Source organism: Eulemur rufifrons, chromosome 30 (genome assembly GCF_041146395.1).
Source record: "Eulemur rufifrons isolate Redbay chromosome 30, OSU_ERuf_1, whole genome shotgun sequence".
NCBI lineage: Eukaryota > Metazoa > Chordata > Mammalia > Primates > Lemuridae > Eulemur > Eulemur rufifrons.
This window is the reverse complement of record NC_091012.1, coordinates 12,751,047-12,823,135: the sequence shown is the minus strand read 5'-3', so window position 1 is coordinate 12,823,135 and position 72,089 is coordinate 12,751,047. Positions and strand designations below refer to the sequence as shown.

The 72,089-nt window shown below is 37.3% G+C and overlaps 2 protein-coding genes and 1 pseudogene across 2 annotated transcripts in view; 2 read left to right on the top strand and 1 right to left on the bottom strand.

The window, feature by feature from the left end:
* The window catches only part of LOC138378465 (KRAB domain-containing protein 5-like), a 2,199-nt gene extending 642 nt beyond the window's left edge, over positions 1-1,557 (top strand). Inside the window, exons 2-3 of the mRNA XM_069463793.1 lie at positions 825-951; positions 1,454-1,557. Coding sequence (XP_069319894.1) covers positions 825-951; positions 1,454-1,557 — 231 coding nt within the window. The remainder of the gene's footprint in view (positions 1-824; positions 952-1,453) is intronic.
* A 10,348-nt stretch (positions 1,558-11,905) lies between these two features.
* On the top strand, positions 11,906-20,086 carry LOC138378464 (zinc finger protein 678-like; the record flags this gene model as incomplete). The annotated part of the gene is made up of 4 exons (XM_069463791.1): positions 11,906-12,038; positions 12,355-12,539; positions 12,858-13,000; positions 19,429-20,086. Coding segments are annotated over exons 1-4 (1,119 nt in total), but the record flags the coding sequence as incomplete, so codon positions are not given.
* Positions 20,087-55,653: 35,567 nt separating this feature from the next.
* LOC138378462 (transcription initiation factor TFIID subunit 10 pseudogene) lies at positions 55,654-62,822 on the bottom strand (annotated as a pseudogene).
* Between the last annotated feature and the right edge of the window lie 9,267 nt (positions 62,823-72,089).

Genomic DNA, 72,089 nt, shown 5'->3' with positions numbered 1-72,089 from the left:
TTTTTGGGCACTACCATCCCAGCAGTGATTATTTTATCCTCTGTGCAATGGTGCCTAATACCAATTTGTCCCACTACAGTTGATGTTAATTTCATTCACTTGGTTAAGGTGCTCTCTGACAGATTCATCCAAAGTAAAGTTAATTGTTTTTTTTCTTTATGATTAAATGTCTTTTGGAAATTTACTGACTGATGTGCATGAACCATCACATTTACACTGGAAGCTCCCCTTTCTTTTTATAGCTTGCTTTGAAAAATGAAGGCTCTTATCTTTGTCTTCTGGTCAAATGAAGTGAGATAAATTTAAAGTCTACCACTTACTAGATGTTGACAAAATATTCTCCTTAGGCCAGAAGCACTGGCTTCACTGGTTATATTATGTGAAATGCAGAGACTCAGACCCCACCCGAGTTCTCCTGAATGAGAATCTGTATTTTAACAAGATCTCCAGTTCATTACTATACACGTGAAAATTTGGTGATACTTTCTAACTCACTGTTTCTCTGTGTGAGAATATGCACAACTTATTTCATATGATGTAAATATAGCACAAATTTATATTGCAGTGTTGAGGCCCTTAATTTTATATTAAATATTTTATCATGCAAAACAGCATCATATGCACACTAGTTTCACACATGTTATACGATCTTCATTCCTGAGAATTAGAGAATATGTTCAAGAATATCACTATGCTAAAAAATATCTTATTGGATAATTCCAGTCACCCATATGTCAGAAACAGTTCTCATAACTTTCATTTTCCTTGTAGTCAAATTAAGAATTCTCTCCTTAGCAACTTGGGAAATATGTGTCTTTTTTCAGGAACTGGTGACATTCAGGGATGTGGCTATAGAATTCTCTCCAGAGGAGTGGGCATGCCTTGACAATGCTCAGCGCAATTTGTATAGGGATGTGATGTTAGAGAACTATGGAAATCTGGTCTCCCTTGGTGAGGATCACTTCAATACACAATTCCTATTCCACACTAAGGGCATTATTTTATTTTTTTAGATTGTTTCTTGGAAGTTTCTACTTTACGTGAATTAATTTTATATCCCTGCTTTTAAGGAAAATTTGAAGGATTCTGGTGTAGAAAATAAAATCACTAGACGTCTCATCTTATCATGAACCTTTTCCTTTCTTGAGCTGATCTGTATACTTCACTCTAGATTAGTGGTTCCTCTAGAAATCAGGGTATATAATTGTTGCCTGCACCTTAGAACACAATTTCCACCACTTATTTTTTATTTGGTGCTAGTGGGAATTGGTGCTCTGGAGCTATAAATTTGAAATAATTTCTTATCGTTCTACAGGGTCTGTGAGAAAACCATATTTTGGGAAATAATTTTCTAGAATCTTCTATAATATTCTGTCTATAATTATAGTACTTAAAAGATTAGTAATTAGAGAGTCTTCAGCAAAAGTCATGTGTATTTTTTCTAATAAAACAGGTCTTGCTGTCTCAAAGCCAGAGCTGATCACATGTCTGGAGCAAGGGATAGAGCCCTGGATTATGAATAAAGAGGAAACAACAGCTAAATATACAGGTAGGTGAGATTAAGTAAAGCAGATAACAAATGTTAAAAAGCCAAAGCTCAAGGAGAAAGGCAGATATTAAAAAGTGGTTTGGAATACTCCACTCTTTGGAAATGTTTTTTGAGAAGCCTGTGTATGTTTCTCTTTCTCTTACACAAGGATATCTTCTGTCCCATGCTCTTAAACTCTCTAAGAACTGTACATCTGTAGTGATCTTCCTTAGAATTCAGTGAGAGCCAAACTTCTTGTCATGGCTTATAAGGGACTACGTTATCTGTAAACACTTCTATTGTTCGAGGAGATATAGGATTATCTCTACATATTTTGAAGACCTCTACATTAAAGCATCTTTTGACAGCGTTTTGCTCTGCTGCCCCATCTGGAGTACAATGGTTGATCATAGCTCTCTGCAACCTGAAACTTCTGGGCTCCAGGGATCCTGCTACCTCAATTTTCCAAGTACCTAGGACTATGGGCATGAGCCACCATGGCCAGCTGTTTTATTCCTATTATTATTATTATTTGTTAAAATGAAGTCTCTTTATGGTGCTGGGGCTGGTTTCAAGATCCTGACCTCAACTGATCCTCCTTCCTTGGCTTCCCAAATTGCTGAGATTATAGTTGTGATCCACCATGCCCACCTCCATTTTTGAAGTTCCTTTTGTTGCTTCATTTTGAAATGTGTAAAAAGGAATAGTGGAGATACTGTGATTTGCTTCAGTAATGCTAGAAACCCTGGGACAGATTTTTCATATTTTCTGCATCATGATTTCCAATTCTAAGGTTTCAGAGGCAATCCTATAGAAATTCAGACTCATTAATTTTATACAAATGCATAGCCTCTTCCTAAACCTAAGAACATCTAACATTATTTCACTTTGAAATATCCTTTTTTCTTTTTTATGTATATTCTTTTTTCTAGTATAAAATAAGAGTAAAATTTCAACTTTATTGTACCCAAATTCCCAAACTGTATTATAGTTTATTTTCCCTACTCACCTCATAGAAACCTTAAATATACTGTCCCTTTGAGTGCTTCAAATTGCTGAATATATTTATACTCCCAACTGATACATTGTATTTTGAGACTTGTATTCCATAATTTCCCCCTATTTAATACTATCAGGAAGTTGTCATTCACATATATGTGTGTAAGTGTGTGTATATATATTTGTGTGTGTAACTGGTAAATTTTTCCACAAATAAGAATTGCATAACTGTATATATTTATTTTATACATTGTAAGTATTGCTGCAGTATACAAGGGGATACAGAATTTTCTTGAGATATTCATTTTACATCTTTGGTTATACTCAGAAGTAGAATTGATGAATGATAAGGCAGTTCTATTATTTACATTTTTAAACAAATCTCTATGATGACACTACCTGTTTACAAATCAATAACAGTGTACAGGGATTGCTTTTCTGCACACTTTGCCCGCACTTGTTATGTCTCTTCTTTTGGACATTAGCCATTTTAACAGTTGTGAGGTGATACCTTATGATAATTTTGATTTGTGTTTGCATGATGTTTTGGTGATGCTGAGTTATTCTTCATGTTACCTTCATAAAAGAATTTTTTTGTCTCCCATTTAAATCTTTATTACATCTGGAGTTAGTTTTTGAATATCATGTAAGAAAAAAAATAGTCTACTTTTATTCATTTGTTTTTGGGTATCCAGTTTTCCAGCACCAAGCATTGAAGAGACCATACTTTCTGCATTGCACATTGCTAGTGCCTTAGGTAAAGGTTAGTTTACCCTATATACTTCGGTTTATTTCTGAGCTCTCCATTCTGTTCCATTGTTTTTTGTGTTGGTTTTATGTACATATTGTGTTTTTATTACTATCACGTCAAAATATAGTTTGAAATCAGAAAGTGTGATGCCAGAACCTCTTTTCTTTTTTCTCAATATTTTTCTGGCTCATCAAAGGTACATGAGATAGCACACAAATGTTAGGATTTGTTTGTTAATACTGTGAGTAATGCCCCTGGAATTTTGATAGGGAGTGCATTGAATCTATACATGGTTTTGGATAATATCTTTCTATTTACTCATGTCATCTTCAACTTCTTTTATTAATATCTTATAGTACTCAGTGTAAAGGTTGCTTTTTTTTTTTACCACTTTGGTTAAATTTATTTTTTAGCATTCTATTCTCTTGATGTTATTGTAAATGAGAGCGTTTTCCTTTTTTATTGGATAATTTGTTAGTGTATAGAAAAACAACTGATGTTTGAATGTAAATTTTATATCCTGTGACTTAACTGAGTGGTTTTATTACTTTATAAGGGTTTTTTTCCTGTCTTCTTTATGGTTTTTGACACATAAGATAATGCCATCTGAAAACACTGTGGCATTAGTAAAGTAAAAGTGTTATTTTTACTTTTTCCTATCTAATTTGAGTGGATTCTTGTCATGTTCTTCCCTAGTTTTTCTACTTATGTCTTGTAGTAATATCACAAAATAGAAGCATTAAGAGTGGTTGCACATTTTCCTTATATTGGTATTTGCACATGTGAAGGATTAAATACCTTTTCCAGTTTTTATAAAATGGTTTTGGAAGATAAAGATGTTTTCTTTTGGGTACTTGGTCTAAAGGTATGTCCACTGGGTTTTCAATGAAGAGTTGCTTTAGCTAGGTCACAAGGCTTCCCCTTGCTCTGCAGTGGAGTCTGCATTTGGTGGGCCAGTTTTGAAGGGCTTGGGCGGTTTTCAATCCTCTCTTGTTTCTGGGTAAGCTGGTTGCCTTCAGGATTTTGAACTCTACTCAAACATACTACGGTATGATTGTGCAGTTGAGTCTGCATATAGTGGGGCTGATACCAGATGTGTGGATGTGTGTGGCTCCCAATGAGTACCTTGGAAGTTTCCCTTCGGGTCTCTGTGTGGATCTATGCACTGAAAGAACTGGCCATGGACTGTAGTTTAGACAGCTGCAGCAGAGTCACACGTCTGCTTTTCAGATGACAGGAAGACCAAATTATTCAAGTCTGCCTCCATGGCTACAGATAGATGCATCTCTCCCAAAGTCTCTGGATGAACAGCACCACTGTAACTTTATCACAGGGAACAGTTAGAGACTCTGTGTATCCAAGTTGGTTGACCCATGATGTAGTCTGTAGTCAGGATAATGGGTCCTTTATTTTGGCACCTGAATGAGAGCCTGAATATTCAAAATAACCCTCCAAGATCTATGGTTCCACTAGGGTTTAACGAACTTCTATTTAAGTCACCAAATTCAGATAAGTGTAATTTTCTGTGGATGGCCAGCAAAGTTTTGTTGTTGTTTGGAAAAATACAAGTGGATCCTTCCTCTCCCACCATATTGCTGAGTTTAGTCTCATATATTTTTTATTTTTGATCTCTTCTATTTCATACTTTTATAATTTTAGAATCAAAGTTTCAGAATAGCATGACAGCATTTCAATTTCTCCACATTCTCACCATATGTATGTATGTTTGTATTTGTATATGTATTTATTTATTTAAAAGTTCTCAATGTAATGGATGTGAGGTGATATCTCATTGTGACTTTGGTTTGCATTTCTCAAAATATTAACAATTTTAAGGGTACTTTCAAATTGTGTTTGTCCTTTTGTATTTCTTCTTTGCAGAAATGCGAGATCAATCCACTGTCCATTTTTCTATCAAGCTATTCGCTTTTTGTTGTTGAATTTTAGTTGTTGTTTGTATATTCATGATGTTAACTGCTATCCAATATGTGATTTGAATCTCTTTTTACCCATTTTGTAGAAGGCATTTTTACTCCACTGAATCTTTTCTTTGTGCAGACATTTTGAAATTTGATGGAATCCCATTTTTCTTTTCTTCATTTTTATTGCTTATGCATTTGATGTTGCATCTACTAAAACAGTGCCAGGACCAATATCATGATCTTTCGCTTTTATTTTCTTCTGACAGTTTTATACATGTATTTCCTTCTTTTAATTTCAGCTCATTATGAGGGTACAAAATTTTAGGTTATCTATATTGCCCATGCCCCACACTCCCCAGAGCCAGAGCTTCAAACGTGTCCATTCCCCAGACAGTGCTCATCACACTCATTATGTAGGTATACACCCATCTCCTCCCCCCTCCCCCATATCTGCACGACACACAATTGGTGTTATTCCCAAATGTACACTTAGGCGATGATCAGGGAAACCAATTTGCTGGTGAGTACATGTGGTGCTTATTTTTCCATTCTTGGGATACTTCACTTAGTAGAATGGGTTCCAATTCTTTTATATATCTCAAGATCAAGTATGATTGGAATGGTATAGACATTGCATTAAATTTGTATATCACTGTGTATACTGTTGACATCTCAACAATTTTAAATCATCTGACCATTGAGCATGAATACATTTAAGACTGTGTTAATTTTGACATATTTTTGTATTAGCCAGTTTATCTTTTGCTTTTGATTTCTAGGTCCACTTCATTTTTGCCAGAAAATATATGTTGTATGTTTTTAGACTTCTTCCAGTTGATGAAACTTAAGTGTCCTAATAGCATTTGCCATGTCTGATTGAAACTATTGTGTATTCTGCAACTTTTCACTGAAAACCTCTTTAAATGTCTTTTTTTTTATTTCATCTTATCATTATGGGGGATACAGAATTGCAGGTTACATACATTGCCCATGTACCACTTTTCCCCCCAAGTCAAAGATCCAGGCGTGTCTGTTCCCCAGACAGTACGCGTTGCACCCATCATGTAAGTATATATCCTTCCCTTCCCCACCCCCCCTTCTCAAGTCAGCACCTTCAAGCGTGACCATTGCCCAAATGGTGCGCAATGCACTCATTATGTAGGCATACACCCATCCCCTCCCCCCACCCCCCACCTCAGTCTGATATCCGATTGGTGTCGTTCCCAGATTTGTATTTAGGTGATGATCAGGGAAACCAATTTTCTGGTGAGTACATGTGATGCTTGTGTTTCCACTCTTGGGATACTTCACTTACTATAATGGGTTCCAATTCTCTCCAGGAGAACCATAGAGATGTCGTATCTTCATTATTTCTTATAGCTGAGTAATATTCCATGGTATACATATACCACAGTTTACTAATCCAATCATGTATTGATGGGCATTTGGGTTGTTTCCACATCTTTGCTATTGTGAATTGTGCTGCTATAAACATTCGGGTACATGTGTCTTTGTTACAGAATGACCTTTTTTCCTTTGGGTGTATGCCCAACAATGGGATTGCTGAATCGAATGGCAGGTCTACTTGAATCTGTTTAAGATACCTCCATAATGCTTTCCACAGGGGTTGCACTAGTTTGCAGTCCCACCAGCAGTGTATGAGTGTTCCTGTCTCTCCACATCCACGCCAACATTTGTTGCTTTGGGTTTTTTTGATAAAGGCCATTTTCACTGGGGTTAAGTGATATCTCATTGTGGTTTTGATTTGCATTTTCCTGATGATTAGGGATGTTGAGCATTTTTTCATATGTTTGTTAGCCATTCTTATATCTTCTTTTGAGAAGTTTCTATTCATGTCATTTGCCCACTTTTTGAGAGGGTTGTTTGATTTTTTTCTTGCTGATTTTCCTGAGTTCTAAATAGATTCTTATTATCAGTCCTTTATCTGATGTGTAATATGCAAAATTTTTTTCCCATTCTGTAGGTGGTCTGTTAATTCTCGTGACTGTTTCTTTGGCTGTGCAGAAGCTTTTTTAATTTAATCATGTCCCATTCATTTATTTTTGTTGCTGCTGTGATTGCCTTGGGGGTCTTGTTCATAAATTCTTTGCCTAGGCCAATGTCTGTAAGAGTCTTTCCTACATTTTCTTCTAGAAATCTGATTGTATCATGCCTAACGTTTAAGTCTGTTATCCACCGTGATTTGATTTTTGTGAGAGGTGAAAGCTGTGGGTCCTGTTTCAGTCTTCTACAAGTGGCTAACCAATTCTCCCAGCACCATTTATTGAATAGGGATTCTTGTCCCCAGAGTATATTCTTTCCTGCTTTGTCAAAAATTAGGTGACTATATGAGGATGGTTCTATATTTGGATTTTCTGTTGTGTTCCACCGGTCTGTGTCCCTGTACTTGTGCCAGTACCAGGCTGTTTTAAGAACCATGGCCTTGTAGTATGGTTTTAGGTCTGGCAAATTAATACCTCCCATTTTGTTTTTGTTGCTTAAAATTGCTTTTGTTATAGGGGCTCTTCTCTGGTTCCATACAAAGTGTATAATTATTTTCTCTACGTCTGTGAAGAATGATGTTGGTAATTTAATAGGGATTGCATTGAATCTGTAGATCACTTTGGGTAGTATAGACATTTTAACAATGTTGATTCTTCCGATCCACGAGCATGGTATATTTTTCCATCTATTTGCAAGTTCTGCTATTTCTTTTCTCAGTGTTTCATAGTTTTCCTTATAGAGGTCCTTTACCTCTTTAGTTAGGTATATACCTAGATATTTTATTTTCTTTGTTGCTATTTTGAAGGGTATTGAGTCTTTAATTTGGTTTTCCGATTGACTGTTATTGACAAATATAAATGCCTCTGATTTGTGTATATTAATTTTGTAGCCTGAGACTTTGCTATATTCGTTAATCAATTCCAGGAGTCCCATGGTTGAATCCTGGGGGTTTTCCAGATATAGCATCATATCGTCAGCAAAAAGTGAGAGTTTGATCTCTTCCTTCCCTATTTGGACTTCCTTGATTTTGCTCTCTTGCCTGATAGCTCTCGCAAGGACTTTCAAAACTATGTTGAAAAGTAATGGAGACAGTGAGCAGCCCTGTCTGGTTCCAGTTCTAACTGGGAGTGCTTTCAATTTTTCCCCGTTCAGAATGATGTTGGCTGTGGGTTTGTCATATATGGCTTGTATCATTTTTAGGTAGATTCCATCAATGCCTATTTTGTTAAGCGTTTTTATCATAAAAGGGTGTTGAATTTTGTCAAATGCTTTTTCTGCATCTAATGAGAGTATAATATGGTTTTTGTTTTTGCTTCTATTTATGTGGTGAATTACATTTATAGATTTACGTATGTTGAACCACCCCTGCATCTCTGGGATGAAGCCCACTTGGTCATGGTGGATTATTTTTTTTGATAAGTACTTGGATTAGATTTGCTAGTATTTTATTGAAAATTTTTGCATCTATATTCATGAGAGAAATTGGTCTGTAGTTCTCTATTTTTGTTGCATCCTTTCCTGGTTTTGTTATCAATGTTATATTGGCTTTCTAGAACATGTTGGGGAGAATTCTATACTTCTCAATATTGGAGAATAGTTTATGTAGGATGGGCACCAGTTCTTCTTTGTATGTATGGTAAAATTCAGGTGTGAACCCATCTGGACCAGAGCTTTTCTTTTTGGGAAGGTTTTTTATTGCTGTTTCCATTTCAGTTCTTGATATTGGTCTGTTCAGGTACTCTATTTCTTCCTGGTTGAGCCTGTGAAGACTATGTGTTTCTAAAAATTTGTCCATTTCCTCCACATTCTCCAGTTTGTGTGCATAAAGATTTTTGTAGTATTCATAGATGATATCTTGTATCTCTGTAGCATCGGTTGTGATTTCTCCTTTCATGTTCCTAATGGAGGTTATTAGAGATTTTACTTTTGTGCTCTTCGTTAGTCTAGCCAGAGGTGTGTCTATTTGGTTTATCTTTTCAAAGAACCAACTTTTTGTTTTATTAATTTCCCTTATAGTTTCTTTGTTGTCCTTTTCATTTAATTCTGATTTGATCTTTGTAATTTCTCGCCTTCTGCTGGGTATGGGGTCGTTCTGTTCTTCTTTCTCCAGCTCTTTGAGTCTATTCGTTAGGTTGTCTATTTGCAGGTTTTCTGTCTTTTGGATATAGGCATTTATGGATATGAATTTCCGTCTCAGGACTGCTTTAGCTGTGTCCCATAGATTTTGATAAGTTGTATCTCCATTGTCATTTAATTCAAAGAAGCTTTTGATTTCCATCTTGATTTCTTCCTTTATAGAATAATTATTCAGGAGAAAGTTATTTAGCTTCCATGACTTTGAGTAAGAGTGAGGGTTTCTGTTTGTGTTCATTGTTACTTTTATTCCGCTGTGATCTGAGAAGATGCATGGTATAATTTCTATTTTTTTGAATTTTTTAAGACATGCTTTATGTCCTAGGACATGGTCAATCTTAGAGAATTTCCCGTGAGCTGATGAGAAGAATGTATAATCTGTGGACTTTGGGTAGAATGTCCTATAGATGTCAGCCATGCCCATTTGTTCTAGCATTCTATTTAGGTCCATTATATCTTTGTTTATTTTCTGTTTAGAGGATCTGTCCTGTATTGTCAGTGGGGTGTTAAAGTCTCCAGCTATTACAGTATTCTTATCTCTCATTTGGTTCAGATCTAGTAGGGTTTGCTTTATGAATCTAGGTGCACCTAGGTTGGGTGCATATATATTGAGTATATTCATGGCTTCTTGTTGAATTGTGCCTTTAACCAGTATGTAGTAGCCATCTTTGTCTTTTATTATTTTTGTTGGTTTGAAAGCTAAGTTATTGGAAATTAAGATTGCCACACCAGCTTTCTTTTGATTACCGTTTGCTTGAAATATCGATTTCCATCCTTTTATTTTCAGTCTAAATGCATCTTTGTAGGTTAGGTGAGTTTCTTGAAGACAGCAGATACTTGGCTTGTGTTTTTTTATCCATTGGGCCAGTCTATGTCTCTTGAGCAGGGAATTCAAGCCATTCACATTTATTGAGAAAACTGATAAGTGAGACGGTTTTTTGTTCAGATTGTTGGGTTGAACTTCATTGCGATGTTTTCTCTTCTGAGCCATTGTGGTTTCTGAAATTTGATCCTTAGCTCTTGAGTAGTTTTACATTCGTGGATCTTTCTTGTGCTGATCCGTGTGTAACTCTCTTTTGAGTACTTCTTGGAGGGCTGGTCTTGTCTTGGTGAATTTCCTCAACCTTTGTTTATCTGAGAATGTCTTAATTTCTCTTTTGTATAGAAAACTTAGTTTAGCTGGGTACAAGATTCTAGACTGGGCATTATTCTGTTTCACAAGATGAAAATGGGGCTCCAATCTCTTCTTGCTTGTAAGATTTCAGCTGAGAAATCTGGCGTAATTCTGATGGGTTTTCCTTTGTAAGTTACTTGTTTCTTTCTCCTTACAGCTCGGAGAAGGGAATCTTTAGCGGATATTTTGGTCAGCCTGATGACTACGTGGCGTGGTGTTTTCTTATTTGCTGTGAATCTCCCAGGGGTCCTTTGAGCTTCTTGAATCTATATGTCTAGAGTTTTAGCAAGGCCTTGAAAATTTTCCTCAATTATGTCTTCAAATAGCATGTCCAACCCTTGCTTATTATCTTCTTTACCCTCAGGAATGCCAATAACTCTCAAGTTAGGTTTCTTCACATAATCCCACATTTCTGGAAGACTCTGATCATTTCTCTTACTTCTTTGATCTATCTCTGGGACTGACTTATTTAGTTGGAAAGAGTTATCTTCAATTTCTGAGATTCTTTCCTCTGTTTGATCTACCCTGCTCTTGAGACTTTCCACAGTGTTTTGTAGCTCTCTGAGTGAATTTTTCATTTCTAGGAGTTCAGTTTGGTTTTTCTTCAATATTTCAATTTCTTTAGTGAATTTTTCCTCCAAATCCTATATTTTTTGTGGTTTCTTTGTGTTGGTTATCCATTGATTCTTGTATATTATTCAGCTTGTTTATAATCCATAATTGGAATTCTTCCTGTGACATGTTGGTGTTTTGAGTCTGGTTTGTGTCAAATGGTTGAGAGCTGGTATTTCTCTTTGGGGGTGAGCTTTCCGTTTGATTCTTTGTGCTCCCCGTGTTTTTTCGCTGGGCCCTTCCCATCTAGATTTATTGCTGGATCTTTTCTTATAGATTTAGTCTGGTTAACAGCACTCTTTGTGCTCTATTCTTAGGCTGTGAAGCAGTCTAGGTATATTGCTTCCTTTGGCAAGAGTGGGAGACTGTTGTGAATTGTTTAGAGATTTTTCTATTTTAGTTGGGGGACTGCTTCTGATGGGTCCAATCCTAGAGGATTGGAGTCATCCAAGACCACTTTGGCGAGTTAGGACACTGTGTTGTGGTCTTTCAGAAGACAGGCAGGGTCCACACTAGTAGTAGACCGAAATTCTCTTTGTTTGTTTGTTTGTTTGTTTCCCTTTGGTTCTTCTTCTGTAGGGGTGGTTTCTGTCTCTATCCACAGGAAAGATACTACCTATGGGCAGTGGACAGTGCCCTCACTCGCTCAGCACCCCAGTTGCTGCCGCTCCCATAGGCAAAAGTCTGCCTTGGCCCAATGTCCCCAGGGACCAGGCTCCACACTCTCGCGTCTGGAGAAGTATTCAGTGTTTACACATGGGCGGGGCCCCTATATAAGGTCCATGGACAAAGGGAGGGGGCCATCCAGGGAGCCTCTTGGCACCCTATTACTCCGCAGTGACTTGGCTGTGGGCCCCAAGATGGCGATTGCGTGCCTGCAGATCGCCGACGCTCGGGGTGACTGCTCCGGTTTCAGTATGTACCAGAGCCAGGGGCCTGGCCCGTTCTGAAGCTCACTGTGGTTCCCCAGTTAGAAGGCAAGAAGAGAGAAGAAAGAAAAAAAAAGAAAAGAAAAGAAGAGAAAAGAAAGAAAAGAAAGAGAAGAAAAAGAGAAAAGAAAAAATATATATATATTAAAAAAACACAAAAAACCAAACCAAAAACACCAAGAACACAAACAAGAAAGAACAAAAACAAAACTACACAACACCACACCACACCGCAAAATAAAAGATACACAGATCTGAAGTATATAGTTCGGCGACTCTACGTTTTTGTTTTTACGCCTTAGCGCAGCTCTGCCCCTTCACGCCCGCTCGGCAGCTTTTGGGTCCCGAGCGGTTTCGCTGTCGATTTCAAGATGGTGCCTGCTCACCCTCTGAGCTCCGGGGGTGGTGGGGATCTAGCTTCCACATTCAAAAGGCATGGCAGCCAGACGCCTGGAGGGCAAAGGTGCCCACTAAGGCTGTCCGACTCGTAAGCTGCCACAAAAAAAAAAAAAAAAACCAGAAAAAAAATACACCAAGAATAAAATATATAGTTCAGCGAGCCTATTATTTTTATTTATTTATTTATTTTTTATGCCTTAGTGCAGCTCCACCCCTTCACACCGAGCGCTGTCCCGGCAGAGATTCCCCCAGGGTCCAAGCTGTTCACCCTTTATTGTCTCCTGCCCAGCGTGCTCATGCATATCCCATGCTCCTGGCATGGGTTCAGAGACCAGCGGAGGGCACCGGGCAGAGATAGCTGCTCGGAACCTTATGGCTCCCGAGTGGTTTCACCTTCGCTTTCAAGATGGCACCCGCAGAGCTCCGGGGCTGGAGGGGACCGGCTCCCCGGCAGGCAGAGACTGCCACTTCTGGGGGGCTGGCAAACAAGGATGCCCACTGGGGGCCAGCGCTGGAGAACCGCCAAAAAAGGCATCGAGGAGGCACAACGTAATTATTTGCTCGCGGATCCTTTGTGCTTTTCTGCCCTGGCGCAGGTCCGTCCCTCCTCACCAAGGGCTGTCTCAGCTGAGACCCCCCAGGTTCTAAGCTATTTTCCTGAAAAAGCCTCCTGTCTGCAATGCCCCACGTCTCCCTCGGTGATTCTGCACTGGCTTGAGGCAGGTCTCTAAACAATTGGGAGTGGAGGTCAGTGAGGAGAGTAAGCCGCTTTCCCAGGAGGCTGCCCCTGCCCTACCTGGAGGCGGGTGCAGCCGACCTGCGCTCTGCTGTCTACTGTCTGTCCCGCATTCTGCAGAATTTCGCGATCCTAATTTTCGTTCGCCACAGACCTCACTCGCTCTGTTTGTCCCACATTGATTTTCCGTGGATTCACACCACTGTTCCTGTGTGGGAGCGGTCCTCTAGCGTTGTGACAGGTCCGGATCCACAGCTTCCTCACTGGGAGCGCGGATCCAGGCAGTCACCACCACTGCGCCATCTTCTCTCTCTTTAAATGTCTTTCACATCACACTGATCTATAATGTTTTTCCCATTATCTGTTTCTTATTGATCTTCTATCAAATTTTTGTGTTCATTATTGAAAGTGAGGTCTTGCAGTCTCCTATAATTAGTGTTTTGCTAGGTGTTTCTTGCAACACTTCTGTCCACACTTTTGTTCCTATTTGCTTAATATATTTAGAAGTCCTGATGTATGTAATATATATTTAAAATATCTATGATAAAATACGTGCATTGCATGTATATATCTATGTGTATCCTGTGCTATAGATTTCTGCTAAATGACACATTTTATCAGTATGTTATAACAGTCTTTGTCTCTTCTGATGGTTTTTGACTTAAGGAGTATTTCCTTTAATTATGGCCACACTATCCTCCTCTAATTATTTACATACATTTTTTTTTTTTACAATTACTTTCAACCAATTTGACTTTTCAGAGCTAAAGGAAGGCTTTCGTAGGTGGCATATGGTAGAGTGCTGTTTGTTTTTTATCCATAAAGTCATCTTATTTTTCATTAGAGAATTTAAACCACTTATATTTAAAGTAACTTCTAAAGGATATGAACTTACCATTGAAATTTTTTAATTCTTTCCCATGTGCCCTGTAGATGCATTGTTCCTCATTGCCTGTCTTATTCTCTTTATTTTTATTTCCTTGATTTTGACATGACATGCTTTGATTGCTTTCCCATTGGCTTTTGCATACCTTCTACAGGCATTCTGTTTGTGACCACATTAGGAAATGGAGACTAACTAAATAATCTCTGTGTTATAACAATATATCTGAATCTCATAACAGCTTCGCTTCAAGTGAATAAAAAACCTACATGTCTTAAAGTGCCACATGTTCTTATTAATGTCACAAATTATACCTTTTATATTGTATATGTGAGAACAGATTTTTGCGCATTTATGCTTTCAGTTTTTTTAAGTTCTATAGATTTATTATGAGGGTTTATGAACCATCATTATCAAATAGAATTCTATATCTGTTTATACATTTATCTTTAACACAGAACTTTATGTTTTTAACTGTTTATAATGCTACCCAACATGATTTTATTTTTGATCACAGTGGACCCCCTTTACATTACTTTTGGCCTATTCACGTGGTGATGAACAGCATTGACTTTTGCTTAGCTTGGAAAATCTTTAATTTTTCTCTTTTTTTTTTGCAAAAAATATTTCCCAGAGGAAGCCTTCTTAATTGGTAATATATATATTTTTTTATCACTCTGGCATTTAGAAAATTCTCAGCTGCCTTATTCTCCAAATAATCTTTCCGCCATTTTCCCACTATATTCTTCTTCTAGGAATCTTTCTTAGACATATTGGTCTACCTGACTGTGTCCAATACGTCCCATACTCCACCTTCAGTTGTGTCCCTTTTAAAATTTTGCTTCCATGACTCAATATTTATAAATGAAATGTCTTCAACTTTCTGATTCTTCTGCTTCATTAAGTGTGCTTCTGTGCTTCTCTAGTGAATTTTTCATCTCAGTTATTGTATTCTTCAGCTCTACAATTTGTGTTGGGTTCTTGTTATAGTTTTTATGTCTGTTAATATCTTAGTTTCTTCAGGCATCATTTTGCAGATTTTGTTGTCTGTGTTTTGTTTTTGCTTGTAGGGGATGTTTCAGATGATTATTTCTAAGGTTTTTCAGAAAGTCCAAATATCTCCATTTCTTAAGCATTGGTTCCTGGAGATTTATGTTTTTTGTTGCTGTGGGACAGGTTTTGTGAATCCTCTGCATTCCCTGAAATCTTGTGATGAGTTCAGTTAATTTTGTCTTTGTTTTTACTTATACATTGAAATTTCGTGTGACAATATTCAACTCTGATCACTTTAACATAGTATGATTTAATATTTAAATATGAACTAGCAATTTATCCAGTGCTAAAATAATTTTCTATGTGTTTGCTTGCCTGTATGAGTAAAAATTATGTCTAGTTTGTTTCAAACTTACTTATTTGTTTTCTTGGTTTGTGGTCTATAATTCTTTTATCTTTACTGGGTGAGTAGTCATAAAAATTGTAATTTAAGCAGTTCTTTATTGCTGAAGGTGTATTATATTGGTGTGAGAGAAATAATCATGTAAGGAGACTTCAAGATGGCTGATAAGAATCAAGGCTTGTCAGAGCATTCAAGTAGAACAGTTGACAATTTAACAGAGGGGAGTGGAAGATGATTCCTGGTAAGCGGTGGACCATACAGTCTGAAACAAGTGGAGTCCGGGACACTAACAACAGGTACTGAGCAGCTGAGAAGAGAGGAGGATAAAAGGTAGGAACTGGCACAAACAAAATCACAGGACTTCTGGAGCCCAGGGAAAAAGTAAGGGATTTTGACCTCCCCCAGCCAGGTGCCTCAGGCCTGCAATACGATGCATGTCTCTCATCCCATGGGAGTGTGCTATGAGCAACAAGAGAGCCAGAATCACTGCACATGGACACCCCCCCTCTGCACCTGATACACTCCAGGCATCCCAGGAAGCAATTTTGGCTTAAGGTTCTCATAGCTGTGTGACCACACTCCCTCCATAGCAACTGCCAAAGCACCTTGCACTGAGTGACTAAGTCTGCCTTGGGCATCGGGGAGAACACTTCCAGCAAAAGCTGCACTGAGTGACTAAGCACACCTTTGGCAATGGGGTGCAAACTACCAGCCAAGCCTGCCTTGGAAAGTGTATCTGGTGCTGCAACTCAGAGAGGAGGAGGGTGGCCTGGCACTCCCTCTTCCTGAGAGTGTTACAGGAAGACCATGGCCCCTTCTCGCCACCATAGCTGATGCTGGAATTCTCTGTGCTGAGATGCCCAGCTCTCAGTGCTATGGGTGCTTTTTCACCTAGCTCAGCTTGTGATCTTCGCATTGACAGACACTTGGTGCATCTGTCTGCTGACAGCACAGTCAACAGGATGAGAAGCATTGGGGAAGGGTCCCAGTTTCAAAATCAGGCAGTGAATGAAAGTTCGTGTCCATTGGGAGGGTGGGGAGGAGAAAAGGAAAACAGTGGTCTGTCAATGTTCCCCCACCAAACCTCCCCTGGAGAACTGCCATATTGGATTTTGCTGAACCAGGGAGAATCAATTTGCATAAGTACTGGTTCCCATGGTAAATAAACACATCTGGTGCCTCTGTCTCAATTAGAGAAGCTGCCCAAAACACCACTCACTTTTTTTTTGAATTCTATAAATTTGTTTTATTTCATTTTGTTAATGTAAATTCATAATACAAATATATAAAAATATAATAAATTGTTACTATGAGTTTGGGGAAATAATCATTTTTTTTTATTTCAGCTTATTATGTGGGTACAAAAGTTCAGGTTATATATATTGCCCATGTCCTGCCCATACCCCCGAGTCAGAGCTTCAAGCATGTTCATTCCCCAGACAGTGTGCATTGCATTCATCATGTAGTTATACCCCCATCCCATCATTAAGCATAATGTCATCAAGGTTTATCTCTACTGTGCGTGTTATTAGATTATTTGTTTTTTAAAGCTGAGAAATAATCCATTATTTCTAAGTTTCAAATTGTACTTATCCTTTCATTTGGTAAGGGAAGTTTGGGTTTCTTTCATCTACTGGCCTTTGTGAATAATGATGAAATAAATATGAGTGTGAAGATACCTTTTTATTTTACAATATATGCAAGAGTTTATATTCGTGTTTCTTTCTGATTCATTGGTCCAGTTTTCTGTCTTTCTGCCCGTAGAAAACTTCATTGACTACTGTAGCTTTTTCAATGTTTTAAAATGGGGAAGTATGGTACCAATAGCTTTGTTTGTCTTTTTGATGATTGTTCAGATCTTTGTGGTCTCTTGAGAGTCCATATTATTTTTGGGTTTGCTGTTTCTCTTTTTGAAAAAATTAAATTGAGAATTTGAAAGGAATTGCATTGAATCTGTAGACCACTATCGACATCTTCACAGCATTAAGTCTTCTTTCCTTGAACACGAACATGTTCAAAAGTGTGTTATTTTCATATATTTTTGAATTTTTCTGTGTTTCTTCTGTTAGTTATTTACAGTTTCATTCCATTCTGGTCAGAAATTAAAGTGTGAAAAATTTCAGTTTTCTAAAATTGGGTAACACTTGTTTTGTGGCCAAAGAGGTAGTTTTTTAGGAAGAATGTTTTATGAGGTATTAAGAAAATTGTATGTTCTATTATTATTCTGTAGAGTGTTCTCTATATATCTGTTAGGTCTAATTGCTCTACGGTGTTTTCAAATATTCTATTTTCTTATTATTAATTTGACTGGCTTTATTATTATTGAAAGTGGAATATCAAAGTATCCTATTATGTTGCTGTCCATTTCTTGCTTCAATTGTGTCAATATTTTCTTTATATATTTGTGAACCATGATGTCAGATAAAGATAGATATCATATATATGTATTACTTTCATGGGTTCTCAGTGAATGACCTCTTTTTATATTAAATGTCCTTGTTTGTCTCTTGTGAAAGTTTTGGCCTAAAGTATATTTTATAAACTGTAACATTTTTCACTTCAAATATAATATGCCTAATATAATTTTGAACTCCACTGCTGTTATATGCTTAAGGTTTTCATGGTATATCTTGTTATATCCTGCCAGTTTTAGTCTATAGTTTTCACAAGATATAAAGTAAAGTCTCTTTAGAGAGAATATAGTTGGATTTCTTAATCCCTTTATTTAACTGTGTCTTCTGACTGGAAATACTGGTACATAAATATTTATATAATTTTCTCAAAGGGAAGGACTATAATTTCCCTAATATTAATCGTTTTATATAAATTTGTCACTATTTTTTCTTTGTTTCCTCTTTTTTTCTTCTACATTATGTGCCACTAATATTTAGGGACATATTTTGTTTCTTTGTCCAACTTCCTTTGTGTATCTCTATGAACATTTTCCTGATGTTCACAGTGAGAATTACCTAAAATCCTTTGAAGTTGCAAAATGCATTGAACTGATAACTACTCAACTACAGTTGCATAGAAAAATTCTTAATCTTTACACCTGCCCCCAACCTTATGATATTTATGTCAATAATTATGTCTTTTTACATTGTATATCAATTAATATATGGTAATGCTCTTTTTTAATTTTGTCTTTCAAATTTTATAGCATAAATAAATTTTTTTTACCATCATTATAATACTGCAGAATTTTATTTTTGATATGTACACACCTTTCCGAGAGAGTTATGTAGTTATCATAGAAGACAGAAACCAGCTTGTGGAAAGGCCATAAAAAACGAGATGTATGGACATATGTGCCAATACTTTCATTCTCTTTTGAAAGGGAGTCCAGGAGATGGAATTTTACTACTAATGTGATTCCTCTATATCAGCGGTGAGGAAGGGCTTTGCTAGGTAAATGTAACAAACTTCCCTTCCAGTTCCATTTGGTTCTTGGTGTCATTCTCATATGGGGTGCTATGAACTATTAGCAGTTATGATTTCTCAAAAAGTCATGTTTGTAAGTATATTTTTAAGGTCATACATCTATCATGGAAATAAGACCATGGTATTCTATAGTGCTTTCTTGCTAATGTGCCTGGTATATTCAAATTGTGAAGTATATTCACCTGAGTCTAGTTAGTGAGATACTTTGTTATTTTCATTTCTTTCAGAACTGTCTTCCCATTGTACCCAAGACCTGGTGCCAGAGCAGGGCATAAAGGACTCATTTCAGAAATCAATAATGAGACTACATGAAACCTGTGGCCTTGAAAATATACACTTAAGAGAAGACTGGGAATGTGTGAATGAGTGTAAGAGGCAGAAAGTGTATTACGATGGTCTTACCCAATGTTTGTTAACTACCCATAGGAAAATATTCAGATGTATAAAAGTCTTTACCAAATTTTCAAATCTAAATAGACATAAAAAAGACCTACAGGAGAGGGAATTTTCAGGCATAATAGATGTGGGAAAACTTTTAACCACATCTCAAATGTTTCTGGACATAGGAAAATTCATACAGGAGAGAAACCCTACAAGTGTGAAGAATGTGGAAAAGCCTTTAACTGGTACTCAAAACTTACTACACATAAGAGAATTCATACTGGAGAGAAACCCTACAAGTGTGAAGAATGTGGCAAAGCCTTTACCCGGTACTCAAGTCTTACTGAACATAAAAGAATTCATATAGGAGAGAAACCATACAAATGTGAAGAATGTGGCAAAGCCTTTACCCACTGCTCACGTCTTGCTGAACATAAAAGAATTCATACAGGAGAGAAACCATACAAATGTGAAGAATGTGGCAAAGCCTTTACCCAGTGCTCACACCTTACTCTACATAAAAGAATTCATACAGGAGAGAAACCATACAAATGTGAAGAATGTGGCAAAGCCTTTACCCAGTGCTCAAGTCTTACTCTACATAAAAGAATTCATACAGGAGAGAAACCATACAAATGTGAAGAATGTGGCAAAGCCTTTACCCAGTGCTCATACCTTATTCTACATAAAAGAATTCATACAGGAGAGAAACCCTACAAATGTGAAGAATGTGGCAAAGCCTTTACCCAGTGCTCAAGTCTTACTCTACATAAAAGAATTCATACAGGAGAGAAACCATACAAATGTGAAGAATGTGGCAAAGCCTTTACCCAGTGCTCATACCTTACTCTACATAAAAGAATTCATACAGGAGAGAAACCATACAAATGTGAAGAATGTGGCAAAGCCTTTCCCCGGTGCACAGACCTCAATCTACATAAAAGAATTGATACAGGAGGGAAACCATGCAAATGTAAGGAACGTGGTAAAGCCTTTACCCAGTCCTCAATCTTTACTCTGTGTTTAGTCATAGTGAAGGGAAACCATACAAATGTGAAGAATGTGTCTAAGCCTTTACCCAGTGCTCACACCTTATGGTACATAAAGAAAAGTCATACTGGAGAGAAATCCTACAGATATGAAGAATGTGGCAAAACCATTACCCGGAACACATACCTTACTCTACGTAAAAGAATTTATACTGTACAGAAACCCTACAAATGTGAAGAATGTGGCAAAGCCTTCAATAACTGCTCACATCTTACTCAACATCAAAGACATCATATTAGATAAAAGTGAGATAAATGTAATGACTCTGGAAGTGCTTTCCCAAAGCATTAGCCATAAAATGCACAACAGTACTTATTCTGAAAGTAAACAATAATAATGTAGATCACTGAACATACCTTTACTTCTATCACAGATCTTATTAGACATGAGAGAACTTACACTGAAAGAAACCCTCCAATATTTTCTCAAGCATTGCTCAACATCAGAAAATTTTTAATAGATAGAAACCTTACAAATTTAATGAATGTGAAAAAAGATTTATTGAAAAGGTATATCTTAGAGAACAACACAGAATTGATACTTAAAACTACTTTACATATATAATAAATTTTGGAACAGATTTAATCAAAAATCAAGTCTAAATAGATATCAGAGGATTCACAGTACAATGCGCTAAGGCACTAACACATTCAACCATTTCTTTAAACCAGGTTGTTGATTATAGAGAATAATCTAGTTAAAATAGTTAGATAATTTATTTGTATGTCAGTTTGAAAAAAGAGAGAGGTTTTTTGAGAGTTATAGTTACATGTAAAATACACTTTCTGGTCAGGGTGGGGTGAAAATGTAACAAAGTATAATTTTTTGCATTTTTTGACAAGCAAATATTGATGTGATTCAACTCTCAAAGCAGTAGATGCTATGCTTTCATTCCTAGTATATATGTGAATGTGTGTTTTTAATGGTAGCTACATCACAGTTATTAGAAGTCTTTCTGTATTAAGTAGGCATCATTCATGTACTTTTCCATGGAAAATTGAAATCACTGAAATGTAACATGTATGAAATGGAGAGGTGCTTTGTGGTTGACTTTTAACAAACAGTATTTCAAGTGATGTATAATGTAGGTATGCAGACTAATATTCTTCTCATTATGATCAGAATGAAACAATTGCAATATTAGAAATAATTGTTTTACTAATTGCAAATTACAATGATGAAATAGAGTGAATTTTGAAATACTTTTAGATTACATGTAAACTTAATTTGTTTTATTAAGTTAAAAAAGGTTTCTATTGTGTCAAACATGTTGTAGATTGAATGAAGTGTTATTTTGCCACTAACATTAACCTGTCTGATGTTACTCAGAGTTGGAGGTAATGAATTGTAAAAATGTACAATTGGTGACACACTAAAATGACATCATTTGTGATCCTTTTTTCTGTGCCTTTAAATTTCTAATACTTCAAAGTATAATGTTCCCAAAAGTTTTATTATTTTTTATTATTTTTGCAATTACATTGTTACTGTAATCCTTATAATAAATATTGTCCATTTAAAGAAAAGCCATCCATTTCTGAACACTGAATGACTACTTGTTCCATTTTATTCTACATTTTTCTTTCAACATGCAACCTCTTTAGCCAGTGAAGCACAAATAAACACATTTTTTATTTACATGGAATCCAACATACAAATACATCATGGTTAAGATGAACTTTAGTTGTAATAGATTTACAGAGTAAGTAATTATGTTTGTGTGAATGTGGATGTATACCTATTTTGAAAAGAAAAGAAGAAATATTGGAAAAAATAGATTATTTCAAAAGTGTTGAGAATTTACTAGCGAACTAGAAACTTCAAAGATTCTAAAAGCAAAATTTTTTGCTTTATGTTGAATTAATTTGTTTAAAACCCTAAAGCTTCTGGTTCAGAACCTGCCCATGCCAGTCTTCTGTTCTTACATGGTTATTACTCATGCTAGGCCTGATGTATAATTTTATTATTTCAAAGTTCATTAAGTATTCTTTATATGACATGCTCTTCAATTTGAAGAATGATTTTTATAAAATTTAATGGTGCTCATAAAATAATCTGAAGGTATGAGTAATTCCACAGTGTATCAAGTTCATTATATTTACTCAGCACATTCTATATTTTCCTTCTAATTTGGGGAGTGTATTGAAAGTACTTTTGGTCACTGTTTCTTTTACTTTTTGTCATTGACCTAATTGATTTATTGACTGTGTCAGCTAATTTGTTCAGGTAAACACTAAGAAGGATTTATAAATTATGGGGTTGTTTTGATATTTAAATAGAAGGAACAAGTACAGGACAGTGTTATGTATGTAATAGATGCTTTATAATTAGCAGTAAATATTTCTGTGGGAATGAGTTTGTGGCTCCAGGTAAGAGATTGAAAATGTGCAGGGTGGAAAAATGGCACTGATTTTGCATATGGAGAGAGGAGACCTACAGAACAACCAACGCTTGGAATTTATAAGTGGTAACTCTGCTTCTTTGATTTCATAATTTTCTCCAGTTTTTGCTATCTTTTTATCTTCATTCCCTGCTACAAATATATCTAAGCCATTCTTCTTTCTGCCTGTACTTGGACTATAACTTTCTCACTGTTGTACTCACCCCCTGCCAGTTCACACAGTACTTTAAAAGTTCTGATGAGAAGTGCAGAATTTTTTAATTTGGTGAAAAAAATAATTTAGAGAGTTTGAGGCCATTTATAGGTTATACATGCAGCATTCTGATTACTTAAGATTAGAGAGATTCAGTGTCCTAAGCTAAAAGTAAGAGCCTTAAAGTACAAAGAAAGATAAACAATTCTGAATGCCAGAGGCTTAAATCAAGAACTCAGTATTGTTTGCTTTGTAAAGGCAAAATTTTATTAGATCCTAACATATAGTGTCATAAATATGAAAATAATTAAAATAAGGAAAGCATTAATAAGTGTGTGATGTATATGGTAAGCACTATATAAAGAAACATCAGAACTTGGCCATCTTTTAATAGAGAGTTTAGGTAAATGAAGAAGTTTGAATTTAATTTTCTATCAATTACTTATAGTACAACATATGTATCCATCTAGAATCTACTTATGAGTGTGTATTTTCAGTGTATTTTTAGAATTTAATAGAATGATTTCTGTGGATTTAAAATTTGGAATAATCTTTCTTTACCTGATATTTCAATCTTAGAGAATTTATTTTACATGACTTTATTTCAGTTCGTACAGTACATAGTACACAGTTTTCATTTTCAGTCATCTAACTGTGGCCAACAATTTGGTCATTCTCTCTAGAGGAATCTCGGATCATGGCAGCTATTTGATTGAAAATTTCAGCAGTGATTTGGCATGTAATCTTCTTTTCTGTGCTGACAGTGGCCAGAGGTGGGACAGTGAGCACTACATATCTCTTTAGTGTCTTCCATACCATAATCATCAACGCCAAGAAGTCCAGTTGTCCTTAGCTTCAAATAAAAGCATTAAAGCCCTTTTCATGTTCTGTGCTGGATTCTGAATCTGGTGGTAAATATCAGAGTTCCCTTGCTTATGACTGACAAATAGAATGACAAAAACAGCACTAAAGCTCTATATTTTTGAAACTGTTCAGTTAAGCTCATGACAAAGATCCAGGCTCAGCATTTAGAACAATGCTATACTTCAAAGATTTTTATTGATTTTTTTAATTGACTGATAGCCTTATATGTATTTATCATGTAAAATGTGATGTTTTGAAATATATATACATACACACACACCCATTGTCTAATGCTTATTCTAGCTAATTAACAGATGCTTTTTTTTTTTTTTTTTTTTTTGAGACAGAGTCTCACTCTGTTGCCCAGGCTAGAGTGAGTGCCGTGGCGTCAGCCTAGCTCACAGCAACCTCAAACTCCTGGGCTCAAGCGATCCTCCTGTCTCAGCCTCCCGAGTAGCTGGGACTACAGGCATGCACCACCATGCCCGGCTAATTTTTTCTGTATATATTTTTAGCTGTCCATATAATTTCTTTCTATTTTTAGTAGAGATGGGGTCTCGCTCTTGCTCAGGCTGGTCTCGAACTCCTGAGCTCAAACGATCCGCCCACCTCGGCCTCCCAGAGAGCTAGGATTACAGACGTGAGCCACCGCGCCCGGCCAACAGATGCTTTAATTCTCATAGTCATCACCTTTGTGGTGAAGAACATTTATCATTGACTGTCTCAGCATATATGTTTTTTTTTAATTTTATTTTTTTTTATTCTTATTTCAGCATATTGGGGTAAAAATTTAAGGTTACGTATATTGCCCTTACCGCCCCCTCCCGGAGTCAGAGCTTCAAACGTGTCCATCCCCTAGACAGTGAGCGTCACACTCATTATATATGTATACACCCATCCCCTCCCCCACCCACATCTGCCCGACACCCGATTAATGTTATTCCTAAATGTGCTCTTAGGTGATGATCATTGAAACCAATTTGATGGTGAGTACATGTGGTGCTTATTTTTCCATTCTTGTGATACTTCACTTAGTAGAATGGGTTCCAACTCTTTCCAAGAAAATACAAGAGGTGCTATATCACCATTGTTTCTTATTTTGAGTAGTACTTCATGGTATACATATACCACATTTTATTAATCCACTCATGTATTGATGGATGGGCACTTGGGCTTTTTCCACATCTTCGCAATTGTGAATTGTGCTGGTATAAACATTCGGGTGCAGATATCTTTGTTATAGAATGTCTTTTGTTCTTTTGGGTAAATGCCCAGTAATGGGATTCCTGGATCAAATGGTAGGTCTACTTGTATCTGTTTAAGGTATCTCCATACTGCTTTCCACAGAGGTTTCACTAGTTTGCAGTCCCACCAGCAGTGCCTGAGTGTTCCTATCTCTCTGCATCCACACCAACATTTACCTTTTTGGGATTTTTCGATAAAGGCCATTCTCACTGGAGTTAAGTGATATCTCAGTGTGGTTTTGATTTGCATTTCCCTGATGATTAGAGATGTTACAGGTTTGTTTCATGTGTTTTTTGGCCATTCTTCTGTCTTCTTTTGAAAAATTTCTGTTCATGTCCTTTGCCCAATTTTTGATAGGTTGTTTGATTTTTTCTTGCTGATTTTCCTGAGTTCTAAATAGATTCTAGTTATCAGTCCTTTGTCAGATATGTAGCATGCAAAAACTTTTTTCCATTCTGTAGTTTGTCTATTTACGCTCGTGACAGTTTTTTTTTTTTTTTTGGCTGTGCAGAAGCTTTTTAATTTAATAAGGTCCCATTTATTTATTTTTGTTGTTGCTGTGATTGCCTTTGGGTCCTTCTTCATAAATTCTTTGCCTAGGCCAATGTCTATAAGAGTCTTTCCCACATTTTCTTCTAGAATTCTAATCGTTTCACACTTAAGGTTTAAGTCTGTTATCCACTGTGATTTGATTTTTGTGAGAGGTAAAATGTGTGGATCCTGTTTCAGTCTTCTACATGTGGCTATCCAGGTTTCCCAGCAGCATTTATTGAATAAGGATTCTTTTCCCCAGAGTATGTTATTGTCTGCTTTGTCAAATATTAGATGGCTACATGAGGATGGTTTTATATCTGGATTCTTGATTCTGTTCCACTGGTCTGTGTCCCTGTACTTGTGCCAGTACCAAGCTGTTTTAATAACCACAGCTTTGTAGTATAGCTTGAAGTCTGGTAAATTAATACCTCCCATTTTGTTCTTATTGCTTAAAATTGATTTTGCTAAATGGGGTCTTCTCTGGTTCCATACAAAGCATAAAATTATTTTTTCTATATCTGTGAAAAATGATGTTGGTAATTCAATAGGGATTGCATTGAATCTGTAGATCACTTTGGGTAGTATGGACATTTTAACAGTGTTGATTCTTCCAATCCATGAGCATGGTATGGTTTTGCACCTATTTACATGTTCTGCAATTTCCTTCCTCAGTGTTTGATAGTTCTTCCTGTAGAGGTCTTTTACCTCCTTAGTTAAATGTATTCCTATGTTTTTTTACTTTCTTTGTTGCTATTGTAAAGGGTATTAAGTCTTTGATTTGGTTCTCTGTTGACTGTTATTGGCATATATGAATGCCTCTGATTTGTGTGTATTGATTTTGTATCCTGACACTCTACTGAATTCATTTATCAGTTCCACGAGTCTCTTGGTTGAATCCTTGGGGTTTTATAGATATAATATCATATGATCTGCAAAGAGTTAGAGTTTGATCTCTTCTGTCCCCATTCGGACACACTTCATTCTGCTCTCTTGCCTGATTGCTCTCACAGGGACTTCCAGCACTATGCTGCATAGCAGTGGGGACAGTGGGCAACCTTGTCTGCTTCCAGTGCTGACTCAGAAGGCTTTCAATTTTTCCCCATTCGGTATGATGTTGGCTGTGGGTTTTTCATATATGGCTTGTATTATTTTTAGGTAGGCTCTGTCTATGCCTATTTTGTTAAGCATTCTGATCATAAAAGGGTGTTGAAGTTTTTCAAATGTTTTTTCTGCATCTATGGAGAGGATCATATGGTCTTTGTTTTTGCTTCTATTTATGTGGAGCATTACATTTATAAATTTGTGTATGTTGAACCCTCCCTGTGTCTCTGGGATGCAACCCACTCGGTCATGATGGATTATTTTGTTGATAAACAGCTGGATTGGATTTGCTAGGATTTTATTGAGAATTTTTACATCTATATTAATGAGGGATATTGGTCGGTGGTTTTGTATTTTTGTTGCATCCTTTCCTGGTTTTGGTATTAGAGTTATGCTGGCTTCAGTAATACTGTGCATATTCTCAGATCACAATGGAAAAATAGAAATCAACCCTAATAGAAATTCTTGTTTCTACTCAAAGTCATGGAGGCTAAACAACCTCTCCTGAACGATCATTTCATAAATGAGGAAATCAAGATGGAAATCAAAAGATTCTTTGAACTAAATGACAAAGGAGACACAAGTTATCAAAATCTGTGGGACACAGCTAAAGCAGTCCTGAGAGGAAAGTTTATTTCCATAAATGCCTCTATCTAAAAGACACAAAATTTACAAATGGACAACCTAATGAATAGACTCCAAGAGCTGGAGAAAGAGGAACAGACCGACCCCAAACTCAGCAGAAGGAGTGAAATTAATAAGATGAAATCAGAACTAAATGAAGTGAACAACAGGCAATTTTAAATTGATCAAAATAAAGTGATAAAAGATAAATGAAAATAACAAAATGGAACATAACCACAGAATGTACAGTCATTTATAAGGTAATACTCCAATATTACAATCACATTTTTGTCCTACATTTGAAAATTTACCTGAAATGGAAAAGTTGATGGAATAACCACCAAGAGAAAATATTTCAAATATAGTATCTTTAAACACAGACTAGTGAAGTATATTCTAATGACACAATAATGGCAAAGATATATCAAACTACATTAAGTAGTTTTGTTTTGTACTACTACTGGTATTATTTTGAGACACATAAGACAAATTGGTAAGTAATTATACTGATATTATCAAAAACAAGATTTTCAGGAAAAGATAAAATATTTTAAATAGATAGGAACAACTAATTTAAGTAAAAATTCTATAATTTTAATTTGAATTAGAAATATAAAATTATAGTTTATTTTTCTCTTTCTAGGAAAAGCATAGTTATTAACTCTCTGTTGCAAAAAACATAAAAGCCATGCTAACTAGTAGCAGTGAGAACCAGAGTTTCCCAAAAGTTGTCTTTAGATATAATTCTCAGGTAAATTAACTATGATTTCTAAAGAAATGCTAACAATAGTCCTAAAACATATTCTTCTTCAGAAAGCAAGAGAGATATCAAAGAGTAATGAGGTCAAGTGAAAAGGAAACAAGAGTACCTGAAGTAGTTCCACTGGATAAAATTTGGACACTTTGAGCATCAAAAAATACAATAATTGAAGCGTATTGAAACATCCAGATTTTAAGAAACTTCTCATTTCCTAACAATCTCTCTTCCCATAAATAACATTATTCACCACTGGAGGAATACATATACTGCCTCTGTAATATGAATTTCATTAGTGTAACCAAAATTGTTACAAAAAGTTTTCATTATAAAATGCAGAAGTAATAACAGAAATCACAATCATCATTTTTCCTTCCTTGATGAAATCATGGATCCGGCCAAGGATCATCAGTGCCTCATAAATATTGGAGGTCGCCCTCGCCCCTGCTGGGGGCACTGGGATTGGAGAGATGACATAGGCAGACAGCAGACAGGACGGAGCACTTGAACTCGAACTCTGTGCTGGGAGCGGTCCCACACCTCGTTTTTCTATTTGTTGTTGTTTTGTTTTGTTATTTATTATGATTATTATTATTACGAAGTTTCATTCTTCAGCAAAAAGGAAAGCCAATAAACTTTTTGTATTTATGAACAAAATATTCACAACAGGGCAGTTAAGATGTGATTAGAACAAAAAATCAAGCACTTTAATTTTTTTAGGTGTCAGATGAGTTTGTGAAATGATTTTCCGTATCTATAAAAATTATATAATTTTTATTCCTTCTGTTGATGTGTTCTGTCACATTTATTGATTTTCATTTGTGAAATCATCTTTGCATCTCTGGGATAGATCCCACTTTATTATAGTGTATGGATTTTTTAATGTGATTTTGAATTTGGTTTGCTAGTATATTATTGAGGATTTTTGCATCTGTGTTCAATAAAGATACTGGCTGTGGTAATGCTGGCCTCATAAAGTGAGTTTGGAAGTGGTCCCTCCTACTCAATTTTCAGAAGTTTGAGGTTTGGCATTGATTCTTTAAATATTTGGTGCAATTCAATAGTGAATCCATTTGGTCCTGGGTTCTTGCTGGGAGATTTTTGATTACTGATTTAATCTCTTCATGGAAGACAATTTTTCCACAGAAAGCCAGGGGCTGTGGAGCTCAGGCTATGATGCGTGGCACGGTTCTTAACAGGCCACACACCAGTTCTGGGCTGCCGCCTGGGGGTCAGTAACCGTAGCTTTGCAATATAATCGTTTTCATGTCTGTAAAATTAGTAGTAATATCTCCTCTTTCATTTGTTATAGTACTAATTTGAATCTTTGAGTTCTCTCTCTCTCTCTCATCAATCTAGGGAAAAGTTAGTAAATTTTGTTGATCTTTTCAAAGAAACAACTTTTATGATATCAGATCTCACAATTAAGTCTTTAATCCATCTTGAGTTAATTTTTGTATATGGTGAGGGATAGTAGTTCAGTTTCATTTTTCTGCATGTGGTTCTCCAAGTTTCCCAGCACCATTTATTGAATAGGGCATCGTTTCTCAGTGTTTTTGTCTGCTTTGGTGAAAATCAGTTGGTTGTAGCTATATGGCTTTTTTTCTGTATCTAAACATATCTAAACATAAAAAGATACAGGAAAAATGCAATAAAAAAGAGTAAAAATGGTACCCATATATAGGACACTTACTATGAATGGAGCTTGCAGGACTGGAAGTTGCTCTGGGTGAGTCAGTGAATGAGTTGTGAGTGAATGTGAAGGCCTAGGACGTTAGTGTAAACTATTGTAGACTTTATCAAACTTAGGATATACCCCTTAAGTACACTTAGGCTACACCCCTTAATTTATTTTTAAAAGTTGTTTTTTCCTTCAATAATAAGTTAGCCTTACCTTACTGTAGCTTTACTTTATAAACTTTTAAATTTTTTTAACTTTTTGACTTTGTTTTAATAACACTTAGCTTAAAATACAGACTGTAAAGCTGTATAATAATAATTTCTTTCTTTATATCCTTATTCTATACTCTTTGTTTTGTTTTATATCTTTTTATTACTTTTTAAACTTTTTTTGTCAAAGACTAAGATAAAACACACACATTAGCCTAGGCCTACATAGGGTCAGGATCATCACTATTACTATCTTCCACCTCCACTTCTGTTCTACTGGAAAGCCTTCCTGGGCACTAACATGCCTAGAACTGCCCTCTTCTGTGATAGCAACGCCTTCTCTTGTAACACCTTCTGAAGGACCTGCCAGGTGTAGTTTTACAGTTGAATTTTATAATAAGTTTTACATAGAAAGAGTACCTCTAAAGGAACAATAAAATGATAGTATAATAAATACATAAACCATATGTATTTACAAATATTATGTACTGTACATATGTGGGATACTTTTATATGACTGGCAGCACCTTAGGTGTATACACAAGCATCAACACAACCACACGAATAATGGATTGCACTACCATGTCTCTATACGTGAGAAGAATATTTCTGCTCTGTTTTAATCATATTTTTGGTCCATCGTTGACCAAAATGTCATTCTCTAGCACATGACTGTACTTGTACAATATATTTTTCTTTCTACACTGCTTTAACCATGTCTCACAGATTTCAAAATCTTGTGTTTTCATTTATATTCAATTTTATTTATTTTTAAATTTCACTTGAGTCATTGTCTTTGATTCAGTGATTATCTAGTCATATGTTGTTTAGTTTGGAGATTATTCGAAATGTTTGAAGATTTTTCATGTTATCTTTTTGTTATTAATTTCTAGATTGATTTTACTGTGATCTCAGCATACACTCTATGTGATTTGACTTCTTTTAAATGTGTTCAGTTTTTAATGGATTTATCATATTTGGTATTTGTTAGACACTTGAAAAGAAAGTACATTCTATTGGTAGGTCGAGTTATCTATAAATTTCAATTAAATCATTGTCTTTGATGCTTGTATTTGTTTTCTATGGCTGCCATAACAAAGTACCACAAACTGGGGGGCTCACCCTACAGCAATGCATTGTTTTACAAATGTAGAGGCTACATGTCTGAGATCAAGGTGTAGGACAGGGTTGATTCTTTTTCAAGTCTTTGAAGGAAAAAATCTCTTCCATGTCTCTCTTCCTCCTTCCGGTGGTTTGCTGAAAATATTTAGTTTTCCTTGACTTAAAATGTATCACTTCTCTATATATGGGGTTCTCCCTGTGTCTGTCTCTATGTCTAGATTTTCCTTTTTTATAAGGACACCATCATATTAAATTAGGCCCACCCTAATGACTTTATTTTAATTTATCATCTACAAAGAACCTATTTCCTATTAAGGTCACATTCACAGGTACCGTAGGACTTCGACATATTTTAAGGGGTATATGATTCAACCCAAAATAATCCTGTTGTTTAGCACTTCTTGTCCTTGCTGATTTTCTCTGTGTGGTTGTCTTATCCATGTTGGGAGATGGTTTTTGATACCCCAACTATGATTGTTGGTTTGTCTATTTCTCCAATAGTTCTAGAAGTTTTTGCTTCACATATTTTGCAGCTCTGTTTTTGATACATATACATGAAAGACTGTGATGTAGGCTTAGTGAATTGATCATATGGATGTGATATCTCTCTCTGACTCTAGTTATTTGCTTTGCTCTAAAGTCTGGTTTATCTGATATTAATCTATCCCCTCTTGTTTTCTTTTGATTAATGTTTGCATGTGTATCTTTTTTTTATCATTGACTTTTAGCCTGTGCATGTTTTTATGTTTGAACTGAGTTTATTGTAGACACATCTAGTTGGATCACATTTTAAGTCCATTCTGCCAATCTTTATCATTTGATTAATGCATTTAAACTTAAATTTAATGTAATTAGCAATAATTTAGGGCATATGTCTGTCACTTTTGTTAGTTTTATGTTTGTTGCCTGTTTTCTTTTCCTGCCTTTCCTGCCTACTTGTTTAACTTGTTTTTGTATTGTAATTCCAATTTGAATCATCTATAATGTGTTGGACTATATCTCTTTGTATAGACATTTTTAGTGATGTGTCCAGGTATTACACTATACATACATAACTTATCATAGTCCACCAGTGTTGATATTTACAAGTTTGAGCAAAGTAAAGAAATTTTATCTCCCTTTAAATCTTTTACCCTTTTTTTATTTATAATAAAATAATGTTAAGCATTTACTCTATATGCATTGAGTACTACATTGAATGATGTTATAATTTATTTTTAAATGTTAAACATAATTTAGAAAATTCAAGGGAAGAAGGAAAGTCTATTATTTTACATGTTTTATTCCCTCCTAATATTTCATGATTGCCTCTTTTTTATTTCTTTTCTGTTCCAAGAACTTTTCAAAGTTATTTGTTTAGTTAGACCAGCTCATGGTAACTTCTCTGTTTTTCTTTATTCACGATGTCTTTATTTTTTCTTCATTCTTGAAGAATATGTTCTCTGGATACAAAATTCTGGGTTGACAGTTCTGTTCTTTCTACACTTGAAAATGTTTTGCCAATTCCTTTTTGTTTCCATGATTTCCATAGTTTTCATGGTTTCCATGAAAGCTGTCATTTGATTTTTCTCCTTATGTAAGGTGCCTTTTTTGTTGTTGTTGCTGCTTTCAAGATTTTATTTTGTCTTTAGTTTATCGGACGTTTAATTGTGATGTGTTGTGGTATGGATAATTCTAGTTTTTTCCTCTAGTTTTGTGGGTAGCTTATGGAATCTATTGGTGTGTGCATATATATGTGTGTGTGTGTGTATATATATATGTGTGTATTTTTTTTTTTTACTAACCTTGAGAGGTCCATAGTCATTCTTTCTTTGATCACTTTTTACTTTTTCAGCCTTCCCTATTTTTAACTCTCTTTTGGGAATTCTGATAATATGGATATTAGATCTTTTGTGTTAGTTCTATAGACCTCTGTGTCTCTGTTCATTTTTAAAAGTCTATTTTCTGTTTCTCTCTCTCTCTTTTTAGGTGGGTTAATGTATATTGTTCTATCTTCATGTTCACTGATTCTTTCCTTTATACTCTCTATTTAGTTGTTTAGCCCATAAAATGTTTATATATATATATATATATATATATATGTGTATACATATATATATATATATATATATATATATATTAAATGTTGTTAAAATTTTGGGTGTTGCATTTTACACTTCTGATTTTTTTTGAGTCTTGCTCTGTCACCATGGCTAGAGTGCAGTGGCATCATCTTAGCTCACTGCAACCTCAAACCCCTGGGCTCAAGAAATCCTCTTGCCTCAGCCTCCCAAGTCAGTAGCTGTGAGTAGACTACAGGTGTGAACTACCATACCAGACCAATTCTGAAATTTTCATTTAACGCTTTTTATCTTCTATTTTGTTCTTGAGATTTTTAAAATTTCTTTCTTGAGGATTAATTATTCTCATTTATTTCCACTGTGTTTGTAATTGATCATTGAATCAATTTTGTGATAGCTATTTTAAGATCCTTGTCACATAAATCAAATGCTTGTGTTATGTCAGTGTACACATCTGTTGGTCATGATTTTCAGGTTGTGATTTTCTTGTTTCCTTGTACTAAATGTGATGTATAATTGTATCCTAAGTGTTTAGTTATTGTGTTTGGAAACATTGTATCCTATTAAAATCCTCTGTTTTGCAAGATTTTCTCTGGTATCACACCACTGGAGGAAGAACAGACTGTCCACAAAACAAGAGAAAATATTTGTGGCACATTATGTTTGACAAAATAATTTTGTCTAGCATACAAAGAAAATTTTTACAAATTTTGATATAGATACAAACAAAAACATTTTGGTCAAAGATATTGTGAACTAAAATAAAATCTTAAGCTTCCCTCCCAACTGAACAGACACACTCTTGGACAAAGGGATCACAGAAATACCTTAGAACTGATTTCCTGACCATGAAGGGAAGAGAGGTAAAACACTCCTCAGATAATAAGACACTAAATTATTAAAAGAACCTAAGACCATGTAGGGAAAAGATTAAAATTGCCTGTAAGCCATAAATTTCTTTAACAGATCACTTGAATCAGTATAGTATGGCTGGTCTCTGATTAAGGAACTTCCTTATCTTAAACTAAAACATTTCAAGCCTTCAGACAAAGCTTTATTTCTTTAACCAATTACAAATCAAAGAATCTTTGAACCCACCTGTAACCTGTAAGCTGCACCCCCTACCAAAGCAATGCACACCTTCTATGTATTGATTTAGGATTTTACCTGCAGTATCTGTCTCGTATAAAGCCAAGCTGTAACCCGGCTGCCTGGCCACCTCAGACACATTTTCTCAGGACCTCTTGAGGCTCAGTCACACAGAGTTGTCTGAGAATAAGCCTCTTTAAATTATTTTATGGAGTTTGTTTTTTTTCTATTAGCAATATAAAGATACCCCTCATAAAAGAACATATATCAATTATCAATGAACACCTAAGTATGTGTTGAACTTCATTCTTTAGTGAGTCTCAGATTTTAAAATGATAATAGAGCTAGCTACATGCCACTAGAAGGGTTAAAATTAAAAATATTTGCAACACAAAATACAGGTGATGATGAGGAATAATGAGAGCTCTCATACATTGCTGGTGGAGGGTACAATGTACAACTACCATGCTGGAAAACTATCTAGCAGTTTGACCTCCAATATAAGCTAGTTATAGGCTCACATAAAGTCAAAACATATTTCCAAAAGACTTGTATGATAATGTATATGGAGACTTTGTTCATATTGGTCATGATAAAAATAAATAAATTCATTGGAGGCCATTAGTCTGTGGTGGTTCCAGTGCCCTCGGTTCTTGTATAAGCAAACTGAAATGCAATTAGGTGTAAATGGTCATATTCTAGGCCATCAGAAACTATAAACTAAATCCTAACTAGGAACTTTCCACTAAGCTTAACAAACCAAAAGCTATCAACTAAACTCTAACTAGGAAATTTCACACAAGCAATTGCCCTAATTAACCAATCAAATATTTTCTTGCCTTGCTTCCACATTCTCCTTATAAAATCCTCCCTCCCCCTGCCATGTTCCTTTTTTGGAACTCCCAAACTTCTTGTAGTTTGGAGCTGCCCAATCATGAATCACTGAATGCTCAAGTAAACCCTTGAATATTATAATGTGTCTCATTGTACCTTTGAGAAGTTTGGATGTCAGAGAGACACTCAAAAGAAAACCCTGATAATGACCCCTGGGAGCAATGTGGGACCACAAACGCTACCTATTGAGGCCCTTGTGTTCACTGCTTTCTCACTGCACATCTGAAAGTCCCTGCCAGTAAGATGCTCTTGGACCCATGCTCCACAACTTTTTACCAAAACTCTTTGCTTCTATTTGAGCATTTAAAAAATCTGGATTAGTTTCAGAGCTGGACTAGTTCAACAGAAACTGGACTGTGTCCATGAAGAGGCCTCAGGTAGGTAAGGTTTTGGGGAGACAGGGAATAATGGCTTCATCTGAATCCAAGGAGTCTAGGATTCTAATTGGGTATACCCAGACTCTGTGTTTTTTTAGGAAAATGGGTGAACCTTACCAAAGACAACAGAATTACAGTGACTACCATGGGGAGGTTTTAACCTAAACAAATTTATACACCAATAGGACCCATTGGAAATCAAGAAATCCTGAACATGGCAGACAAAATCTCCTTTTGTAAGGGTCCACTCTCTACACCAGGAAAAGACGAGGACTAAATCACCAAGAAATGGAGGAGGTATTGACTTACATCTACATCACAAAACTTAACCTTTGTTTAAGGTACTTTTTTTAGTATTCTTATATTAACAGGGCCCTTCCCTATACCTTTTGTTTTCTTTTAACAAATGACTATATTTAAGCTTGAAGTTTATGCTCTGTGAGTTTGAGATGTAAATTTTCGTTCTTGTCCCCTCTAGGACCTGAGAGATATCTCTTTGATATGCAAATTTGAGAGAAGATGTCTCATCAGAAAAATAGAACAATTTGGAAATTGAGCAAATAAAAGATTGTAAAAGTCTTTTCCACAAATACTATTGAAAAGCTTTTGCCATATGGGCAGGTAATTTCATCTTCATCCATCTGCCAGAAACACGATTCAGTTGTAAATATTCTTTTATAAATTGCTGAGTTCTTTATTACTCCACCTCAAATGTGGCTAAAAATTTAGAATGAAAACTCTAAGACCTGTTTCTGTTGGTGTGTTCATGTATGTCTATGTATGTATGTACATATGAGGGCTGTCCAGAAAGTATCCAGCCATTATTAATATAATGAGAACATATTACATGGCTCCGGACAGCCCTTGTATGCACAATATTTTTTACCTATGGATAATATTGCCAAGATTAATTTTAATAGAGCTTTATTTAATTAGTTTAAGGAAAAGTAAGTGTTTATATAAATTAAATATTTATAAAACTCTTAGAAAAACAGAAACTAACTCTAATATTTTTCAAGTTTGCCTGGTCTGAGTAATCTTTGGTTAGTAAAAGCTGGTTTAAGTCTGGTAGTTTAATTAAAATAGGCATTCTTCAGAGTTGTCAGCATTAAATATAATGCAGATACACAGCATTTATTCTACCTTGGTTTACTAGTAAAATATGTTTATATTATCTCAACTGGATGCTTAAGATTTATTATAAAACTATGATTTCATCCTAAGAACAAATGAGAGGCTATCCTAAAGGGGAGAATTTTTCTTTAAAGAAATAATAATTGGGAGGCCATTAGGCTGAGGTGGCTACAGTGCCTTTGTAACTGCAGAACCACTCAAACTGGCCCTGCTCTTTTGATAATGGAATGTCAACTTATGGTGTAGGTATACCAGAGCCAAAACTGCAAGTCATGTTGCCTGGGCATGTGCAACAGAGAAAGCTTTGGCCTCTAATGATACCCAGAACCAAGGTTTCCTCCCCACAGAACAAAGAAGACCAGAACATGACTGGAACTTGAACTCTGGAACCCCTTCAGAAGTGAGGAGTCTGTTGGCCAGGAACATCTTGTGCTAAAATGTCTGCCTCAACATTCCTTACTGTAAATGGTCAAATTTGAAGCCCTGCAATCAGACCCTGCCAGGCCAAAATTCCTAGTACTATCCCTTGTTAAAACTTGTCCCAGACCCCAACTTGAGGAGACAGATTTGAGCTGTGCCTCCTAGTTCCTCGATGGTCATCCTTACAATAAAGCTCACCTTTTCTCAAAAGCAGGTGTCATAGTTATTGGCTTCTAAGCAAGGTGGGCTGTGACTTCATCACTCTATAACACCATGAGTTCCTATGTAAGCAAACTAGAACCCAGCTCAGTATAAATGGTCACATTCTAGGATTATACAAAATCACCAGCAAACCTCTAACTTGGGGCTTTCCCAAATAATGCAACTGAACCAGTTTAACCAATCAAATATTTTCTTTGCTTTGATTTTATGTTCACCTTATAAAGCATTCCTCATGCCTCTTTGTTTGAGCCCATTACCACTTGAAGTCTGGGGCTACCTGATTGATAAATTGTGAATGTTCAAGTAAACTCTGTAATATTTTAATGTGCCACAGTTTGTCTTTTAACAGTCAAACTTGTAAACCATTCAAATGTACTTTAATAAGAGAAGAGATAAATACTATGGAATAGTCATACAATGGAATACTACTCTGCAAAAAAAGAATAATCAATAGACACACACGTATTCGAGAGGAAGATGGCGGAGTGGTGGTGACTGGCTGGATCTGCGCTCCGGTGAGGAAATCGTCAATCCGGACCTGCCACAACGCTAGAGGACCACTCCCACACAGGAACAGTGGTGTGAATCCACGGAAAATCAACCTGGGACAAACAGATCGAATGAGGTCTGAGGTGAACGAAAATTAGAATCATGAAACTGTGTGGAACGCGGAACAGACAGTAGCCAGCGGAGCGCGAGTCGGCTGCGCCCGCCCCCACGTGGGGCGGGGGCAGCCTCCTGGAAAAGCGGCTTGCTCTCCTCACTGTCTTCCAATCCCAATTGTTTGGAGACCTCCCGTAAGCCAGAGAAAAATCACCGAGGGAGACGTGGGGCACTGCAGACAGGAGGCTTTTTCAGGAGAATAGCTTGGAATCTGGGAAGTCTTGACTGAGACAGCCCTTGGCAAGGACGGACGGACCTGCGCCAGGGGGGAGGGGCACGAAGGATCCTCGATCAGCGAATTGCGTTGTGCCTCTGTGCTGCTTTTTTCGGCAGTTCTCCAGCCGGTGGCCCCTGGCATCTTTGCTAGCCAACCTCCTGGCAGTGGCGGTCTCTGCCTGCTGGGGAGCCGGTCTCCCTCCCAGCCCTGAGCGCTGTGGGAACCATCCTGAAAGCAAAGATGGAACCGCTCGGGAGCCATAAGGTGCCAAGCGGCTCTCTCCACCCGGCACCCTCCGCTCGTCTCTAGGTCCGTGCCAGGAGAGTGGGACATGCATGGGCACACTGGGCAGGAGACAATAAAAGGTGAACAACTTGGACCCTGAGGGAATCTCCGCCGGGGCGGCGCTCGGCGTGAAGGGGCAGAGCTGCACTAAGGCGTGAAAAAAAAAAAAAAAAAAAAAACATTGAGTCGCCGCTCGGGACCCAACCGAGCGGGCGTGAAGGGGCGGAGCTGCGCTAAGGCATAAAAACACAATCACTGAGTCGCCGAAATATGTACTTCAGATTTGTGTATCTTTTCGTTTAGCGATGTGGTGTGGTGCTGTGTAATTTTCTTTTTGTTCTTTTGTGTTTGTGTTTTTGGTGTTTTTGGTTAGGTTTTTTGTGTTGTTTGTTTGTTTTTTTGTTTGTTTTTTTGTTTGTTTGTTTGTTTCCTTTTTTTCTCTTTTTTTTCTCTTTTCTTTTTCTTTTCTCTTTCTCTTTCTTCTCTTTTTTTTTCTTTCTTTTCTCTTCTCTTTTTTTTTCTTTCTTCTCTCTTATTGTCTTCTAACTAGGAAGCCATGGTGCGTTTCAGAATGGGTCAGGCCCCTGGCTTTCGTACATACTGGAACCTGAGTAGTCACCCCCAGTGCCAGTGATCTGCAGGTGCGCAATCACAATCTTGGGTTCCACAGCCAAGTCACTGCGGAGCAATAGGGTGCCAAGAGGCTCCCTGGACGGCCACCTCCCCTGGTTCACAGACCTTATGTAGGGGCCCGACCCATGTGTAAACACTTAATACTTCTCCAGAAGTGAGAGTGTGGAGCCTGGTGCCTGGGGACTTTGGGTAAAAGGCAGACTTTTGCCCGTGGGAGCTGCAGCAACTGGGGCGCTGAGTGAGCGAGGGCACCATCCACTCCCCATAGCTAGTATCTTTCCTGCAGATAGAGACAGAAACCACCCCTACAGAGGAAGAACCAAAGGGAAACAAACAAACAAACAAACAAAGAGAATTTCGGTCTACTACTAGTGTGGACCCTGCCTGTCTTCTGAAAGATCACAACACAGTGTCCTAACTCGCCAAAGTGGTCTTCGATCACTCCAATCCTCTAGGGTTGGACCCATCAGAAGCAGTCCCCCAACTAAAATAGAAAAATCTCTAAACAATTCACAACAGTCTCCCCGTCTTGCCAAAGGAAGCAATATACCTAGACTGCTTCACAGCCTAAGAATAGAGCACAAAGAGTGCTGTTAACCAGACTAAATCTATAAGAAAAGATCCAACGATTAATCTAGATGGGAAGGACATTCTACCAAAGTCCACAGATTATACATTCTTCTCATCAGTTCACGGGAAATTCTCTAAGATTGACCATGTCCTAGGACATAAAGCATGTCTTAAAAAATTCAAAAAAATAGAAATTATACCATGCATCTTCTCAGATCACAGCGGAATAAAAGTAACAATGAACACAAACAGAAACCCTCACTCTTACTCAAAGTCATGGAAGCTAAATAACTTTCTCCTGAATAATTATTCTATAAAGGAAGAAATCAAGATGGAAATCAAAAGCTTCTTTGAATTAAATGACAATGGAGATACAACTTATCAATATCTATGGGACACAGCTAAAGCAGTCCTGAGAGGGAAATTCATATCCATAAATGCCTATATCCAAAAGACAGAAAACCTGCAAATAGACAACCTAATGAATAGACTCAAAGAGCTGGAGAAAGAAGAACAGAACGACCTCAAACCCAGCAGAAGGTGAGAAATTACTAACATCAAATCAGAATTAAATGAAAAGGACAACAAAGAAACTATAAGGGAAATTAATAAAACAAAAAGTTGGTTCTTTGAAAAGATAAACCAAATAGACACACCTCTGGCTAGACTAACGAAGAGCACAAAAGTAAAATCTCTAATAACCTCCATTAGGAACGTGAAAGGAGAAATCACAACCGATGCTACAGAGATACAAGATATCATCTATGAATTCTACAAAAATCTTTATGCACACAAACTGGAGAATGCGGAGGAAATGGACAAATTTTTAGAAACACATAGTCTTCCCAGGCTCAACCAAGAAGAAATAGAGTACTTGAACAGACCAATATCAAGAACTGAAATGGAAACAGCAATAAAAAACCTTCCCAAAAAGAAAAGCCCTGGTCCACATGGGTTCACACCTGAATTTTACCATACATACAAAGAAGAACTGGTGCCCATCCTACATAAACTATTCTCCAATATTGAGAAGGATGGAATTCTCCCCAACACGTTCTACCAAGCCAATATAACATTGATACCAAAACCAGGAAAGGATGCAACAAAAATAGAGAACTACAGACCAATTTCTCTCATGAATATAGATGCAAAAATTTTCAATAAAATACTAGCAAATCGAATCCAAGTACTTATCAAAAAAATAATCCACCACGACCAAGTGGGCTTCATCCCAGAGATGCAGGGGTGGTTCAACATACGTATATCTATAAATGTAATACACCACATAAATAGAAGCAAAAACAAAAACCATATGATACTCTCATTAGATGCAGAAAAAGCATTTGACAAAATTCAACACCCTTTTATGATAAAAACGCTTAACAAAATAGGCGTAGATGGAACCTACCTAAAAATGATACGAGCCATATATGACAAACCCACAGCCAACATCATTCTGAACGGGCAAAAATTGAAAGCACTCCCACTTAGAACTGGAACCACACAGGGCTACCCACTGTCCCCATTACTTTTCCACATAGTTTTGGAAGTCCTTGCAAGAGCTATCAGGCAAGAGAGCAAAATCAAGGAAGTCCAAATAGGGAAGGAGGAGATCAAAGTCTCACTTTTTGCTGATGATATGATGTTATATCTGGAAAACCCCCAGGATTCAACCATGAGACTCCTGGAATTGATTAACGAATATAGCAAAGTCTCTGGCTACAAAATTAATATACACTAACAGAGGCATTTATATATGTCAATAACAGTCAATCGGAAAACCAAATTAAAGACTCAATACCCTTCAAAATAGCAACAAAGAAAATAAAATATCTAGGTATATACCTAACTAAAGAGGTAAAGGACCTCTATCATGAAAACTATGAAACACTGAGAAAAGAAATAGCAGAACTTGCAAATAGATGGAAAAATATACCACGCTCATGGATTGGAAGAATCAACATTGTTAAAATATCTATACTACCCAAAGTGATCTACAGATTCAATGCAATCCCTATTAAATTACCAACATCATTCTTCACAGACGTAGAGAAAATAATTATACACTTTGTATGGAACCAGAGAAGAGCCCGTATAGCAAAAGCAATTTTAAGCAACAAAAACAAAATGGGAGGTATTAATTTGCCAGACCTAAAACCATACTACAAGGCCATGGTTCTTAAAACAGCCTGGTACTGGCACAAGTACAGGGACACAGACCAGTGGAACACAACAGACAATCCAAATATAGAACCATCCTCATATAGTCACCTAATTTTTGACAAAGCAGGAAAGAATATACTCTGGGGACAAGAATCCCTATTCAATAAATGGTGCTGGGAGAATTGGTTAGCCACTTGTAGAAGACTGAAACAGGACCCACAGCTTTCACCTCTCACAAAAATCAAATCACGGTGGATAACAGACTTAAACGTTAGGCGTGATACAATCAGAATTCTGGAAGAAAATGTAGGAAAGACTCTTACAGACATTGGCCTAGGCAAAGAATTTATGAACAAGACCCCCAAGGCAATCACAGCAGCAACAAAAATAAATGAATGGGACATGATTAAATTAAAAAGCTTCTGCACAGCCAAAGAAACAGTCACGAGAATTAACAGACCACCTACAGAATGGGAAAAAAATTTTGCATATTACACATCAGATAAAGGACTGATAACAAGAATCTATTTAGAACTCAGGAAAATCAGCAAGAAAAAATCAAACAACCCTCTCAAAAAGTGGGCAAATGACATGAATAGAAACTTCTCAAAAGAAGATATAAGAATGGCTAACAAACATATGAAAAAATGCTCAACATCCCTAATCATCAGAGAAATGCAAATCAAAACCACAATGAGATATCACTTAACCCCAGTGAAAATGGTCTTTATCAAAAAAACCCAAAACACACATGTTGGCGTGGATGTGGAGAGACAGGAACACTCATACACTGCTGGTGGGACTGAAAACTAGTGCAACCCCTGTGAAAAGCATTATGGAGGTATCTTAAACAGATTCAAGTAGACCTGCCATTCGATTCAGCAATCCTACTATTGGGCATATACCCAAAGGAAAAAAGGTCATTCTGTAACAAAGACACATGTACCCGAATGTTTATAGCAGCACAATTCACAATAGCAAAGATGTGGAAACAACCCAAATGCCCATCAATACATGATTGGATTAGTAACGTGTGGTATATGTATACCATGGAATATTACTCAGCTATAAGAAATAATGAAGATACGACATCTCTATGGTTCTCCTGGAGAGAGTTGGAACCCATTAAAGTAAGTGATGTATCCCAAGAATGGAAAAACAAGCGTCACATGTACTCACCAGAAAATTGGTTGCCCTGATCATCACCTAAATACACATCTGGGAACAACACCAATCGGATATCAGACTGAGGTGGGGAGTGGGGGAGGGGATGGGGGTATGCCTACACAATGAGTACATTGCGCACCATTTGGGGAATGGTCACTCTTGAAGGTGCTGACTTGGGAAGGGGGGTGGGGAAGGGAGGGATATATACTTACATGATGGGTGCAACACGCACGATCTGCGGATCAGACATGCCTGGAGCTCTGACTTGGGGGGACAGGCAGTACATGGGCAATGTATGTAACCTGCAATTCTGTATCCCCCAGAACAATAAGATGAAATAAAAAAAATAAGATATAGAAAAAAAAAAAGATCGATAACAGGAGGTGGAAAAAAGCCAGTTTCACTTAAGAATGTCTGTGATGGTGTAGTTAAAGAAATTAATTTTATTAAAAATGTGTATGATGATTTTCTCAAGTAAAAGCAATTTTGCAATTGAAAAAAAACAGATTATTCAAGAAGGTTAAAGAACAGATGGATAATAGATTTCACTGAACACTAAAACATAACACACTCACTTCAGAAAGGATAATGTTGCCAAAACATGGTTCAAATGTAAAATACTGAATCAAATTGATGTGTCAGGAGTTTTTTTTCCAAGTTCTTTTGGCCAACAATAGGGGACTAAAAGACCTGTTTCACTATTTTTGTGTCTCAGTATTTTCATGTGCAAAGTGTCCCCACTTTAGGTGGCATGAACAATCATAATCGACAGTTGCATGAAGGCACTGAGGCTGCAAAAATCCCAGAGTAATTAGTGTTGTCTGAAAGCAATGACATCTGTGTTCTCATGGTTCTTGATTCATGTCAGGCCAACAAGATATATATGAAAAAGTATGACAAGCATTGCAAATGCCCTTCTGAAAGATCTTACACTTTGAGGAAAGCTGAAGAAATAACACATGTCATTTTCTTTTTGTAAGCAACACATTTAAGATTAAAAGATCTAAAAAGATCTTTTGAGTCATTCATTCTCTTTTTGTAAATATTAAGTATTTATTCAGGATACAGCAATGTGGTATGAAAAAATCCATTGTTAACTTTTCTTCTTTTTAAAACTTTCTTAATACCTTGATTCTGTGCAGCACAATGTATGTACACATTCCCGTAAGGACAAAATAGCATTCTTATCAACATCCCTTGGTTTCTTTACCTTTTAATTAAAAAATTGTATCTCTTAGTACTGGACATAAAATAACTTAAAATTTGTAATTAAATGCCATAGAATTACGTTTGCATTTTTGTAACAATCGACTGCCAAATTGATTGCATTAAAAAGGTCTTTGTTTTAGGGTGAAAAAAAAAGAAGAGAAAAGAAAGAGATGAAAAAGAAAGAGAAAAGAAAAAGAGAAGAGCAGAGAAAAAGAAAAGAAAAAAGAGAAAAAAAAAACACCAAACAACACAAAAAACCTAACCAAAAACAGCAAAAACACAAACACAAAAGAACAAAAACAAAACTACACAGCACCACACCACTTCGCTAAACGAAAAGAGACACTAATCTGAAGTATATAGTTCGGCGACTCAATGATTGTGTTTTTATGCCTTAGCACAGCTCCACCCCTTCACGCCCACTTGGTTGGGTCCCGAGCGGCGACTCAATGTTTTTTTTTTTTTTTACACCTTAGTGCAGTTCCGCCCCTTCACGCTGAGCGCCGCCCCGGCGGTGATTCCCCCAGGGTCGAAGTTGTTCACCCTTTATTGTCTCCTGCCCAGTGTGCCCATGCATATCCCGCGCTCCCGGCGCGGGCCCAGAGACCAGCGGAGGGCGCTGGGTGGAGAGAGCCGCTCGGCACCATATGGCTCCCGAGCGGTTCCGCCTTTGCTTTCAAGATGGCGCCCGCAGCACTCAGGGGTGGGAGGGTGACCGGCTCCCTGGCAGGCAGAGACCACCACTGCCAGGAGGCTGGCGAGCAAAGACGCCAGGGGCCACCGGCTGGAGAACTGCCGAAAAAAGTAGCACAGAGGCACAACGCAATTCGCTGATCGAGGATCATTTGTGCCCCTCCCCCCTGGCGCAGGTCCGTCCCTCCTTGCCAAGGGCTGTCTCAGCTGAGACTTCCCAGGTTCCAAGCTATTCTCCCGAAAAAGCCTCCTGTCTGCAGTGCCCCACGTCTCCCTCGGTGATTCTGCTCTGGCTTGCGGGAGGTCTCCAAACAATTGGGATTGGAGGACAGTGAGGAGAGCAAGCCGCTTTTCCAGAAGGCTACCCCTGCTCCACCTGGGGGCAGGCGCAGCCGACCCGTGCTCCGCTGGGTACTGTCTGTTCCGCATTCCGCAGAGTTTCGGGATCCTAATTTTCATTCACCTCAGACCTCACTCACTCTGTTTGTCCCAGGTTGATTTTCCGTGGATTCACACCACTGTTCCTGTGTGGGAGCGGACCTCTAGCATTGTGGCAGGTCCGGATCAACGACTTCCTCACCGGAGCGCAGATCCAGGCAGTCACCACCACTCCGCCATTCGCGCCGAGCCTCCGTGTATACTTTTTTGATTCAACAAATCATGTTTTGGTCAGGTTACTGATTTGTAGATTAAAGAATCCATTCACTGATTTCAGCAGAAAGGGATGAAGTTGGTTCATCCATGAGGTATCAGGAAGGCTGAACCAAGAGACCTTAGGTTGAATTTGTAGGATCAGCTCCTAAAACGCCAGCTAAACTGGGCTGTCACGGGAGTTTCTCGGGGCTGTTTTCTTAATGGAAAATAAAATTATTACTTTAAGACTCTCATAGCCAAAGAATGGAGGACAAAAACAACATTTTTAGTTTAACTTTCACTTCATGTTTAAATAAGACTGCCATTATATTACTCAAATGAGAACTTTAGAGAATACTTTCCACTCATTTCAAAATTTTATTAATTTTATTCTATGAGCTATTTGACATAGGACATGGAACTTTCCTGCCTCACTCTTGCTGCTCTCTGTCTGGAATGCCTTTTCCTTCCTCCTGTCCCAGCACACCGGACCCACCTACCTTCCAGGATACCTTTGCCAGCCTCCACACCACAAAACTCTTCCCTTTGTGTGCACTCATATGTTTATTTCACCACTTGTTACATGGTAACAGTTGCTTGCAGGACAGCCCCCTCATAAAAAGCCAAGCTTCTGCATGGTAAGAGGGACTCTCACTCCTTTTATCTCCAGCTGCTGAGCAGAGATTTTGGGACAAATTAGTGAGAACAAGTGTTTGACAAATTATTATTTAAAATCAGTTACAATTTGGAAGATAAATCTTGCTACAGACACAAATTAGTGAGACTTTATCTGTAATGATATCAGAGGTTAGAATAAACTTTTTGAGCCCTGTAGAAAATAAACTATGTTTAAAACACTTTATAAGTATCCATTTAGTTGCAAAGAATGCAACAGTCAAATAATGAAATATCCTAGACAATGATAAGACAGCTCTCTTCCTTAAAAATGAAATTAGCAGGCTGGGCACGGTGGCTCACACCTATAATCCTAGCACTCTGCGAGGCCGAGGTGGGAGGATCCCTTGAGGCCAGGAGTTCGAGACCAGCCTGAGCAAGAGTGAGACCTCGTCTCTACTGAAAATAGAAAGAAATGATCTGGACAGCTGAAAATATATACAGAAAGAAATCATCCAAGCATGGTGACACATGCCTGTAGTCCCAGCTACTTGGGAGGCTGAGGCAGAAGGATTGCTTAAGCCCAGGAATATGAGGTTGCTCTGAGCTAGGCTGATGCCATGGCACTCTAGCCCAGACAACAGAGTGAGACTCTGTCTCAAAAAAAAAAAAAAAAAAAAAAGAAATTAGCAACCAAATAACAGTGACTGAATAGTTGGAAGAAACAGCAGCATTCTTTAAAACCACACAGTACCAATGATTTTAATGCATTAAAAAAAAAACTAATTCAGATGAGCTTTCTTTCCTCCTATTAATATGATAGTTTTTAACATGTTGTCACATTCTCCCATCAGTAGCCCCCACAAATACATGAAAGACAGGGCAGGGAGAAGATCTACTTGTTGCCTTTAAAAGTACACAGCATTTAAAAGTTGCCAGTAACCGACAATAAGAAATATCCACACCATCTAACACCCTTTTGTTTGTTTCAGTTGTTTCTACTGCAAAATCACTTATTCCTTATTAATAAAAAGTCCCAGACTTATATTTTTGAGAAGTATCACTGTTTGGAGGGCCCAATTCTCCTTTAATTTAGAAATGTTTTAATTCTATCTAACTCTTTTGTGTTTCTTAACCTATTCAGTTAATGTATACATATTAACTCTGTGTTAATGTGTATACTTTTATAATCTCAAAAACTAAATGCAGCATTAAAAATGAAAACTAACTCATTCAAATACTTTCATTCCAAGTGGAAGAAGGTATCTTTTAAGGTCACTACTGTTAGGTTATAATATGGCATACACTACACCATAACAAAAGTTAGTTGTTATGAAAAACATATACATGAGAATAAACAGAACAGAGAGGAAAAGGACCAAAATGCAGACTAGATTGTAGAACCTGACGATGATTTCTCCAATTTTTCTCTCTTTAAGATTTTCTGTCATGAATGTATATGGTTTGTCTCTGAAAATATTAATGCTAAAACCTTTAAAACTTTGAATTAGATGTGGCTTTTAGTGAATCACCAACTTATGGGGCCTCATTTAGTGAATCAGCAACTTATGGTCTACTGGCTAGATCCAGCCAAAGAAACATTAAACACTTCCCCATCAGTCCAGCCTTAATCTAAACTCCGTCTTGAAGACAGAGGAATTATTCATTCCAGAAAAATGGCCATTTCTGCTTGCTTGATTTTTTCCCACAACCAGGCCATTCCCAAAGTTCAAGATGATCAGAAAAAGATAGATGTAAAAACTCTCTGCTAACAAGTACACAGCAAGAGACATACAGCAAGTGCATGTAATTTCAGCTATTGAAACTCTTCAATATCAAAAGCATCCCTTTGTCTCTTGAGACTAGAGGGTGGCAGAATTAAGTTTCTGAGCAAACCAATTATAGCTTCTAACAGGTAATATTCTCCTCATCTTGCTTGAAATCTTGACAATTCCCCTTTATGGCTAAAGCCTTACCATTGTCATCTTACAATCACAAAAAACTATGCTGACAAACTTAAGGATATAGAATGCAAATACTAAAAGAAAATTAAACAGCAAAAACTTTACCAACAGTTTAGTGTTCATAGATATTATTTCAGGTAGTCACAAAATAGACAGGGACAGAGAATTGCATTTCTCTTCAGTCAGCACAAATACCAGAATATAGAATTTTATAGGCTTTAAGAGGAAAGGAAAGAGGGTACTCAGTAGATTTAAAGTTGAATAGCAAAGACTAGAAAATAATACCTAGTAGTCACAACCCAAGCCTTACCATAAAAGGTCAAGTACCCACTGAAATCCTGTCCCAACCAATGACTTTTTCCATTGTGCCTACTCTCTCTGACTTTAAACTCATTAAAAAATAAAAGTGAACTAAACTTTTTCTCTGCCTTTTTTTACAAGACAGACTTTGGATTTTTTTTTTTTAAAGAATTGATGACTTCTCATTCACTTAAAGATATCTAACACTGTGCACTCTTGAAAAAAGCTCCATGTATGTTGCACAGTGATAGGACCATATGGCAGGGTGCAGATCTGGAATTCAACTACTAAATAAGGGCTTAGTAGAAAAGTGTGATATGATTATTATAGGAATAACTAAAACTTGGCTGAACTAATATTATTAATTATATTGAATTTAAACTTAGATTTATACTTTAAATATAGCTTCTAAATTTGGGTTTAATGGGTGGACCATGAATTTATTTCCTCTTCCTCCTGAAGTTCATTAGAATTAAAGGCATAAAATAAAGGTTGTATACAAGATGAGGAAAAAGGATTGACAGCAGATGATTTTTAATATTGAAAGATAAAAATATGACAAAGCAGTGGTAACTGGTGTGGAAGCACAACTTTGGTGCACCCAGAGAGTGACTGGAACAGCCTCATTGAACTCAAGGCAGTCTCAGAATTCATAAGGCACATGGCACTGTGGGAGGTAGGTGAAACAAAACAAAAGCCAACAAAGTTCAAAATCTGTGGTTAGAGCCCCACCTCCACCTGTGCCCTCATCTTATAAGGAATTTAGATGTGTATTCCTGGAGCTGTAAACCTGAGTGTTTCTGGGCTCAGAGGTACCAATCTCAGGGATACCAGGACTGAAATTTGGAAAATGGGAAAAGTCCATTCACTGAAAAATATACAAGTAGCCAAGCTTGCACTCCTCAGGTAGAAAGTGGGGAGCTCTTTCTCCGGAGAGACTGAACTGTCCTAGAGAAAAGACCCTCAGGTAACACACTGAGGTCCCCCAAATGAAAAGCTGGCTTGTCCTTCAAATCCTCACAGTGAAAGCCATCAGTTAACAAAAGTCCTGCTCATGCCTGGTGTTTCCAATTGGAAAAATATAGGGACCACCACCGCACATTTGAGGGAAGGCTCCAACAAGAGAGGTCAAAACAACAGGAAAAAGGAATTTATAGAAGTGGTAAAAATTCAGTAGAAAATAAAAACTTTTAAAAATTTCTTAGAATACTCTCAAAAAGACAAAACTCTTAATCAAAGTGTTAGAGTATACAGTCAAAGAATCCCCAGGAAGTAGAATAAAAAGACAAACTGGAAAGAAGTTGAGGGATAATTAAAGATCAATGCAGAAATACTGGTCTAAGAGGCCCAACATTTGAATAGGATATAAGAAAAAAGAAGGAACAGAAAAAATAGCAAGGACAGAAAACTCTCTACAAGAGATGGTCTGCAAACTTAGTGGACCCAATAAAATGAAAAAATTCCCCCAAACCATTTTACAAAATTGGATTAATCCCAGAGATAGAGAATGCACTAAAATTCTTTCAGAGAAGGAATGGGGGGAAGATGACAAATTGGTTATATATCACACAATGGCAACAGATTCAAGGACAACACTAAATTGAGAACACAATAGAGAAATGTCTTCAGATGATGAAATTTAGTTTCAACCTAGAATTATATGTTCTATCAAATGGGAGGGATTTTCAGACAGGCTAGATCTCCAAAAACGTCTGCCCATGTGCCCTTTCCTGGGGGAATGTGCTCCAGTAAAACAAGGGATTATGGCCAGATGAGGGGGCTCAAGCTTGTAATTCCAGTACTTTAAGAAGCCAAGGTGGGAGAATTGCTTGAGAAAAGAAGCTTGAGACCAGCTTGATCAACACAGAAAGACACCATCTCTGCAAAAATATTATCCAGGTGTGGTGTCATATGCCTGTAGTCCCAGCTACCTGGGAGGCTGAGACAGGAAGATTGCTTGAGCCCAGGGGGTTGAGGGTGCAGTGAGTTAGGATGATGACACTGCACTCTAGCCTGGGCAACAGAGAAAGACCCTACCTCAAATACAAAACAATAAAAGACCTTCAAGGTGTATAACAAGACACGGGAAACACAGAACTTATGGCATAGGGGATCCGACACAGGAGAGCCATTATGTGAGAGCCCAGAGGATTTCAAACAGATGCCCCAGAAAAACAGGCTAACAAAGCAGGACTAGCAAAACAAAGCAGTCCATACTGGAGGCAAATGACAAAAGGTTGAGAGGAGTTGTCTCCAAGAGAAAAATGAAACAGATATATTTTAGTAGATGGAAAGCAGGGAGACCAGCCGGTGACTACTTATTTGGTTGTGTGAGCTAATGTAGGCTAAGAAAAGGGGATTGTCTGGGAGAAGTGAGGTGCTCAGATTTCAGAAATATTTAAGAGAAAGAATGAAGGGTGTGCAGAAGAAGAACAGCAAGAAAACTGTATGACTCAGCAACAAACAATATTTGCATAGTCATAATGATGCAAATATTAATTACTCATTTAATACAAAATGTGATACATGTCAAGGAAATGGAGGGAGGGAAATAAGGTCATGGTGGAGTGAGGAAGCTCAGCTTTTACCTGCTATGACAGAAAATCAGCAGAGAGTGCTAAAAATGAACTTAGCTATTATCACTCTTACTTTGATTAAAAAATAAGTTTAAATAATTAAGGCAAAAATGTTTAAGGCAGATCTTTATACCACAACCAAGTTATTGAAATTTAGCTGAAATGTTAGAAACCCTTAAAAAATTGGCCCCACTCAGTCAAAGGCTTTTCCACATAAATTTGATACTTAGGAAAATAGAAGAGATTTAGAAAATCCACAAAAAAAGAGTTCCATGCTAACAGTATGTGTTCCCCTTTATATTTTTAAGGAATCATGACAGACATACTTTTAATTCAAACTATTAATGTCTTAAGTTTTCAACTGTTTACTTACATGCTTTAAATGGTTGCTCTTCCTCTTTTCTTGCCCTCAAAATAATATAAAAAGCTGATCAATTCTGATACAAATGTCATAGAGTAAAAGTGGTTGCTAATTATCTGATGAATTACCAATATACAAAATCAGATAAAATTCCATTCTTTTAAAAATAATTTTCTGCAAACTTTATAATTTAAATAACCTCACAAGATGAATGTCATAAAGTAAAGTCTAAAATGTTAGTTTTACTTTTTGATTTAACAGATATTCTATTACATGCAGGCCAGGTGCAGTGGCTTACACCTGTACTCCTAGCACTTTGCAAAGGAGGCCGAGGCAGCAGGACCACTTGAGGCCAGGAGTTTGGGACCAGCCTGAGCAACAGGGAGACCCCATCCCTACAAAAAATTAGAAAAATTAGCCAGCTATGCCTGTAGTCCCAGCTACTTGAGAGGCTGATGCAGAGGATTGCACAAGCCCAGGAATTTGAGGTTGCAATGAGCTATGATGACACCGCTACACTCTAGCTTGGGTCACACAGAGGAAGATCCTGTCTCAAAATAAATAAGAAATAAATGAAAATCTATTACATACAAATGAAAGAATCCCCATGTATAAAAGAGCAAAAAAAAAATTAGTCCAGATGAGAAATTTAGCTAATCAAAAAGTAAACCTGTTGCATATTTGAACCACTACCCAGTAGTATCTTCTAATTCTACATTGACACACAGCTTACTTTAATACCAGTATCTACCAGCAGACAGCTCTTAAGAACCAGTTTCTGGTCAGGCACCAATTCTTAGATGCATCTGAATCCCTGGAAGCATCCTTATTGGTGATCTACTAATATGTCACTGAAAAATAAATTGGTCTTTACATAACTGGAAAGTAACTTAGCTGGCATTGAAATTTTAAAATCAATGTGCTAACTGCATTGAACATGGTACCTACAAAACACAAAATAATTTTGTTGTAACAAAGGTCAGAAGAGTAAATGCTCCAAGAGAGACTTTGGCTGCACTTTGTTTCCCACACTGCCTCCTCCTCTGAGGCTGGATGGCATTTTAGGCACACATTTCTCACCACTGAAGAGACAGGGGGATGGGATAGTTTTCTTCTGCTTCCACACACTCTACATGAGAGAAGCTCATGGCTCTGCAAGAAATGGAGAAATACAGAGATCCTAACCAGAAATGATTGGTTCAAGCCAGGCAAAGTACGCACAAACTATGGAAATGCAGTATAGGCAGACACCCAATGTCTTCGTTTCTGAAGGACAGGGGAAAAAAAGAAATCCCTATTTTTTTTTTTTTTAGAATTAATCAGGAAGTTTAATAAGGTTGCATGATACAAAATTGATATGCAAAAATCAATATCATTTCCATATAGCAGCAAGTAAAAACTTCATTTTTTTTTTATTTTATTTTATTTTATTTTTATTTTTTGTTTGTTTTTCAGCTCATCAAGGGGGTACAAAAGATCAGGCTGTATACATTGCCCATGCCTCCCCATCCCCCCGAGTCTGAGCTTTAGTTGTGTCCATTTCCTAGACAGTGCACATCACTCTCATCATGTAGGTGTGCACTCCTCCCCTCCCCCCACCCCATCCCCCCCAGAGAGAACTTCAAACGTGTCCATTCCCCAGGCAGTGCGCATCGCACTCATCAAGTAGGTATACACACATCCCTTCCACCCAGCCCCGACCTCTGTCCAATACCCAATTGGTGTGAATCCCAAATGTGCTCTCAGGGAAACCAGTTTGCTGGTGAGTACATGTGGTGCTTCTTTTTCCATTCTTGGGATACTTCACTTAATAGAATGGGTTCCAGCTCACTCCAGGAGAACCAAAGAGATGCCATATCGCCATCATTTCTAATAGCTGAGTAATATTCCATGGTATACATATACCACATTTTGCTAATCCATTCATGAATCGATGGGCATTTGGGTTGTTTCCACATTTTTGCGATTGTGAATTGTGCTGCTATAAACATTCGGGTGCAGGTGTCTTTTTTATAGAATGACTTTTGTTCTTCTGGGTAGATGCCCAGTAATGGGATTGCTGGATCGAATAGTAGGTCTACTTGAATCTGTTTAAGGTATCTCCACATTGCTTTCCACAGGGGCTGCACTAGTTTACAGTCCCACCAGCAGTGTATGAGGGTACCTGTCGCTCCGCACACACGCCAACATGTATAGTTTTGGGACTTTTTGATAAAGGCCGTTCTCACTCTCACTGGAGTTAAGTGATATCTCATTGTGGTTTTGATTTGCATTTCCCTGATGATTAGAGATGTTGAACACTTTTTCATATGTTTGTTAGCCATTTTTATATCTTCTTTTGAAAAATTTCTTTTCATGTCCTTTCTGAAATCGAAACAGCAATAAAAAGCCTTCCCAAAAAGAAAAGCCCTGGACCAGATGGGTTCACACCTGAATTCTACCATACCTACAAAGAAGAACTGGTGCCCATCCTACATAAACTATTCTCCAATATAGAGAAGGATGGGATTCTCCCCAACACTTTTTACCAAGCCAACATAACCCTAATACCAAAACCAGGAAAGGATGCAACTAAAACAGAGAACTATAGACCAATTTCTCTTATGAATATAGATGCAAAAATTCTCAATAAAATTCTAGCAAATCGAATCCAAGTGCTTATCAAAAAAATAATCCATCACGACCAAGTGGGCTTCATCCCAGAGATGCAGGGATGGTTTAACATATGCAAATCTATAAATGTAATTCATCACATAAATAGAAGCAAAAATAAAGATCATATGATACTCTCAATAGATGCAGAAAAAGCATTCGACAAAATTCAACACCCTTTTATGATAAGAACACTCAAAAAAATAGGCATAGACGGGGCCTATCTAAAAATGATACAAGCCATATATGACAAACCCACAGCCAACATTATACTGAATGGGGAAAAACTGAAAGCATTCCCACTTCGAACTGGAACCAGACAAGGCTGCCCACTGTCCCCATTACTTTTCAACATAGTATTGGAAGTCCTTGCAAGAGCTATCAGGCAAGAGAGCAGAATCAAGGGAGTCCAAATAGGGACAGAAGAGATCAAACTCTCACTCTTTGCTGATGATATGATGTTATATCTAGAGAACCCCAAGATTTCAACCAAGAGACTCCTGGAATTGATTAATGAATTCAGCAAAGTCTCAGGATACAAAATCAATACACACAAATCAGAGGCATTCATATACACCAATAACAGTCAAACGGAGAACCAAATTAAGGACTCAATACCCTTCAAAATAGCAACAAAGAAAATAAAATATCTAGGAATATATCTAACTAAGGAAGTAAAGGACCTCTATAGGGAGAACTATGAAACTCTGAGGAAGGAAATCGCAGAACATGTAAATAGGTGGAAAACCATACCATGCTCATGGATCGGTAGAATCAACATTGTTAAAATGTCTATACTGCCCAAAGTTATCTACAGATTCAATGCAATCCCTATTAAATTACCAACATCTTTTTTCACAGACATAGAAAAAATAATTTTACGCTTTGTATGGAACCAGAGAAGACCCCGTTTAGCAAAAGCAATATTAAACAACAAAAACAAAATGGGAGGTATTAATTTGCCAGACTTCAAACTTTACTACAAGGCTGTGGTTCTAAAAACAGCCTGGTACTGGCACAAGTGCCGAGACACAGACCAGTGGAACAGAACAGAAAATCCAAATATAAAACCATCCTCATATAGCCATCTAATCTTTGACAAAGCAGAAAAAAACATACTCTGGGGAAAAGATTCCTTATTTAATAAATGGTGCTGGGAAAACTGGATATCCACATGTAGAAGACTGAAACAGGACACACAGCTCTCACCCCTCACAAAAATCAAATCACGGTGGTTAACAGACTTAAACCTTAGGTCAGAAACTATTAGAATTCTAGAAGAAAACGTAGGTAAGACTCTTACAGACATTGGCCTAGGCAAAGAATTTATGAGGAAGACCCCTAAGGCAATCACAGCAGCAACAAAAATAAATAAATGGGACCTGATCAAATTAAAAAGCTTCTGCACAGCCAAAGAAACAGTCACAAGAGTAAATAGACAACCTACAGAAAGGGAAAAAATTTTCGCATACTACACATCAGATAAAGGACTGATAACAAGAATCTATTTAGAACTCAGGAAAATCAGTAAGAAAAAATCGAACAACCCTATCAAAAAGTGGGCAAAGAACCCCTATTTTTTATTGTGCTGCATTCCTTTTTTTTTTTTTTTGTCACAATCCAGTTTATTATGAAAACAGGCTGGTGTGGGGACATGGGATAGACAAGTACATTTAGGTCAGGTGGCTCAGGCGAAGTAGTGGGGCTTCTTCGCATTGATGCCATACTCCCTGAGGGCAGGGCCAGGTCCTCTGCAGTTAGGGTGGACTTGCGGTCCTTGCTCTTGCTCCAGGAGCTGCCAGAGGCTGTGCCCTTCATTTTGCAGTGCTGTAGGGCATCCTTGGCAATATCTGGGATGAATTTCTGGGCAGCTAGGGAGATGAGCCGAATTATCTGTGGGTCTGAGGCCTCAAAGCCAGCAGGGTTCAGGTAGTAACCAGTCACTGCATCAGGGACCCTGGGCGAGTAATCCTCCTGCTGCATTAAGAAGTCCAGCAGAGGCGGGCTGGACACTGCAGGCTTCGCGTCTCTGCCGCCGCGCTCCGCAGTAGGTAAACCGCGCGCCGCCCGCCCACACCTGAGCCGCCCCGCTGGGCTGGTCCCGCCCACGCAGCCAAGGACCCCGTGCCCCCAGCTACTTCTCCAGCCCCGGGTCCCCCTGCTGTCCCTGCAGGGCTGGTCTTGTTCTCTGCAGCGTGGCGGCACCAGTGGGCGGCGCTGTGGGAGCCGGGACCAGGGGGCCGGGCCTGGGGCCAAAGCGGAGGAGGCTGGAGCCAGTTCGGTCTGAGTTAGAGCCGCTGCAGCTCCTATGACCCGTGGGAGAGGCCGACTTCTAATATTCTTATGTAATACAACCCTCACTTCTTGTATTCTTGCTGTTGAGATCAACAGAAAAACCTGGTTGTAGATGGCTTTTTAGCAAATAAACTAAGATTTAACATAACATTAGGGTAAATAAGCAGGAGTGCAGAACAATCCTAGGGTTCTGATTCTCATCCTAAAACAAGCAGGATTGGAAAATTGGCAGTAGTTTCACTTGCTGAGGCCAACCTCTGGGAAATACCTCAGCGCATGTTTATATTACATTAGGATGAAAAGGTTTCGAATAGCTTAAATTTCTGAGCAGGACAGATGTGGATGTGACAGGATCATCTGGTTAGATCACCGTGTTAAAAGGGGCCAAAATCATAGTTCAATCCCCACATGTAAACAACTGAGTTTTTTTTCATTTGCTCAAATAAAAACCTAACTGCAGGCTAAATCCGATCATTCATCTTTAAAGTGTGTTCTTTGGAGCAGGGCAAGAAGGGTAAAGAAATATGGAGAGATGGGGATAAATCTATGACCACTTCTAAATCATGGGGCCTATTGTGTTCATAAAGAGGTGGCAAATTGTATAAGCAGAAAGTCTAGATGTTCTCAGTGAAACAGTGACAACTAGAGGCAAGTGTATCAAATGTCAAAATGACAGGTGAACAAATGAAAAGTTGAAAATTTTAAAGTAATTATGAGTTCTTCTAAATACTTTCTATAAGGCATTCCATAAAACAGAAACAGTTTTTAGTCTTTTCTTGGAGGAAAAAAATATTGTCTTATCATCCATTTTAGATTTGCTCAGAAATATTGCTTCTGCCCTTGGATGGCCAGCTGGATTTTATTCCAAAGTTCAATCTGTAGAGGAAAAAGACATGATAATTTAGAAGAATGAAAAAGATACTTTTAAAAACAGCTACACATTGTGATTACAGGCATATAGGCTCATGCCTGTAATCCAGCACTTTTGGAGGCTGATACAAGAGGATCATCTGAGCCCATAAGTTCAAGGCTGCAGTGAGCTATGATTACAACACTGCACTCCAGCCTGGAAGATAGAGTGAGATTCTGTCTAAAAAATAGGTACACGTTAATTTTAATCACTTTTAGCAGTCTTGAAAGAAGTGTGTAGTAATAAATATGAAGAAATATGGTGGCAACAATATAAAAATTCTACTGGGAAATGCACCATGGTTGAATCTTTCCATACATGTAGACTAAAACTAAGCTATGCAACTTTTTTTCTTTTAACTTGTACCTGAATAATCTGATGCAACTAGTAGAGGAATCATCTACATGACCTCCTCCTTGTACTTATCAAATAGGAACACTATCACCCTCCTCTATGCTGATATGACTAGCACATTTCAGGATCAGTCTCAAGTAGCAAGTGATGCTGTGGCCAATTACTGTCAGACATCAGCTCAATATATCAAATATACTAAAATAAACAGGGTGGTTTTTGGCAAGCATTCTTTAGATAATCAAAGGCTAATTTTAACTCCATTCAATAAATGAACTCATTTATTTATCTGTGATGTATCTGGGATATTCTTCATGGCAGATTTAAGAGGGCTGCATAAAAAGTTTAATTTTCTAATCTACAGGAACACTGTCATAACAGAAAGTGAGGTTTTTCATTTTGCCCTCAATATCCAAAGCTAAACTCTCATGTTTTTCTTCCCACAGCATGGTTCATTTGGGGATTCATCAAAATTATCCTCTGGAGCCGGTCATAGAACAGCTTCTAAAAAATTTTGATCCCACCTATGCCTGCAGGTCACCAAAGTGGGATAATCTCCTATTTAAGTGAGACTACAAAACAGATTATTGAATTTCCATAAGACAAACTTTACCATCATATGGGATAATAAAAGTTGTCATGAGAGGAAACAATAAACTAATTAATTAAGGTAAACATCCCTCAGAGGAAAAAGTCCATAAGACACCTCACTAACGTTGAATACTGCTTTTCCTCTAAGATTCTACTAGTTATAAGATCCATCTCAATTGCACAGATGTTAAAATGTAAAAATATATGTAACTTAGAATAAATGAAATGCATTATTAAAGGCTAACAGTGTTAAAATTATACAATTGTAAACTATCCAGAAATAAGTTTCCTTGCAAAATATTAAAGGGAGAGGGCAGTGACCAAGAAATTAATCAAAGAACCAGTACATTTCAGAGAAAGAGATTGAGTTCAACATTGATTGCAGTATATCCCAATGAAATAGAAGCAGTTTCTGGGCCAACTGCTGGGCACCCATTTATGTAAAGGCTCATGGCATTTACTGACCTGCTCTGTCATCCCTATACTGCACATTGTATTAGTTTTATGGCCTATAACACAAATATTTTAAGTCTCTCAATTTTTATCTGTCTCTGCATCAACTCTAAGTCTTGCCTTAACTTTTTTAATCCTCAATTTATTTTAGTGACTGTGACTGAGCTGTGACAATTCATATACTGTAGTATGCCTTTCTTCCTTCACATATTCCTTAAGAGCACTTAACTCCATTTCTTAGACTTTTAAGAACATTGCTGCATTACTGGCACCTCTGTTTCATTTATTATCTAATGTTACTGTTTTAACCCTAAAGCTTAATTACTTTAGTACACTAAAAAAAGGTGAGAAAAAATGTAATATCCAAAGAGGCCCATATAAGTGATTCTATAAATTTTGTTCCTATATTCAATGTGTCTGGAAATTACATTCTTGATCTACCAAGTCTTATTTAAAATCTTGGAAACTCAATTTATACTTCTCAAAGCCTATCTTCTTGTATATAAAACAGGTATAATTTCTCCACTACCTAAATCAAAACATTGTGAGGAGTGAATGAAATGCAAGAGCAATATATATACTATATAATGCACAATAAACTAAAAAACAAAGGTTTAACTAACTCAAAAACAAAAAGTAAATATTTGACATTGATTGGAAAACCCATACCAAAACAATATCTTGGGCAAATATTCACTTTAGCTACCTACTAAAGTTGAGAGAAAAACAGTCACACACACACACACACACAAATTCCTTTCAGTGTTTTTTTTTTTAAATAAACAAACACATATTTCCCCTGCTTTCTTTCATGAAAGTTAATGTATGTTCTCCCCCTTGTTTTTTCATATGACATCCTAGTGATGACTCCATAGCAGTAAAGAGAGATATAATTATTTTTATAGCTCATAGAACTCCTTTGTGTGGATGTTCCAGTTTATTTTACAAGTCCATTGCTATACACTTAAGTTCTTTCTAACAATGCAAGCCAGGCATGGTGGTTCATACCTGTAATCCCATCACTTTTCAAGGCTGTAGAGGGAGGATTGCTTGAGGCTAGGAGTTCATGGCCAGGTGGAGAAAGATAGCAAAATCTATCTCTAAAAATTTTTTTTAAAAATAGCTGGGTAAAATATTAATACGATGCATTCCTCAGCTTTTAAAGTTTTTTAAGAACCAAATTTGGCCTATCTGCCACCTCCATGCCAGTCTGAGGACTTAGAACTTTTGTGTGGTTCAGTAGCTGTCTTACACAGTCATTTCAGATCTTTAAGTCCTTGTTTCTTCATCAGAAATATAGAGAGAATATACACAGGCTTTATTTGTATTTGGAAGGCCCAAATAAGATGTACGTGGAAATGTGTTGTACATCCTAAAGAATGATGTAAAGAGACTATTTTGGACTCTCATCCTATGCTACCCATCTACTAACTGTTTTGTAAAATCATTCACAGGCTTATTTTAAACCACCAAGCAGAGCAAAAAGTTTCATAAGTACTTACATGCTTTGTGTATAAAGGTACAATCAATTAATTCACATAATATATTTGTTCATTCTTTTGCAGTTTTTGAATATTCTGAAAAGTGAGTACAGCACTTCCCAATTGCAAAGGCACATCCCTCATGTCATGAGGACTAATTATTCTAACTTTTCAGTGAATTAAGAGTCTAACCAAAGTTTCAATAGAAGAGCTCTAAGGCTTTTCCTCTATAGCAATGAAGCCACTGGCATTTAAATGAAACAAATAAGCCAGCCACATGTAAACATCTTTGTGATGCAATGTTTTCTATTTCAAAGCACTTAGTTTTTATTCACAAACCACCTTGTTATCCTAAATTATTTTTACCTAGATTCATCTCTTCAAAATTCTAGAAGTAAAAACTCAAGTACACATTTTGGAATAACACTAATCGGGTTTTGGGCAGATGTGGGGGCGGGGAGGGGATGGGTGTATACCTATATAATGAGTGTGATGTGCACTGTCTGGTGAATGGACATGCTTGAAGCTCTGACTCAGCGGGGTGGGGGTGGCATGGGCAATATACATAACCTGAACTTTTGTACCCCAGTAATATGCTGAAATTAAAAAAAGTAAAAAAAACCTCAAATATTTCTTCCTTTTCCCCCTCCCATCTTCTTCCTCCCAGTGGTTTAGAGTCTTAAGAACTTTTACCTCAACATTCTTATCTTTGAACAGGATTCTACTGGGGTCAGAGTAGGGGAGCCATGGAAACAGTCTTTTACAGGCAGCGTCTGGCATTTTAACTCCCAAACCTTTACACCATCTCTCCTTTAGACCAGGAAAATGAAGTCTTAAGTCACTGAAGATATATCTGTGTCAAAGTTAGAATTTTAAAGAAATCACAAATCCATGGGTAAACTACTTCATATTTAAAAAAATTCTGCAGCTCTGGTAATAATAACATTTCACCCTTTTCAGTTATTTTAAACAGCCCCCAAATTTCTTTCTTTGTGTTTGAATTATAGTTGGAAGGAAAAAAAAAAAAAAGCTTTCATCAAGGCAACAGAAAACCTGTATTAAGAATACCATATAGAGTCTCCTATGGCAACTTCTATTTTAAATTTAAATAAGAAATCCTCAAATATTTGGGTGTGAACTATCCAGACTATCAGCTACCTTAATGAGTGGGAGGAAGGAACAATGAGGCCCTTCCCTGGCTCCTTCACTGAGGATGGGGAAGGATAGAGAATGGGAAGAATACTCCATAAGTGGGGGTAGTTGAATGTTCATTGAGAAATGGGAGAGAATATACCAAAAAGATTTATCAGTTCCTATGGGATGATGAAGAGAGCTACAGACCAAAGGAGGTGTGGGCTGCAGGCTCCCATGTGGGGTTGGGGAATGGTACAAAAACAAATCAATGGAGAATGGATAATCCTTTCAAAAATGATGCTAGAATAATCAGAAAACTGTATGCAAAGATATAAAAATAAATGCAAACTGTATCATAGAGATAAGCATAACATGTAAAATTTTGAAATTTTTAGATATATGAGGAAAGGGTATATGAGAAATTCTATACCTTCCACTCAATTTTGCTGTGACTCTAAAACCTCTCTAAAAATAAATGAGCAAAAGACTTGAATGACACTTCGTCAAAGAAGATATACTGATGGCAAAAGGGACGTGAAAAGCTACTGAGCATTACAAGGAATTGGGAAATGCCAATTCTGTTACAAGGTGATGTAGCTACAAGTAGGTAAAGTTAAAAATCGGAAATACCACGTCCTGGTGAGTGTGTAGAGCTGAAACTTGTACATCGCAGGCAGCAATGCAGAGGGGTGTAGCCACTTTCAAAAAGTTTGACGGTTTCTTAGAAAGGTAAACATTCATTTACCAAATCAGTAATCCCAGCTAGGAATATACCCAAGTTAAAAAAAAATAAACAATGAAAACTGTGCTTACATTTGTAAAGTGTGTAAATATTTATAGTGGCTTTATTCATAATTGCCTCAAACTGCAAACTGATTAAACTGAAGTCCTCGGTGGGTGGACGGATAAACAAACTGTGGCTCATCCATCGATGGAATACCTCTCGGCAGTAAAAAGGACCACACTGTTGATTAACGCAACAGAATGTATGAATTTCAGATGTCTTATGCCCGCTGAAAGCAGCTGGACTCAAAGACTTCATTCCGTGTGGATTCAGTTACCTGACATTCTGGAAAAGGCCAAAAGACCTAGGACCACTGAGCAGGGAAGGGCCGAGGGTGGCACGCAGGTCACTGGGGGTGATGGAGCTGCTCTGTGTTTGATTGTGATAGTGGTTACCCAATCCCCTGCATTGGTCAAATCTAGAACTATGCACCCAACAAGTGAATTTTACTGTATGGGAATTTAAAAATTAATAAATACAAATTTAACAGAGGGCAGGGGAACCCAGATCTCCCTGGTCACCTGTGCCCTAACCTTCACTCCTCTTCCATGACGCCCAGGTTGTCTCCGAGGAAGCAGAGGCTCCCGGGGCAACTGGAGCAGCCTTTCTGCAGGCTGAGAGTGACACCTCTGCATTTTTGAGTCGTGATGTGATTAGATGATGAGAACATTTTAGGAAGAAGAATATGGTGGTGATAAATTATGTGTCTTAGTGTCTGCACTCTGCTACAATTTGAAGAGGATTAAGAAAAGGCAGGGAAGTGAAGACCTCACCTCCCTTGTCAGAGAATCACAGAACCTCGGGGATTTCATCAGCATCTGCTCTGGCTTCTCCCGGGTTAAGCTCCCCTTCTCCATCCACCCAAGGGCCCACCTGGCTGCTCTCTGCCTAGGAAGCAGTTTGCTGAGGAGCCTCAGGTCCACGGTGTCCCTGTCTTGCCTTGGCCACTACCTACTGCTGGCTGGATCCCTGAAGGACTCTGGGCCTCCTCTTCAGTTTGAAGAACTGATTTTGCAATTGGGTCTGGGAATCTTCCGGGGGTAGTGGAAAAGCCAGAGGTGTGTGTACAGAGCAGAGCATGTCGGGTAGGCCTGTGCAGTCCCACACGTGCTTCACCAGAATAATTCAGGCTTCTCGGTTTTACTTGTTGGACTGCCAAGTGCGCCACTTGCTAACAATATGACCTCAGTTTCCTTATTGTCACATGGTCATTCTAGCGGTACTTTCTTCAGAAGAGAGTTGTAAGGATAAGTGACATGTGTAGAGCACCTACCTCCAGCCAAGCCTAGAGTAGGAGTTTATAACATTCAGCAATTACATGTTTCCATTTGTGTTTAGTGCTCTGCACATTTTATTTATCTGTTTATCCTTTGATGGGCATTTTGGCTGATCCCATATTTTGGCTACTTTGCATGATGTTGCAACAAACAACACTATAAACTTAAAGTCATCCCACTGGATATTTCTAAGGCCCCATCTACCCTGTCATTCAGTGATTCTATGATTTCACTTACAGAGAAATTGGTAGAGAATGGGGTCTCTTCATCCCCACTCCAATTTGAAATGCTTTATCTATCTCCACACATGCACACGTAGATACATATGTGTGCTTGTTTTTACATTTCTATTGATTCATTTTTTTCCTGTGGTTTTAAAGTAAAAAAACATAAAAGAGAATCTATCTAAATGTTCATCAAGAGTGGATCAATTACATATTATATCTTCACTACAGGATCTTAGGCAAATCCAGAATGTGGCAGATCTGCATATATTGACATGATGAGATGTCTGCAACATATGAAATTAAAAAGAAAACAGGTTAAAGAGAAATGGGCTGTGTAGTTGCCCCATCTTATAGCAAAATCTGCTGGAGTAAACAGCCATTGGTCCATTTTAAATGGTTAAACATTTCTTCTGTATTCTGGCATCCATCTCCCTGAGATCTAGTTCTTCCCACTGGAACACCACAAAATCCTCGGCCTCCCTCCCCAGGGCATCAAATCTTGAATTTCCTGCTTTTCTCCAGGAAATGTGGCTCTGGCTCCCTGGATTCTCCCACGGTTGTTCAAATGGCCAGGTCATTGTCCTGGCGGCATTCCTGAGCTTCTACCACGTGCTGATCCTGTGCTACGCACTTTACAGAAAGGATCTCACTGAACCTTTACAAAAACCTCTGCAGGGGGTGTTAATATTACCCCGTTATTACAGATGAAGACACTTGCTTGGGGAAATTCAGTAATATTCCCAAGACCTCTCATCTAGGAAGTGATGAAGCAGGGATTGGAACTGAGGCAGCAAAACTCCAGGGCCACACCTGCTAAACTGACCAGAGCTGCGTCTCTGAAACCAAGTTGTTTTTTGCAGGTTGCATTGCCTATATGTGTTTTTGTTTCCCCTTCTTCAAAGTCTTAGAGTTTGCCTTTGACATTAAAAATTTTGGTCTATCTGAAATGATTTTTTTGTATGTGTATGGTGTGAAGTGTGGATTCATTTTCATGTACTTAAATTAGTGAACAGTCCAGATTTTCCCATAGAAACAGCAGTTAATCAGGTTTCCATACTATACTCATAGGTCAGTTTGTTCACTCTCTTTTTGGCCCATTGCTCGGTTTGTCTATTCCTGCTCCGATACTACACACGGTTGTGTTAATATGTTTTGATATTGGGTCACACAGGTACCATCACCTTGCTTTCCTTGTTCAAAAGTGTCTTAACTACTGGCAACCTGAACTTCCATATACACTTTGCAATTATATGGTCAAATTCCATGAAACCTTAATTTGCATTTTAATTAGGATTTAACTAATTCTATGAATTAATTTGTGGGAGAGTTGATGTGATTCCAATATTGAGTCTTCCCAACTATACATCTGACATGTGTTTCCATTAATTAGGTTTTTTTAAAAATGTTTTTTTAACATAGTTTTAGGATTTCTTACACTAAGGTCTTGTACATGTTTGCTGCATTTATTCTTAGAAACATTATTATTTGTTGCACTTGTAGATAGTATGTTTTAAAAATTGAATTTCAGTTTGCTCCTGGTGTACAGAAATGCAATGGACTTTTGTGAATTGATCACATATCAATGTAACTTTGCCAGGCTCTCTTATTAATTGTTAATAATTGTCTTATATAATCTATCTTTTAGGGAAAAGTATCATTTGTGAAAAAAAGATATTTTTTAAATTTTTTCACTTCCAAAGCTTAAATCCTTTATTTCTTTTTCTTGTCTTATTTGGATTGCCAGAATACAATGTTAGATAGAAGGCGTAGAAGGAGACATCAGTGAAATATTCCTGAAATTTTTTCCACATTTACTGAGATCATAACACAGGTTTTTAAAAATACATTAAAGTGGTGAAGTATCTAAGCCAATTTCCTAATATGAAATTCATCTTGCCTTCCTAGAGTAAGCCCACCTAGACATGAGTATTATCTTTTCATGCATTGTGGAATTGGTTTGCTAACATTTGGTTTAGTAGGTTTTTTCCCCACTCATCCTTTGTTCTCTTTTTCATTTTTAATTTTTATTGATACATATGAGTTGCACATATTTTTAGGGTACATGTGATGTTTCAATACAAGCATATGATTTTTAATGGTCAAATCTGGTAATTAAGATATCCATCTCCTCAAACATTTATCAGTTCTTTGTGATGGGAGCATTCCAATTCTTCTCTTCTAGCTATTTTAAAATATACATATTGTTAACCATAGTTGCTCTCTTGTGCTAGATCGTATTCCTTCTATCTCACTGTAGTTTTGTTCTCTTTAACTAACCCCCCTTCTTCCGCATCCCCATTACTTTTCCCAGCCATCATTCTACTCTCTACCTTCATTACATCAATATTCTTTTTAGCTCCCACGTATGAGTGAGAAAATGCCATATTTGTCTTTCTGTGCCTGGCTTATTCCATTTAACATAATATCTTCCAGTTCCACCCATGTTGCTGCAAATGTAGAATTTAATTCTTCTTTATGGATGAATACTACTCCATTGCATATATGTACCACTTCTTTTTTATCCATTCATCCACTGATGAACACTGAAGTTGATTCCACATCTTGGCTATTGGGATTAGTGCTGCAATAAACACGGGAGGGCAGATATTGCTTCAATATAGTGATTTCCTTTCTTTTGGATATATACCCAGTGTGGGATTGCTGGATCAGGTAGTGGTTCTACTTTTAGTTTTTTGAGAACCTCCATACTGTTTTCCATAGTGCCTGTACTAGTTTACTTTCTGATGAACGGTGTATGAATGTTCCCCTTTCTCTCAGTCCTTGTCAGCATTCGTTTTCTGTTGTTTCTTTTCTTTTCTTTTCTTTTTTTTTTTTTGAGACAGAGTCTCACACTGTTGCTCGGGCTAGAGTGCCGTGGCATCAGCCTACCTCACAGCAACCTCAGACTCCTGGGCTTAAGCAATCCTTCTGCCTCAGCCTCCCATGTAGCTGGGACTACAGGCATGTGCCACCATGCCTGGCTAATTTTTTTCTATACATATTTTTAACTGTCCAGATGATTTCTTACTATTTTAAGTAGAGATGGGGTCTCGAACTCCTGACCTCGAGCGAGCCTCCCGCCTCGGCCTCCCAGAGTGCTAGGATTACAGGCGTGAGCCACCGCTCCCAGCCCTGTTTTTTTGCTAATAGGCATTTTAACTGGGGTGAGATGATCTCTCATTGTGGTTTTGATTTTCATTTATCTAATGATTAGGGATGTTGAGATCTTTTGCATATACCTTTTGGCATTTTGTATGTCTTCTTTTGAGAAATGTCTATTCAGATCTTTTGCCCCCTTTTAAATCAGATTATTTGGATTTTTTGCTATTGGTTTGTTTGTGTTGCTTATACACTCTGGTTATTAATCCCTTGTTGGATGAGTAGTTTGCAAATATTTTCTCCCATTCTATAGGTTTTCACTTTGTTGATCATTTGCTGTGCAAAATATTTTAGCTTGATATAATGCCATTTGTCAAATTTTGCTTTGGTTACCTGTGCTTTTAAGGTCTTATTCGAGAAATCTTTGCCCAGACTAATGTCCTGAAGCATTTCCTAAATGTTTTCTAGTAGTTTCATAGTTTCAGGTCTTACATTTAAGTCTTAATCCACTGGGACTTGATTTTTGTATATAGTGAGAGATAGGGGTCTTGTTTCATTATTCTGTGTATGGATATTGAGTTCTCCCAGCACCATTTGTTGAAGAGACTGTCCTGTCTCCAATGTATATTCTTTGTGCCTTTGTAAAATGTGAGTTGGCTGTAAATGCATGGATTTATTTTAGGGTTCTCCATTCTGTTTTGTTGATCTGTTCCTCTTTTTATGTTAGTACCATGCTGTTTTGGTAAGTATAGCTTTGTAGTATATTTTGAAATCAGGTAATGGAATGCCTACAGCTTTGTTCTTTTTGCTTGGGACTACTTCAACTATTCAGGGTCTTTTGTCATTCCCTGTTAATTTTAGAATTGCTTTTTCTATTTTTGTGAAAAATCTCATTGGCATTTTGATAGGGATTGCATTGAATCTGTAGATCACTTTGGATACTATAGACATTTTTAACAATGTTAATTCTTCCAATCCATGAACATGGGATATTTTTTCATTTTTTTTTTTTGTGTCCTCTTCAATTTCTTTCACCAGCATTCTACAGTTTTCATTGTAAAGACCTTTCACTTCTTTAGTTAAGTTTATTCCTAGGTATTTTATTTTAACTTTTTTATAGATATTATAAAGGGGATTGCTTTCTTGATTTCGTTTTCAGATCATTCACTATTGGTATATAGGATTGCTACTAACTTTTGTATGTTGGTTTTGTATCCTGAAAACTTACGAAATTCATTTATTACTTCTAAAAGTTTTTTGGCAGAATCTTTAGGTTTTTCTAAATATAAGATAGTATCATTTGTAAACAAGGACAATTTGACGTCTTTTCACTTTGGATGCCCTCTATTTTTTTCTTTGTCTAATTATTCTGGTTAGGACTTTCAGTACACTGTTGTATAAAAGCAGTGAAAGTGGCCAACTTGTCTTTGTTCCAGAACTTACAGGAAAGGCTTTCAATTTTTCCCCATTCAGTATGATGCTAGCTGTGATTTTGTCATATAGGATCTTTACTCTTTTGAGTTATAATATGTTCCCATTGTATAACCAATTTGTTAAGAGTTTTTATCATGAAGGGGGATGTTGAATTTTATTGAATATCTTTTTTGTCATCTATTGAAATGATCATATGTTTTTTGTCCTTAATGTGATGTATCAGGCTTATTGATTTGCACGTGTTGAACGATCCTTGTATCCTTAGGATGACTCCTAATTGATCATAGAGAATAATCTTTTAAATATGTGGCTGAATTTGGCTTGAAAGTATTTTGTTGGGGACTTTTGCATCTATGTTCATCAGTAATATTGGGCTGTACTATTCTATTTTGCTGTGTCCTGGTCTAGTTTTGGTATCAGGGTATTGCTGGACTGTAGAATGGAGTTTGGAAGTATTTCCTCTTCTTCAAGTTTTTGGAATAGTTTGAGTAGAATTGGTGTTAGTTTTTCTTTAAATATTTTATAGAATTCTGCAGTGACACTATCGGGTTCTGGGCTTTTCTTTGGAGACTTTTTATTAGTGTTTTTATCTTGTTACTCACTATTGGTCTGTTCAAGTTTTCTATTTCTTCATGGTTCAATCTTGGTAGGCTGTATATGTCTAGGAATTTGACCATTTCTTCTATATTTCCCAATTTATTGGCATCATAAGAGACTATGTAATAGTCTCTGATGTTCCTTTGAATTTCTTGGGTAATAATTATAATGTCTCCTTCTTTATCTCTGATTTCATTTATTTGGATCTTCTTTTATTTCCAGGTCTAACTAAAGTTTAGTCAACTTTGTTTATATTTTCATAAAACTAACCTTTTGTTTTGATAATCCTTTTAAGGTGTTTTCATCTCAATTTCATCTATGCTCTAAACTTTATTATTTCTTTCTGTCTACTAATTTTGGGTTTCACTTATTTTTCCTTTCTTGTCTTTTGAAGAGCATTGCTAGGTTGTTTATTTGATGTCTTTCTACTTTTTTTGATGTAGAGGATTACTGGTATCAACTTCTGTCTTAGTACTGCTTTTTCTTGTATCCCATAGGTGTTTGTATGATATATTTCTATTTTTATTTGTTTTTATCAATATTAATGTTCTTTAAAATCATTTTGTCTAGTTTTGTATCAAGGATGTATTGTTAACATAAAATGATTTGGGAGAGATTCTTCTTTCTTGTCTCCTGAAACAGTTTCTGTAAGGGTGGATTTTATTTTATTTTATTTTATTTTTATTTTTATTTTTTTGAGACAGGGTCTTGCTCTGTTTCCCAGGCTAGAATGCAGTGGAGTTATCATAGCTCACTGTAGCCTACAACTCCTGGGCTCAAGTGATCCACTTGCCTCAGCCTCCAGAGTAGCTGGGACTAGAGGTGTATGGTACCATGACGGGCTAATTTTTCTATTTTTTTAGAGACAGGATCTCATTCTTGCTCAGGCTGGTCTTGAACTCCTGATCTTAAGCAATCCACAAACTCAGCCTCCCATAGGGCAAGGATTAAATGTGAGAGACACCATGCCTGGCTGTGGAATTGTTGATTTATTAAATACTTGCTAGAATTTACTCAAAAAGCCAACATGAAATGGTTTATTCTATTTGCAGAAATACATTCACAACTAATTGAAAATGTTTAATAGTTCTATAATGATTTAGATTTGTTAATTTTTTTATTGAGTCATCTAGGTGGTTTATATTTTTCCAAGAATTTGCTAACTTTTTCTTATTTTTGATGATACTGGCAAAAAATTTGTGTATAATCTAATTAATTTTTTTTTAAAATAGCCTCGATCTTTAATTGTGTCTCCTTTTAAATACTATTCGTGAACAGTGAGCAGGCAGGCTAAGGCGTCAATGGCTGAGAAGTCCATGGATTCTGCTGTAGCTTCCTGGACAATGTAACGGAGCTTTCTTAACCCCGCTAGACCAAGCCTTCATTGCCTGGGACTACAGCCTGTCCCCTCTACTCTTCAGCGTAGGAGGAAAGGCACAGCCAGTCAAGTCTCACGTACAGCAACAATGAGCAGAGAGTGGCGACTAGGTAAGACCAGATAGTCTCATGGCGAGGTGACTTAAAGGAGCCCCGAGGCAAACGGCGAACACCACAGACCAGTTACTCCCACTTGCGAACACACATACATATAATCTCCCTCTCTCTCTCTAACTCTCTCTGTCCCTCTCTCTCTCAGAAGGATAGCATCAGACCATCTAGAAAAAGTAAATTGTTAAAAGTTTCTCTAGCATCCAAAGGGGATTAACAACATGGGGTGAAGGCAAAATATAGATAGTAGAAAGGTAACCAGGATGTGGTCATGGAAAAGGGGTTCTCTAGCTCACTGAGGCTTAATGTTAGTTTGCCATAATCTTGCATTTCTTGTGTCCACCAGATGAGGCTGCTGGGAATCCGCAGTCCTGGCTGTTATGAACAGCACCAGAACCGTCCCTGTCATAGGGAAACCATCTCTCCAGGATGCGATTTGTGAATCATCATGTGTCATTGGGGGTGGGGACTGGAATAAGTGGACTAGAAAGCAGGGCTGGGAGGAGAAGAACAGGCATAAATAATGAAGTAAGAGGTAGGCAGTGGCTGAAAACCATGGCAGCATCAAATGGACAATAATCTGCAAGGAAGAGAGGAAGAACTGGGCAGGGGGATCTTCAAGGTAGTGGGAAGGAAGGACAGAGAAGGTAAACAGGTAGGGTAGAAAACAGAAGAAGTTGGACAAATATGGAGGCCAGACCAAAGGCCAGAAGATTGAGACAAAAGGGGAGGAAGGAAGGCTGGGTAATAAAAACATAAAGAACAGAATAAAGCAGATGCTAAGGTTGAGAAAGAGATGCAGAATGGAGCTTTCTTGCTATTTTTTCCAATATGAGCTCTAGTTAATCACTTGTCCAAAGGAGTCAAAATGAGTAATGGGATATGCTCACACTTACTTCAGCATTTCTCTCACACCCAGCCCTCATGTCATACCATTACTGAACACCCATTAGGACATGTACGTTTCCCTCCCTCAGGTCTGGTCAGTAGGACCCAACAGCCAGGAAAATGGTTGCAGTTTCTAGGTTATGTTCTGTCAAGAAGCCAGTTACAAATGTAGAGAATGCAGTATGGTAAATAGCAGTGAGAAAAAATGGGACTATAATGTTAGTCTCTCTTCCTTGACTACCATGTAGCTTTGCCCCTCATGAGGCAAAGGTTGATCAAAGGCCTAGAAGAGAGTTAGGGGCTTGGTGCCTATGGGAATGGTTCTGAAGCAGCAATTGGAAAAATGGGTGAAAGCAGGTGGCCCATTTCTTCAACTTACTACATTTTTCAGAGCCCTTCACATCATGTTATCATTTGTAAATATGCATGATTAGAGAAGAGATGTTGTATCAACTTTACCAACAAAAACACTGAAGACCCAAGGAGGATCTATTATAGGCAAGGCAGTGGGTTACAAAGCAGGTAGGATTAAAACTTGGGTCAAAAGGAAGGAGCAGGTAGAAAGAAGAGCAAAATGACACCAAGTGCTGACCAGAAGCATTTCCTCCTCCTATCCCTCCAGGCAAGATCCTGTAGGGGATTCTCCAGAGCAAAATTTTACTTTTTGTAGCTTAGTTCTTGGTCCCTGTTGTCTTAGGTTGATGCTTTACTTTGAATTGGAACAAAAAACATAAGGCCAAAGCTGGTAACATGAATGAGTGTGTAATGATTAGATTTGAACTTCTTGCTCACTACCTGAGATGCCTAACTTCATGTCAGAAGATGAAGGAGGCTATTGCATTCTCCTCCTTTCTTTTGTCTCATGTAGCAACCCTCTCTGCTTAACATTCCTGGTTTCCTTGATCACAACCCAAATCATAAGCCCCTTTTGTACCAAATTCTCTCCTGTATTATCACTATAATATTCTGATTTTTCTCGCTTAACCTAACATCCTTCTCCTCCAATATGACACAGAACTTTCCGTTGTATTCTCTGGAAATCAAGCTACATGATTAGGAAACTTCTCTATTTTGTTAGACTTCTTTATTGACAGTTTCTTCCATCTACTGGATT